Source organism: Dermacentor albipictus, chromosome 1 (assembly GCF_038994185.2).
Source record: "Dermacentor albipictus isolate Rhodes 1998 colony chromosome 1, USDA_Dalb.pri_finalv2, whole genome shotgun sequence".
NCBI classification, from domain to species: domain Eukaryota; kingdom Metazoa; phylum Arthropoda; class Arachnida; order Ixodida; family Ixodidae; genus Dermacentor; species Dermacentor albipictus.
Window position 1 is genome coordinate 430,223,140 of NC_091821.1, and position 72,089 is coordinate 430,295,228.

General features: G+C 46.4%; 1 protein-coding gene and 1 long non-coding RNA gene across 2 annotated transcripts; both read left to right on the forward strand.

Annotated features, from left to right (window-relative positions):
- The first annotated feature begins 10,098 nt into the window (after positions 1 to 10,098).
- Positions 10,099 to 33,803, forward strand: LOC139059051 (uncharacterized). Its single transcript, XR_011513842.1, has 4 exons — positions 10,099 to 10,157; positions 15,198 to 15,294; positions 20,855 to 20,907; positions 33,702 to 33,803. It is a non-coding gene; the product is annotated as an uncharacterized lncRNA (long non-coding RNA).
- Positions 33,804 to 36,876: 3,073 nt separating this feature from the next.
- LOC135907810 (cytochrome P450 3A24-like) lies at positions 36,877 to 59,570 on the forward strand. Its single transcript, XM_065439563.2, has 10 exons — positions 36,877 to 36,998; positions 41,019 to 41,268; positions 41,803 to 41,933; positions 44,239 to 44,299; positions 46,896 to 46,965; positions 54,130 to 54,238; positions 54,303 to 54,391; positions 55,370 to 55,510; positions 57,982 to 58,147; positions 59,401 to 59,570. The coding sequence occupies exons 1-10, from the start codon at positions 36,879 to 36,881 to the stop codon at positions 59,476 to 59,478; spliced, it is 1,215 nt and encodes a 404-aa protein (XP_065295635.2). The 5' UTR covers positions 36,877 to 36,878; the 3' UTR covers positions 59,479 to 59,570.
- The last annotated feature ends 12,519 nt before the right edge of the window (positions 59,571 to 72,089 follow it).

Here is a 72,089-nt window from a genome sequence, read left to right on the forward strand (position 1 = left end):
GGTTGGCAGTCGCTACGTACGTAAATGCGTCGCTAAAGAAATGAAAAGGTCGCTAAATATGCTCACTCTGAAAATGTAATACTTGATTCATTTCTGGTTAGAATTAGCCCAAAAATTAGAATTAGCCCAAAAATACTCTTGAGGGCAGCTTTCCCTCAATGCCGATCGTAACGCGTCTTTGGCAGCGGGAGCAGCACAACATCGAGCTGAATGAGTTCGAATTGTCATTGGCGATATTGGTACAACCTACCATGAGGAGTGCAACTTAGGATTCGGTGTTAAACGGTAATATGGTGCATCCAATATAGCTTTGCCCGTCTTCATGCTGCTTGGAACCTCAGCAACATTTTTCTTTTGTCGTCTCCAGAGGAATCTGACCATTAAAAGAACTTGGCTTGGAGCTCCTCGCCATACGGGAGGAACATGCATTTGCTATCCGACAAGATGAACTGGACCGTGCATAACGTGGGCAGGAGTACGATGAAAAGAAACTCGCTTACAAAGAAGAGAAGCACAGGAAGATGTAATATATATTGCACATGTATATTTATCCTCAGTAGTAATGAATAGGTTGTCCATCTGCTCCCCCTCTGCATTCCGTTTGGTACACATTACACCACAATTTCTCTGGCTTCATTCATTATGTTTCTGTCTACAGATGTGGCCAACAAAAAAAATCAAGCCCTTTGGACACTCATATTCTTCTCATTGTGTACGGTATGTACCACTGCAGTGCCTTCTTTTGCTAAGCATGACAATGCAACCTTTATGTGGCGCACAGTTTCATGTTCTAAAGTTGGCGTACCCTTGCACAAGTCCATTTCGCATATCCTGACATACACACAGGTGTGTACGCATCAGGATACTTGGAAAGTGACAACAGTGCACATGTTTGTCAGGCAGCCGAATGTTAAGATGCGCAGCAATATGCGTACACAATCTGGAGCATTGAAACTAGGCCATGAAGGCCCGTCCACACATGTGGATACGGTGCAGGACAGCTTGTGCATGTTAAAGCCTTGAGATCTGTTCCACATAGATATTGGCGCACGGGCTGCCTCGCGTCGCTGAGCAGCTATGGCCTGGAACAGTTAATTCTCAGTGACGCTGATCTATGTCGAGCAAGAAACGGATGTTTATTTCTTTTTTTGTGCTGATTAACAACTTGAAAAGTAAAACAATTATGTTTACCAATATTCAGGCATATCGAAGCACTGTCGATAGGTCTATTTGATTCGCCTGCACCACCTGAACTAGTTCGCGAGGTGCTCCACCCCAACATTCGTTTGAGCGGTACAGCAATAGTGCAGGATTCGTACAAGATTTTGCAGCACCCTCTCTACTGTCGGTGCCCACTTAGTACAGGCGTTCAAGTGGGACACAGCAGCGCAGCACACAGGTGCAGGTGCCGCTAAAGCCATGCTTACTTGCGTCTGATGTGACTACGCAAGGGTGGTGTGTATTTATCCTGAAAAGCCGATCATAACTGTAGTTTGAGACCGTCAAACTTGTAGCGACAGCAGCATCGGCGTCGCACGAGGGATGACGCAGACGCTCGCGTCTACACGAGGCTCGAGCGGCTGGCGCGTTCCGGCGCGGGCTAGCGTTCCGAAGATCATTTAAAAAGAATGCTACGCTAAGCGACGGAGTGTTGGTTTTTCCTCTCCTGCGAGAGCCCGATACTTTGACGGTCTACGTGGTCGCTCGTCGCCACAGTTTGGTGACCCGGACGTGATATTGCCATACGCTCCTGTGGTAGAGACGACCATGGACCAGACCGACGCTACGAGAGCTCAAGGCCAGAACCATTCCGAGGAACGCGGTGAGCCCTCCTGTTCCGCCATCGCTGTCCGCCTCCCACAGTACTGGGACCAGCATCCTTCGGCGTGGTTTCTTCAGGCCGAAGCGCAATTTCAAGTCGCTGGTATCCGGTCTCAAGCCTCGAAGTTCCATTACGCCGTCGCAGCGCTCTCGCCCGCCGCCATTGACGAGGTAGCAGATTTGTTGAACTCCCCATTGTCTGCCGCCGCCTATGACGATCTCAAGGCAGCACTGCTACAGCGCACAGCAGCTTCACAGCGTTCTCGCATCCAGCAGCTTCTGTCCGCTGAAGAACTCGGCGACCGACGCCCTAGTCAACTTCTTCGCCGAATGAGCCAGCTGCTCGGAAACAACGCGAGATCCATCGACGACACGCTGTTGCGCGAACTGTTTTTGCAACGACTCCCGGCTAACGTGCAGATGGTCCTGGCGACAGCCTCTACCATGGACCTTACCGGACTTGCCGCTTTGGCCGACAAAGTCATGGAAGTAGCCACCCCAACCATCGCAGCCACGTCACCGTCTCCGGGTGACAATACAACCGCTCTGCAAACTCTTCCCTGCTATTCCGCAGTGCACTCTCCGCTCGACTCCTTGTGTGAGCGCCTGGAACGCATCATCAGTGGAGCGGAGCATCGCCGCACGTCTCGTCGCCGACGCAGCCGTAGTTCCAGCAGATCAAGACGCACGGGCACTCGCAATGAAGCCTCAACTACAACGCCTGGCGTTTGCTACTACCACCGCCGTTTTGGAAACGACGCTCGTCACTGTCGGCGTCCCTGCGCTTGGCAGGGAAACAGGCCGGCCGACCTCTAACGGCGACGAGTGGTCCGGCCCAGCACACAAGTCGCCTTTTCTACGTGACGAACAGAGTTACGGGACAACGATTCTTGGTCGACACAGGTGCTGACGTCAGCCTTCTACCCGCCCAGCGCTCCGACCGAAAAGCGACTCCTGTGTCGTTTTTGCAAGCCGTCAACGGCACCAGGATTCCAGTTTTCTCGTCACGCTCCGTCATGCTAAACCTTGGCCTTCGACGAGCGTTCCGCTGGATTTTCCTGGTTGCAGACGTCCGTCATGCCGTCATTGGAGCAGACTTCTTGCATAACTACGGACTCCTTGTCGACATCCAACGACGCCGTCTCATCGACTCCGTGACCCAGCTATCCGTTCCCGGCGTCCCATCATCAGGCACATCGCCCATAGCGCCTATTTCTGCCATGTTGGACGAACCTTTCGCCGCACTCCTACGCGAGTTTCCCACTTTGACGCGCCTACCGGACTGGACGCAACCGGTGCAACATGACGTGTGCCATCACATCGTCACCTCCGGCCCACCGGTCTACTTCCGACCCCGGCGTTTGACGCAGACGCAGGGATGACGCAGACGCTCGCGTCTACACGAGGCTCGAGCGGCTGGCGCGTTCCGGCGCGGGCTAGCGTTCCGAAGATCATTTAAAAAGAATGCTACGCTAAGCGACGGAGTGTTGGTTTTTCCTCTCCTGCGAGAGCCCGATACTTTGACGGTCTACGTGGTCGCTCGTCGCCACAAACTTATGCACTCTATGCACATTAGTTATCCAAAACATAAAGCCTGCACCACTTCTATGCCCCAGCAATCATTTCGAGTGTCACGTTGTTCGTAAACTGCCGTGAACTGGTTCAGTGTGGTGCAAGCGAATCGAATGAGTCTAATAGCTGAATTTGCAATCTGTCTGGCAAGGCGTCTGTAGGTGAGCGCCATCAACCTGCTATCTAAAAAAATGCTATCTTTTCATCCTTTAAAAATTCAGACAAACCAAACCATTTAAGTCTGCACTGATGTAAGACTGCTAAACTGAAACTACTGCAGACTGGCTATTACTAGAAATAAATTTGATGAAGCTGCATTCAGCGTAGTATCGTCTACATATATATATATATATATATATATATATATATATATATATATATATATATATATACGTAAAGAACTTGAGTGGTGCTACAAGGTAAACAGAACAAGTATTTAATTTCGACAGTGTCGACCGGTGGACCGATCTTCATCAGGGTTTACAAAAAAATGGCAGTTCGGCCCTGGTAGTGAAGTGTGAAGTAGTGGTCTTCACTACCAGGGCCGAACTGCCATTTTTTTGTAAACCCTGATGAAGATCGGTCCACTGATCGAAACTGTCGAAATTAAATACTTGTTCTGTTTACCTTGTAGCACCGCTCAAGTTCTTTACGTTTGAAAGGTAGCCTGAAGAATCCCTCTTTGCCTACTATATATATGTATACATATATATGTATACACTTTGCCCCTTATTTTGGGCCAGCTTAATAATGAATCTCTTCTTGACCAAATGAATTGTATTCACAAAAAACATTTTGTGAGTGTCTTCAGTATTTCTCAATTTCTGATTCAATTGTTAACATCATTTTGACACCTTCACAGGCATGAAGTGCAGTGTCGAGCGGAAGAAAGGGGGCAGCTTTTAGAACGTTGGCAAAAATTCGAAAGACGTGTGCATAAAGAGAACCGCCCGAGCCTGGTATAAACTTATTTTGTTTAGCTTCCAGCATAATAAACTGTTCTACAATATAAACTACACAGAGCCCATGGGCTGTGACCTTAGGGTCATGTAATTCACTTTTATTTTTGCTTCCTTGTGAACAAACAAGGGCGATGACTTTTACACAGCAACGCGGTACACGTTCGTAATGTCATACAGTGCACTACTCAAACTGTTAAATTTTTAAAGGGCCCTTGAGCCACCGTTAACATTTTGAACGCGCATTGTAGGCAGGATATTGTGACAACCATCTTTTATTATCATAGCAGCACTACATGCCGCGGTGGTTACTACAAATAGAACATTTTTGCAGCTGGGTGTTCAGTGCAGAGGCTGATGAACTGTTGTTAACCTACAAATGTTCGAGGTCACAAGGGTTTAGGGGCTCTTTCATACATGAGGCCAAGTTGGAAACCAGATTTCTTACAAAATCATTACTTTTCATTATTTGCTTAGTCGTGCTGACTCTCAAGTTTCCCCAGTGACACTCAATCACTTCAACAATGGCAGTACAGGCACAGTAGATATGGTGTAACAAGTTGGATTGGAACCTGGCCTTGACACAATGAAAAATTACCTCGCAAATCACTTGCCAAAGGCCTTATCTGACCGAACTAGTGCTGCACAGGCTACAAAAAGAAAAAGTACAGACAAGTAGAAGACAAGAACAAAAGTTTGGAGGAGACAAACTACAAATCTGTGATAATTTAACTTTTGAAATTCTCTCATGCATAAAGTAGGTATTTCGACTCTTTTTTGTTTTCCGTTAATCATTTTTTCACAATTATGTTATACACCAACAAGGACAAATTTTTCGAGGAAGCACGTTGTAATGGCATTCCACATTCATTTTTTTACATAGTTGGGCGAGAAGTTTTCTATAGCAGGGTATACCTATTGAAATAGTGCGTTTTTCTTTGCTTCATCATTAGACACGCAGAACTCTTCAGATTTTACTAACCTTCCATTCACAAGTGAAATGACTAGCTATGTGACTGTCAAAATTGGTTTCTTGATACAATAAAAGGTAATGCAATTAAATTTATTCAGCTGGTATGAAATTCACATTTGCTGAGAATGACTTTATATATTTATCTCTATTCTAATATCTTTAAATGTATGCCAGAGCTAGGCCTCATACATTAACTGTGCGGTGAATTCAGGTACGTTTCCAAAGTTGGTGGCCCAAGACCAAAGTAAGAGGAAACATAGCTGCGAGCCATAGAGGCAGGTGTGATAGTTGGCCAGAAGAGCACTCATTTTATACATTGGTGGCAAATGCGGGCGGTAAAGTTTTTGATTTCTGCGAAAATCAGCAAATGCAAATAAGCCTGAAATCTTACCAAAACCACATTCGACAGCTTGGCTCGATTTGCTCATTTTTTTTTTTTGTTGAAGAGCAACTGGTGCCCGCTTGAAGACGTTCCGCTGTAGGGCTTCATGAGCAGTGGCCTCAGAGGATATGCATGATCACCACAGATGCGATAGCTGTGGCCCTTACGAGCCTTTCTAGTTTCTCATACGCCATATTTCTCGGAGTAGACCTGCAAGATCACAAAGTGGTCTTGGCACTCAGAATACGCTCAAATTTCCCAAAACCGCAGCACATAAGACAGAACAGGCAAAAGTAGACAAAGTTTTATCAGTTGCATCACCTCACTCCACATGTTGCATCTTATAATCTGCTCTGTCTCAAAGTACACAAGGTAAACCAACCTACAGGTCTGTTCTATTCAGTCACGTTTCTCTGAAAATATGCCCTGATACTCTGTGGTATGGCTGTGCTGCGTACAACTGGGTCCTCGATTTCACGGGATGCAAGCCTTGGTGCTTAAGGTGCTGCCGCTGTACTATGCACCCTTGAACCTTGCAGCGTGTGCAACTCGTCAAACGACCTGCACTGCTCACATCTTTTATGAATTTAACAAACCTTATTACTCTTCACAAATGGACCAGTCGCGCAGTCTGAAAAGTGTATTTGCTTTTCATTTACAAATACTGATATGTATGTAATATTGAAATAAACAAGTTTACGATAGAAAGTTCTCAGGAGTCGTTGCAGGTTTCAATGTGAAATTGATGATCATATTGGTTCAGTCATTAGGAAACACAGTGATTTTGTCATGAGAGCCCTAATTAAATTTCGTTCAGTAGTCAGCATTGCTACACTTTTCTCATGTTACCACGCATTCATTCATACAAACTCGCTGTATAACTACACTTGCTTTATCACACAACATTCCCCTGCCACAAGTTACTACAAATTATTAAAACAAATTGTCTGTTTCAGTGCCCTTTGCTTCTAAACAATTTAAAGGCACATTTTAAAATGTTGCTGTAAAGTAGTTTTATATTTTTTGAAAACATATTTGGGGGAGGGGCTTTCATCTGCCTACTAAGCACAATTATTACCTTCTGGAAGTGCATGTGCTACAGTTGATGTTCTTGCTCGTGTACTTTGACCACATATGTATTATTCTAATAACCTTAGTTCATTTCTGTGTTTACTGAAAATGTACCATCCTTGATCTACCCCTCCCCCCCATATCGGGAATGCATCTATATTAATAAACATGAAAGTAAACATGACGGTTGCGTCGATCACGTCCAGTAACAACTTGCGAATAGGAACTCTCGTATTTACCGTATCAACTCACCTGTATCATGTTGGCTGCCAAAGTACACTCTATTTAGCTGACAGATTATGCGATTTGACACGTGATGGACTGGTATTTTACAGCATGGGTGCGCTTGTGCCCGGAAGAAAACATCTTTTTATTTGTCGACGGGTGGCAGATAGCCCTCGCGGTGCCGTCGGTGAAGCCCCGACAGTTATCCAGGGGTGCATTGGAATGCACGCCCTGCAATGTCTACGTGCGAAAAAATAGAAATAAATAAAGACGGGCGACAAACAAAAATGTTTGATATTTACCTGTGAAAATTTCTCGAAGGTAGGTATGTCAAGCCAGGATTGACTGTTAGCGTCCTTCAAGAGGTGCTTGAAGTTACTTCCGGTGTGTGAAAGAACGATATTTGTCGCTGATTATATAAGTGAATAATGTCTGCCATAAGGTGCTCCAGATCACACAGCCTATAGGTGTACGATAGCCGGCGTAGCGTAATGCACAAACTCTCGTCCATTGGCACAGTCATTCGTTGAGCTGTTGTGATGACATCTGGCATCTTTAAGGCATTATAAGGCCTTGATATGTAATTTTTTTCGAATCGGAAATACGACCTGAAAACACCAGAATGAATGGTATCCATGTTCAGAAGTCCGTTGGCAGAAAGCGGGTCTCATCGCGTGCTACAAAAAACTTCACACAGCAAAATGTCTTCCCGTCCCTTTCATTTCAGTTGATTCTGTAGCACCGGCTGCTCTGCCTTCTTGCCATGTTTTCTTATAGCTCAAGTAGTGCGATGCACGCAAACTCAGGGAGAAGAGCGGTATAAATTGAAGATGAACAACACATTTGTCGCATGTGTGCACGTTTCTGTGGACCACGTTTTAGGTGTATTGACAGAGCCAAAGACCTTGCCTTGGCTACAACGCAGCGTAACGGCTTTGTTAATGTAATGATTGTATCTATAGCAAATGAAAATGCAATATATTGCAGTAATCAACTTACGCTTACTTATGACGGAAGTACTGAAATTGGCAACTGGGCTACCTTTACATTACGCATTTTTTGTTTACTAAAGCGCTCTTCTTTGTAGCGGTGGTTATCGCAAGCTTTCTGATCTTACGAACAGTTTAAGCTTTGTGAATACACTTTTTTCGTAAGATCTTTTTCTACGCTAGAAGTTGCTCGTAAGTTCGCTTAGGTAATTCCACCACAGAATATGCTTTTACACGCTAAAACGTTGGCCTACACCAAGCTGGCCGATCTCCCGGTCACGACAAAATAGATCCTTGGACAAGCTTGCAAAGAGCCAGTATGTGTATAGGAAGAGATGCTGGCATACAGATAGCAGCACCAGTTCGTTCGCACCTGTATTATTTCCACCTTTATACGCTAACGTCAGTCGTTTTGTGTAAGTGAAACAAGGTGTGTGGTGGAGCGGACCTATAGAGTTTCGCCTACCCCAATTTCTGGCAAGTTCCCCGGAAGATTCCCTGCGTGTGTCGTCATTTATCGTACCTTTCTGGGTGGCTTCATATAATATTTCATGACGCTCGGACTTGACGCGTATATTTTACAAATCATGAAGTAGAGCTGACGCACGAAGGTCACGCATGTAGGCTGTTCATCACTGAGGTTGTGCAGTGTCCACTTGTTTGGGATGCTAAAATGAAGAACTTTCGCAATAAAGATAGCAGGATTATTTTCAAGGAAATTACGGACTAAAGCTGAGGGTATTGGTCGTCGGTCGCAAGTGACGCATACTTTCATAGAGTAAATGTCGGCGTCGCTCAAATAGGCCATGTCCGTTGGTGATTCAGAAGTGCCGCTTGTTTTCATGTGTCGTTCCCGAATTCCATTCTACAGAACGAAATTGCTCGCACGTGCTGTTTTCTTCCTTTTGCCTCTTTTCTCCCCGATGGTGATATCATATGGGTGTGGACAGACGGAACAAAACGGCGCTCCATAGTTTTCGTTCACAGCGCACGCAGCTGCAATTTTTCTTCTTTATAACTCCGGGCTACTGTGTTCATTGTTTGGTTTGGAAAGCATATTTAGCGCCAGCGAACAAGGGCAGAACGGAGACAACACCACAAGCGTATTGTGGTGTCGTCTCCCTTCTGACCTTGTTCGCTGGCGCTAAATATGCTTTCCAAGTCAGTTTACCAACACGCCCAACAAATGGCAATGTTGTAGTTTGGTCTTGTTTCTTCAGGTAAAAGGCCACGTACCCCGAGCTCTACTAGGGCCGCCGCCTTTCTACTCGCATGCCTAGAGGGAAAAAGGGACGCGAGTTTCTTTGAAATCCACCCATAGGCCTCTTGCATCCGTGTGACCGGGACGGCACCCGAACGCCTTGGGGCATTCGAAAACAAGAGCCGTTGGCAGACGTGCACGTGCTGGAAGCCCAAGTTGCTGAAATACGAACCAACTTATTCCTTTGCTTCCATATGGCTAATTATGTGTGTATGTACTTGCAAGATTTCAAAGCTGTCGCCTAAAAGAGACACAAATGTAAATAACGAAGTTTTATTACCAGTTAGAAGCGCAGTATTTTAATTTTCTTCAAGGTTTACAAGCGCGAAGGTGGAGCACCAACTGAATACAACGATGAAACCAGTAGCTGAAAGGCGCAGCTCAAATGCGGAGCAAAAAGACCACTGCAAAGTGCGGCTCGCGGGCGCTTTCCGCAAGCAACAGCGTTCACAGTTGCAGGCGTCGCGCCAAAACATAGCATGTGACACGGCGCTAACGCTCAGCCGCCGCGGCCATCGTCGCGCCGTCGCTTGCATATGGAATAGGCTTCAAGCCATATAATGCAGGCTCGCAGGAGGGAAGAATGCGATGACCTTGAGAAGCTACATGTGTGCGATTTCCTGCGTGTGTACGTATATATATATATATATATATATATATATATATATATATATATATATATATATATATATATATATATATATATATATATATATATATATATTGACTGGGAACGTTTGTAATTTACCACCACGAGAATCGTATTTAACAGTGCCGTGCCAACGCGCTTTCCGGTACTTCGTTTTCGCGTTGAAAGTGTGCGATTGGAACCGGATACTGCAATGATTCTGCTGCAAATCACGGTCGTCGTTCTGCTGGCGGCACTCGTTTCAGCTATATACCTGTGAGTAAATACAGCTGATGACTTTGTTATATTTACAATGCTACTTCTACATCTACAGGAGTGCGCAACAGCACATGTAGATTAGACTAAATGTAGCTTTGCATCTGTTGTGCAGGTTCTAAACTATCTTGGAAAAAGCCCCGTCTTCCCAATTCTGGGCCGTGAATGTTCCTTCAATGCCGTGGCATTGCTGAGTATTGTAACGCGTAATTTTCTTCTATTTTGCTAATACACTGCAGCGTGCGCATCGAGGCAACGATAAACAAAAAAATGCTTCAGTACATGTTGTTCGCATTGTATGCCGACCGGATAAAGCTGGGTTAATAAATCAACGAAACGACTTCGCAATCAGGGTATGCATGCAGATGCACCAAACAAAAAGCGGAGGGCTCATTTGGCTGCACGTGCCTTCCTTTACGCGTCCTGATCTGACGCCGCGAGTTCACTTTTATGCTGGACCAGTATTCACAAGAAAATGCGTGCAGTTTGCACTAGTGGTGCAAGGCCCGCAACTAGTGGCCCGCTTTGACCCTTATAGTTTGCACTAGTGGTCACATCGGAGCTAGTTACGGCTTTTGCTAAGGGTTGCTGGGTTTTGCTATAGGCCGGTGGCGTCGGGGAAGGCTTCGCGAAGCACTTGCAAGGCAGAGCTCTTCTGCTCAAAGTTCCGCACCGAGCTCACCATGAAGAGATTGAAGTCGAAGCAGAGCCTGTGACAGACGCGGCAGCTGTGCCTGAACTCTATGCCGAAGAATTCGCGCTGGAAGCGCATGTTGGCACCTCCCGTAAATTTTCGAGCTTGGCGTTGGAAGATCTCCGTGACGCGCAGGCCCGGAACCGATCGATTGAAGTCATAGCGCTGGATTCACAGGAACATGAAAGCCGACACGACGTGCGCTATATTTCATGCCACTGTCAATCCAATGCTATGACTCCAATTGATGTAACGAACCAACTAGCCCAAAAATCTGCTATCCCGGAGCCGAATCCCGGCGGCGCCGTGCATTCAGTCGGCAGCATTCAGTTGCCTCTTGCCCGAAACTCGGGAGCCTCGGCTCGGCGACGGCCTTTGTCGGCGTTGGCCTCGGCGTGATGGGCAAGATCGGCTCTCCTCAGTCGATAGTATACAGTCCGGCTTAGCCACGCGCCGAGCTTCCTTGTAGGTGGCTTCTTCCTCGGGAGTCTCGCCTTTCTTCGTTCGCCCCGTGGTAGCTGTGCAGGCGTGTTTACTAGAGGACACAGGTGACACGTCTGTGGGCACGCCGGCTGCTCAGAGCTTTCTCATAGATGCAGCGCAGCGTTCGACGCACTCGGCTCAACGCGCATCGCACGCTCTATTTTTCGCGCACTTTCAAGGTCGGATACATTACCCGCCGTGGTTGCTTAGTGGCTATGGTGTTGGGCTGCTAAGCACGAGGTCGCGGGATCGAATTCCGGCCACGGCGGCCGCATTTCGATGGGAGCGAAAGGCGAAAACACCCGTGTACTTAGATTTAGGTGCACATTAAAGAACCCCAGGAGGTCGAAATTTCCGGAGTCCCCCATACGGCGTGCCTCATCATCAGAAAGTGGTTTTGGCTGGTAAAACCCCACAACTTTTTTTTTAATGTTGGACATAGTCTAAATAACGGTCGATTTTTTCGGTCCTCTGTGGCCATTTCTTGAACTTGAGAGTGTAATTAAGCGTTCCATATGGTAGAGCGTGCTTAAATAAACATCAGTCAGCCGTTGGTTGCTATCACTGACAAATACTTTGTATTGGATACTGCTTCATGTTTTGCAATCTGTTTATATAAAAATAGCTGACGCGTTTTGCACATGCTCGGTGCAGCTAGCTGGCGCTTTTACGTTCTGTGTCTTTTCAAAAATAAACAGTTGTGAGTAAGCACTCGCGTGTCCACCTTCTCTGCGTCCGTGTCTATTGTGCACGCTACACATTTCACCATGAATAAACCATGTAATTGACTTTTAGAGCGCAGCTCTTTGGCGTCCGTTCCTGGGTTTCGCGTCGTCGTCGGCCTCGTAACCAGCTCGCCGACGAATCTGCTCCGCCGCCGCGCATGCGCGCTGTCGGCTCTCCGGGCGAGGGAGGATGATGGAAGGGAGGAGGAGAGACTGTGGAGGAGGGCTGGCTACACAAATGGCTCTTTGGCGTCCGTTCCTGGGTTTCGCGTCGGCGTTGTCGTCGGCCTCGTAACCAGCTCCGCCCCCCTTTCATCCCCCCAGCGCTAGCAGCGACCGACTGATACCGCTTTCGTGAGTCCGCTACCGCACTCACGAAAGACGTCGTGCACTTCCTGCAATTCGCATTAACCGCCCATCGATCCACACCGATGTTAGTAGTGGGGGACTTTAATGTTGACATAAAGACAAACAGCAATTTCCTAACACTTATGCGGGAGTACATCCCGTTCCTCTCGCTCGTAACGCGTCCCACGGCTGTGACAACCTCGCGAGGAACTTGTATAGATCTCGTCTTTGAGAATCAAGCATTGGTGTACCAAGTCGAACATATATCAGTCTATTTCTCCGACCACAAAGCTTCCTTCATGACTGTCAAGAACTGTTAGTGGAGTCTTTGTTAAAGGAATACGTGTGAAAAATAAAAAAAAATTCTGTGATAGCGCATACATGTGTTGCTCGATTTCTTTGCCTCAATCTATCGAAAAGGTGAAACAGCTTATTTGCTGCGCTCAAATTTCGCATTAGGAAGTAACGTAATCGTCGGTAATTTTTTGTGTGAGTAAGTTATTTATGCAGATAATTGGTTAAGAAAAGATACTGAGAAACCAAAATTATTCAGGCCACAACTTTGGGGGCTATAACAACAGTTTTAGGCTGTTCCCTTTGTTGCGGGAACTACCTTGCACACCTTTCTAATTTTAATATCACATAGTAAACACAACGCAGCAAAGGTATTGCATTGCAAAATGTGCCCCATCCATGTCATTTCTTCTGCAAGTAAACAGGGACGACGGCTACGATTTTAGCCTTCATGGGAACTTGCATGTGAACCCTGTTAAAAAGCTGTTTTATATACGTGATGTGCTCAGCTGAACATGGTGTTAATTAGCACTGACCATCTTGTTTCTGTGCAGGGTTCACTCTGCAAACATTGTCGGAGACATCAGCTATGAACGCAAAAAATACATTGTCATCAATGCTTGCTAGAGATTATGCGACGGCTGCGATGCCTTAATCAACTAAGTCATTATTTATTTATTACTTTTATTAATTTCTCTATAACCGTTTTCAAAATTTTATGTAAATATTTTTGTGTGAATAAACTTCCTGTAGTGCAAATTGCATCTGTTTTCAATGTACATGCACCTTCTAGGTTGTTTACTGCCTTTTACCAACACTTTCACACATACTGAAAAATGTTACTAGGGGGCTAGTGAAACGTCAGTAGCAAGTACATAAGCGCATGTAAGAAAAATATTCCCACCATATTACTACATGGCCTAAAGACGGTGGTGGTTGACGGTTACTAGAATATTTACAGACCATCTATGAACATGCTTCAGTTGAAGCACGGTGGCCAATTGTTGGTAGGATGTTACTAGGGTGTATATTGACACATTAATAGGCGATTGGTAGGAAGATGGCAGAACGTTTACAAACATTCTTCGATTGTAACAACGTTAACATGGCGTATAAAAAAGGATTGTTAATAGGTGATTGGTAGGAAGTTGGCAGAACATTTACAAACACTTTTCAATTGGAAGAACGCTAATAGGTGGTTGGTAGAAAGCTGACAGAAGATATATGAACATTCTTCTTTTGAAAGAATGTGACTATGGCGTATAAAGACAAATGTTCATATGAAATTGGTAGCAAGTTTAAAGACATCCCATGAACACGTTTCTATTGGGAGTTGGCGGTCAATTGCTTGTAGAGTGGTACTAGAGCGTTGTTAGGTTGTATAAAGACAGTTGGTAGGACTTAAATTGGCTCTTGGTAGGTTCTAGTAAATATAGTCTAAAAAATGTTGCTAGAAATTTTCATAACGGATTGTAGTGAAGAAGAGGACGACGAAAACGCTCTTGCGCCTGTCGCTGTGCGCGTGATCAGTGTTCGTTGATTATTATTACTTATGGGGTTTAACGTGCCAAAACCACTTGATGATTATGAGGCACGCCATAGTGGAGGACTCCGGAAATTTCTACCACCTGGGGTTCTTTAACGTGCACCTAAATCTAAGTACACAGGTGTTTTCGCATTTTGCCCCCATCGAAATGCGGCTGCCGTGGCCGGGATTCGATTCCGCGACCTCGTACTCAGCAGCCCAACACCATAGCCACTGAGCAACTACGGCGGGTCTCAGTGTCCGTGTACTGCGAGTGTGACCTGGAATGTGTGAGACCTTAGTGCCATATAATGAATCGTTGCACTATACTGCTATCCTTACTTTGTATAGATCTCTACTAATTTGATATCTCAATCCATGCTTCGTCTTTCTGGCGAAACTGCGTCTTTTTACTGAGGAGGAAAACTGTTTGACTTTGTGAGAAGATTATAAATTCATTGCGTCTATTTTAGTTGCTTTGGCAGAACGTCATATTTGCGTCACGTTACGAAAGCAAATCGGAGCCATCAGCGCCATTTCGTACGCATGCCGCTTACGTCACGCCTGAACGAAAATGGCGGAATGTGGAGAATGGAGCCTCAGGCCAGCCTGCGAAGTACAACCTCGCTCTGCATTCAGTGAAAAACATTATGTCGTAGACAGTGCAGAAAAGCCGCACGCGTCCGAAGGGAATGGACCATGTGTCTGCTTTTCAGACATCTCGAGCCCAGCTTACACAAGCAGCTGATCCAGGCAGATAGCACAATGATGCGAAGCGGCCCCCGCCGATGTGTCCTGGGCACTTTTCCCGCTTTAGTACAATAGCTGATGGTTCAGCTTTGTTACTTTGCCAGTATTTTTGTGGCACTCGCCTTTTTCTGCTTTAATCAACAGACTTGCTTCTGTGTTCGATCACTCATCTGAGCTGATACCACTGTTTTGCACTCTTACTACTCTACATCTTGTTTCAGGTCACGCAGAAGGCGGTTTTCGTTGTTTAGAAGGCTTGGAGTTCCCGGACCTCCCCCGAACCTGATAAGTGGCAACATTCCAGAAATCAAAGCTCAGGTAAACCTATACGCTGTCTGGTTGCTAATTATAAAATATGAATACCATGTTTACTCAATTATAATCTGATCTCGGTTGTAATGCAGATCCATTTTCACGATATGTCATGGAAAGTACTCAGCCCTCGATTGTAACACAGACTCCGATTTTCATACTTCAAGACATATAAATGCCCTGCTCTCGATTCACCACTCACCTTTTTTTCATAGTAAGAGAGAAAGAGTGTAGTGGTGGTTAAAATTAAAAAAAAAGAAGTGATTGCGTTCAAGGTATGGGAACACGCATCACCCGCTGCTTCTTGCGCACGCCTCTCTGCCGGTGTCAACAGCCTCAGCGATCTCATCTTCGGTGACGTCTATGGCATTTCAGATAACGCATTTCATAAACGATGTGGAAACCCCGGAAGCCTATCCTGAACTGGAGTGGGAAGAAAGCCACCACATAATCCATCAGTTAGAGTTAATTTTTAACTCTGCCATGTTTTGCCATGTTAGCGCTTTGAGCTGATCAGAGTAAGCAGGTCGCCTTTTGAACGAATACGATATAAGAAAAAGGCGAATTACACAGCGTGACGGAGTTTAAGAGTGTTTAGAACAGAACGCCTGCAGCGACGTCTGCATTATGTTAGATTAAAGAAATGTTTATTGCCAATAGCGATTTCTTGTCACTATTGAGGTTTTAGGTTCGCAATATAATCTGAGCGCGACAGCTTTTAGCATATTTTCCCAGAAAATGTAGTGCGAATTAGAGTCGAGTAAACACGATATTCGGTGTTATCCCATGAAAAAACTAAAAATTGTCGCACTTATACCTCGAGAATAAAGACGTGAAAGCACAGCATGGTATGGAAACTGCTTAAGCAAGTCTTTTAGGCATGGAGAAAAGAGTTCTGGTATTGCATGAATCAGGAATGCCCTCACTTGTCTTGATGGGGAAGGGGGGGAGGGGGGGGGTAACCTAAACAGGATATAGAACCTTCGCTTGAAAGGTCGGTCAGGAGGCGCTGCACCACTGACATACCCTATTTCTTATTGGCAAGCTACCTTCTTTAATGTTGCGTTTATCTATCACAATTTAGCGTCTCTTGTTTTTACAAACAGCACTTGCAGCTGAAGTGTCTCTTGAATACGAACACCGGTGTTTAAAAAACGGACGCCGTGGTTGAAGCAGCTTCAGTGAAGCTCTAGGTGACGTGGAAGTACAATAGACTAGGTTTTGGTCACAGCGAATGAAATAACTAGTAGGAGCGTGCCCAAATACAAATGACGCTAAACATAAATCCTGAGAGTTGTCTACTAATGCGTAAGCATTGTTTGTTTCACATGTGACTTCGTTCTTGCTTAGTTTTACTTGTTTTTATGCGCGCCTAACCAATGGCCCTTACCGGTGGTAGAGAACGCTTACTATTTATTAGAAAATTGTGATATTTTCTCGCCGCATCCGTCCCCTTTATTGCAATGGTACCAATTGACCCGCACGCCAGGGACGAGCGCGCTTCGACGCAGCAGATCGGTCGAATTGCCGCAGTAGCGCGCGGGGCGTCGCGTGTGACGAGTCTGGATCGTGTGTGTGTGAAGTGATTTTAGAGAGAATGGAAGAGGTAAGTGCAGTGCCGTAACTGTCTCTCACAGGAGGACACCTCAACAGAACTGCACGGGGAAAGGGGTGTGGGGAGAAAAAGATGAAAGAGGGAAGAAGGAGGCGGCAAAAAGAAACAAAAAAAGGGAATGCGAAGCTCAGAGCCGCGCTCTTAGTTGTGTCGCACTGCAGAAGTCAAGTAGTGCCGCAAGCGCACTCTTGACGATAGACGAGTGGGCAACAGGAAAAAGCAGCGCGTTGGTCGTGTCGCAAGGCAGTCCCAAACTCCGATACGAAGAACACAAGTCCTTGTGCTCCACACTGAAAACAGGAAAGTGAAGTAGGAGGTGCCCGAGCGTCTCGACATCGGCACAGTTGCTGCACACGGGGCTGACGAGTCTGCATCGCCGCGGTGCCATGTAACCCCCGTTGTCGCACTAGCATGCGTGCGTTACGAGCGCGTTCCTCGTACACGCAAACTCTCGTCTGCATTCTGACTGCGCCTCGGTCAGGCCCAATTAAAACGCGCCAAGCGTCTCAACGCGCTCGCTTGACCGCGAGCTGTTCACAACTCGAGCGACGCTCAGAAGCGTTTAACTGGACATTGTGCCAACCCAAAATATCTAGCTGGCCCTCACCCAAACTTCAAATTGGCCCACCGCCAAAGTTAAGTAGGTCCACTTCCAAATTTTTGTTCGCCCACCACTACTGTAATCTTCCCCATACATGTTCTAAGGGGGCCCCATGTGTCTCAATGGATATTCTCTTATTAGTTTTTTTTTTTGCCTTAAGTTCTTCGTTGTCGTTTAAGATCCAACAATCACGCACATTGGTACTGTAATAACGAATAAATGTCTTTACTTAGCAAATTATGCTTCTTGTGCAGATGCAAGGCATTACACTTTTCGCGTGACAGGGCTATGGAGTTCGCCAAAGAATGCTTACGCATTAAAAGAGAACGCCCAGCACTTGATCATGTCACGGTATGTTTCAGTGTTGTCCTTAGCGATGTCTTGGTTACCCATGTCGGCGTGCGCTCTTTCGAAAAGACACAGCAGGTGAACAGCAATGTGTGGCTCTTGCTTTCATGCGAATAACTCTTCGCCGCATTTCGGGCACTCAGCGGCATACGGGGAGGTAGTTTTTAGATTCTCCGGAATTGAGAAAAAATAAAGGGCAATTGCAGATAATACAATGCCACTCTTTGAGCTGGATTATTCAGGGGGCGCACATTACTTACACGGGAAATCGAAACACGTATGCAACTAATAAAGAATTTATTATATTAACTGCTTCATTTATTACTTTACGACAAATATTACAGTGTACGAATTGTAGCCGGTGAATTTGCAAGGCGTATACAGTTAGAATGGATTTCCACAATGACAGCAGTGTGGAGGTATACGCTATCAAACTATAATTGTACGTGTAAAAATGTACTGTTGTTTCACTACGCTATCTTTAAAGAAAACGTTCGTTTATGCATTGATGCACGAAAGTAATTAGAACACCCACATACTTCGTCCCAGACTTCGGGAACTACTACATCGAAACTGGTGCCATCCTGGAGATTCCTTTCAGGAGTACAAACCCTCTGGATACAATTAGTCAGCTGCAATATGGGCCGTAAACTTACTAATTACGATGTTATTTAGCGGATTTTTGCTCATCCGTGGATTATGTGGTCAAATTTCTCGTGCTTGAACTGTCCACCTCTTAGAATAATTTTGATCAAGGACAAGAATTTTGTTATGTGCCACAGATGATTTTCAAAAAGTCCGGAAGGCTTAAACATGGCGGTCACGTGTATTTCCGGCTTCACCTCACTTCGGACCTCGGTAATACGTACAAACACATGACCGACAATGGAATCGAACCTCTGCATTCGTGCACAGCAGCACAATGCTCTAACAACTTGGCCACAATTGCACGTGCATGCGTTCTAGGTGACGTGCGCCACCTGCGAGTTTCTCGCTTTATTTACTCGTCACAGTCCGCGATTAGAGACGCCATCTCCGAAATGGTCCCACCTTCCCCAGCCCTGTCGCCGTATGGCAGCTAAGGTTACGCAGAAACTGTGGGACACTCTAAAGCCTCGAGGATCGGCCCAGGTCGAAAAGGTTTATGGTTTCATCGCTGCTGTGCAAATGTCATTGTTGTTTTGCCATAAACCACACGAAATAATACGCAGGTACGTACGAAAACGTTACGAAGTGCGTTTCTCTCGCTGACTTTCGCCGAGTACCTATGCCGAACCGAACACTGGGCATGTCGTAAGCTCCTCGAACGGTCCAAGTAGAAATCATGCCATAGCCGCCACGCGATATTCGCCACCGCCGTCTCGCTGCTGGCGTCACGTTCATGCTCGCGTCAGACACAGGGCTGCTTCTCTTACGCAAACATGGTGGTCCACGTGCGAGTACTTTGCGTAATCCCAAACTATGCTGGGTAGCCAACTACCGGCAATGTGCTACGCATAATGTGCATTCCCAGTGTGTGGTATCTGCTTCGTTTTTAAATGCTGGTGTTCCGAAGTCTCAAAATTGCACAATAGTTCAGAGGGGGCGCTTTTGTGGAGTGCTCTGCATTAATTTGGACCACACGGGGTACTCTAACGTGCACCCAAAGGGCGTAACGCCAGCGTTGCTGTATTCTGCCCCTATTTCAATGCGGCCGCCGCCACGGGGATCGGACCCATGGCTTCGAACTCAGCGGCGCAACTTCACTGAGCTACCACGGTGGCTCATTCGCACGTTGGGGCGAAGAAGCTCAGTGTATACGTAAAAGTTAAGCTGCCAATGTTGCCCGTCCTTGTCGCGGGGAAATGTGCAAAGAGTGGTCGGCAAAACAGCCGATGTGCGCATTTTGTAAAGCATAGCGGGATCCGAAGACACCGCTACGAGTCTACCCAGTGCTGACTTAGGTGACGGTGGGCTTTTGCGCACGAGCTACCGAGCGAAGAAAGGAGACTTACAGTGTCACCGTTTTCATATTGCTCTTGTTGGTTTAAGAAATTTCTTGTTGTGCTGTTGTTTTTCGTGTCTTTACGAAGCGAGCGCACGCCGTCCATCGCCTAAAGCTTAACCCTTTTCGCCAATAAAATTCAGTTGAAAGTTTGTGCTTGGGTGTTCGTGAAGTCCCCCGCCTTCGTTCTCTTGTGCGCAAAAGTCAACAGTCATGGAATGTTACTAACCCACCCAAGCCAGTCCAGTACCCTAGTAAGTCACGTGTTGGTTGACCAATTTTTGGAGGCACAGGATGAGAAAGAGAGAGTTGACTTTCCGTCGGCTGGCTGCGGGATATACTGATCCCTCCCAGTTTCATTGCTCCCCTTGTCCTTTCTATTTCTTTCTCTCTCTCTCTCCCTCTTGAGATTTTTATAATGAAAAGTTCATTGCAACATATGCAGCCTGGATGCGCGGCTGGCCGATATATGCAGCACTAGGTGCTGCCGGGGCTGGCCTTTGTAGGTGTATTATACCATGGCATACGTAGAGAGTAATTGAAATAAGTGTCAATATCTTTGTACTTGCGAATGACCTACAGCTTTTAAGTTAGTTGAGCTCTCTAAACTTTGTTATGGCTTTGATAACACAGAAAAGCATGGTATTGTGCTTTTTCTAAATATTCGCAATAAATTATGCATGCTAGCCCTAATATATTAAAGTAATTATACCAAGTTGTTTTGTGTTTGTAGAACAATGTGTTGTGTTTGAAATGCTGGTAACAAGCATCGCCAATATTTTCATTACACTCAATTTCCGCCATTAAACGTATGGTACTATGTGGTATCAATAAAAATTTTGAAAATAGATTTCGCGTAAACCATTTCCTTAGATCAGAACGGCACACCACTATTGTATATTGCCTTTTGTGATTATTGCTAAATATGTACCGGGTATACATGTAACCAAATTAATAAGGGTCAGTGTTTATTATAACAGTACCTTTCCTCATTCGACAAACTTTACTTTGCTAACAGGGATCAACAGCTGCCTTTAGCAATTGGACAAAGCAGTACGGTGACATAGTTGGGTGAGTTTTCGTTTTTCATACTCTTGGCGCATAATTGATGTGATACCATCTTGTGTAAGACGCGCTAGTTTTCTTACCTGTGGACTAGTGGGGAGCCTCGCTTATGTGGTGGACATTGCGACAGGCTGACTACCTGCACGGGTCAAGGTACATCTCCGGCTCGTTGCTTTGTGCGTGCTCTGTGTCCTCGGCGCTCGCCTTGCGTTGAAGTGATAGACACCACGAATGTCACTTCGCTCGTTGTTGCTGCCGCGTTTCCTTACGCCAGCGTTTTCACATCGAGTGTCTGCAGTAGTCTAATGCACATTATGCGTTCGTGCTTGCTGTGCGCTGACACCGTGCTTATTAATTTAATTAGCACGCGAACGTTTACAATTGATACGACCGATAAAGGTCGTAAAGGTCGTAAATATCGTTACTTGGTATGGCTGTCGGCTACTTTGCTCTCGCAATCGATGCTTCGGCTTTCGGGTGAAATGGCATGTTTTTTGAAACTAAAGCAGTTCTACATTTCTTAAGTGATGTTATGTTACATGTAATAAGGCCAAGAGATTCGCAACAGATTCTCTTACCAGCTGCTGCTGCTGCTGCTGCGATGGTTGCTATATGTAGGGCACGTGCCCCCAGGTCAGTACCTTTAGGGCCTGATGATACAGTAGTTCTGCAGGCACTGACACCTTTTATGGTCATGTCCACTTTATATTTTAAAGCGCAAATATTTTATGCTTTATACAGCAATTGTTTTAGGCATCTATAAAGCCGTATGGCACCTACACTTTGGAATTTATTGTACCATTGAACAATGCATCAGTTTCTCGGTGCTCTTTGGCCAGAACTGGCCCTTGTACCATTACAGTCCACACACCCATCACTGTCAGGATGACACGCTCGCTGTATCAGACTGACAGTGCGTCGCAAATGTTGGCCATTACTTTCAAGAAAATCCTACTTTGTCAGATTCCTTAAGCATGTTCTCATAATAAAAATATGACCACTTGTTGCTCAATGTCGCACGATGACAACTATAAATGAAGGCACAATGATTGCAAGAGTATCAACCACGAATCCTAATACCAGTTTGTCAAACACTGGCAAACGAAATAAACAGATATTGTTCTGTTTATGCGGCACTCCGGCGTGCTGTCTGGCCTTGAAGGCCCTTAAGATTTCGGAGTCGACGATGCTGGCAAATCAGTTCTGCGAAAATCTAAAAGGCGGAGGAAGTTTTATCGAAGGAAACATGTTCATCCAACAAAACGAAGCATAAAACTGCAACCTAGAATGCTGTTCTGTACATCTTCAAGTCCCGCCATATTGTCAAATTTTATGACGCTGGCATTTTGTGCCAATAAGAGAAACCGTAGCAGCCCTGTCGGTAAAAAACTGGAAATATTGCGAATTGGACAATATGGCTGGCTTTGACGATGTTCAGAATAATAGCCATAGCACAAATTAAAAGAAAGCTTCGCAGTTTAAAATCTGTACTGGTCCGCGGGGATGGAAACCGAGACAAACTCCTTCAAAAAGCCATCTGAACTTCGAAGCTTTCTTTATGAGAAGCCCGTACGGGTTGCCTCTTTGTCGGGGTACTCGAAAGTAAACATATTTTTATTACAGCGAAGCTGTTAGCCTCTCGGTCGGCATTTTTCGTGTCGTCGTCCGTCGGCACAGAAATAAAAGCCTCAGTAACAGCAAAGAGTAGAGAAAAGTGCATATATTCTTTAGCATCCCGCATACAACATACAGAATAGCATTCGTTTCAGTAAAACAGGGCACAAAACAAGCATCCGAACCAATATAAGCGTTGATAAGGTGCTCCTGATAACAATGCGAAGCACGTACCACTCCCCGTAGACGTTTGCCAGTAACGATTAATGTTACGCAAGTGTGGAGTGACGTCACTAGTATTTCGTATATAAAAGAACCAGCCTAGCAAACTCATTTCATTTTATTGCAGCACCGCTATGGGTAGGCAACGCCTAGTCAGTACTACCGAATAGCAGCGTAAATACGAGGAGCGCCAAAGGGAAACGGAAACGGCAACACGACCAGTGGCGGCATGCTGTCAATATTGCCATTACTCCAGATACTATCGTTACTCTAAAGCAATAAAGCATTGCATACACTCCTCAGCAGTTGTATTAGCGGCTTTAAACAGCTTCGCTATGTGTCTACGTTCGTAGGGCCGGAATAGCGAGTCGAGTTGTTTCATATAAAATTTTTCCAAATGTCAGCTTTCACCACATATATTTCTTCACCACGCCTGAATGTGAACTTTGGCAGATTAATATCAGTTGAGTATTTTCCACGAACTTGCGTATAGAAGGTTGCTGAAACAGTGAAACCTTTAAAAAAAGTCACAGGCATGCGCGGCACATGCAGTACATTCACAGCTTAAACTGGAAGAGCATCTCCATAGGAGCTCCATGACCGGCAGCATGCACTAGAGGGTCTTGGCGGCGAAGTCTGTTCGCGCTGTTCTACCGGCAACGATCTGAACTGTCCGCCAGGCGTCGACGCCGAGCTGTAGTTTGTGGTGCTCTCTGCAAAGTGGTCTGCCGAGTCCGTCGTTGCCTGGTTGCAGCTGCGCGAGCAGCTCTAAGATTCACTTCTTCAGCAGCGTTTCGTACCTTGCGAGGAATCGCGATAGCGTGTAACGAAGAGTGAACACAGGTATCCAGACTAAGCAGCGCACATGTCACATTCCTTAACCCGAGGCATAATACGATACTGTTGATGATGACGATGTTGGTGATGATTTATTGGCATCCCCTTTGATATGGGGCTTTGACAAATGGTCACCTAGTCTGCTTGAGTTACCCGGTCCAGCTACAGGCAGCATACTTGCAACTGCTATATGTTGGGACACATGGTGCAATACAACGCACTAGCGATGTAAATTTTGCGCGTATCAATGCTACACGGCGCGAATGGCACAGCGGTTGACAAATGGCCTGATACGATGCTAATGATGATCATGATTAACTGGCATTGCCTTCGGAACAATATGATGAGAGTCACCAAACCGTCACCTAGCCTGCTTGATTTAATCAGGTCTGCTATACGTTTTTCGTTTTAGCAATTTATTTGTAAAAATCTCATTAAACTTCTTTCTTTTCAAACTTGTGTAGCTACCTTATACCGCAACTTTTGCAAGGGCAACATGGCGTGCCATCTGGTGCAATAGTATAGTACTGCATAATGTTGCACCAGGTGTGCACGTATCGATACCACGCGGCGCGTGTCACATCGCGCGTCTCGTCGCGCGCGAGGACGGGCTCATATGTTTCCGCTGCGAGCTAGCAAGTCCTGGTCTTGCTCAGTGGTAGAGTAGCTGACTCCCGCGCAGCGGGCCCGGGTTAAACTTCGGCGGGAACTGGGTGTTTTTGTCATTCCCGGCTATATGTGCGGCGGACACCGGCAGCGGCAGACAACATCGCCAACCGAAGCGGTTATTGGAATAAGCCCGTAACAGCTTACGCTGTAAAAGAGCAGAGCATGAGCTAACTTTTTGTTCAGTGCCAAACTTCCACAAATACTTTATTTTCTTCGTCAAGATAAAGACAAGTTCTCTTCTTTTGCTAGATGAAGAAAAAATCATCTCTCGGAGAGTTTCACGTGGACCTGAGGTTTGTCCTGTTAAATATCCTCTCATTCGCATGCCCCTGCCCCCACTAAAGAATTCATTACCGACTGGGATGTTTTTCGTAAGATACGCATAGGTTCTACCTCAGCAGATGGCATTGCCGCATTAACACCAGGATGCAAGCGCTACGCACTGATGTTCGAACGGCCACTCGGGTGGTAACTACAGATGCCTCAGTTCAATGCATGGATAGCCGCCTCGCCCATCGTCTCGAGGCTAAGGCCTCCATCCTTGCTTGATGGAAGGGGCAGTGCCTAAGCCGTCGCCTCAGAAGTAAGATCTCCAAAGTCAACAGAGCCATTGAGGAGCATTGTCAAACCCTCAGCCGGCAACAATGGACTGAGCTGTGTAACGCGGTGGATGGACAACATCATCACCCCTACTCGTGGAAACTCCTTAAACAGCAGCTTGATAATACCACCACCCGCACCATGCAACAAGATCGGCTGCAGAAGCTCCTTTATACGGAGACCCTTAAGCAAAGTCCGCAACAGGTGCTTACCTACCTCTGCACCAGATATATCTCCAGGGGACAAGTCAGTTCACACAACAATTACATCGGTAATCCCAACCCTACACTAGACGCCGATTTCAGCGTATCTGAAATACATGCTGCTCTTCGCAAGCTTAACGGTTGTTCTGCTCCAGGGCCAGACGGGGTCACTAACAATACCCTTCGTAATCTCGATGACGAGTCCGTGTCCCATCTGACTGACTACATAAACGATTGCTGGCGCAGTGGCACCTTCCCAGCTGCCTGGAAGACTGCCAACGTTATCCTAATCCCAAAGCCTGGCAAACCATCTAGCCTCAATAACCTAAGGCCCATCTCCGTCACTTCACGCGTAGGCAAGGTGATTGAACACGCCTTCTTAGCACGCATCAACAGTCACTTGGAAGACAACTCTCTCTATCCCCACACCATCATTGGATTTCGCCCTCACCTTTCTATTCAAGACGCTATGTTGCAGCTCAAACATCAAGTGCTAAGCGATCGTTCCCATAACATGAAAGCCATCCTCGGACTCTACCTCACTCAAGCCTTTGATAACATTTACCATGCATCTATCCTTGCCCAGGTCTCCCACCTCCACCTGGGAGAGCGACAGACAGACAGACAGACAAAGAACTTTATTAATGGTCCTGAGGAACCGGCGTTAGGGTACCTCCCTTTTCAGGGAGTCCCCGTAGCCGTCGCGGGCCGCACCCACGTCGGGGTCGGAAGATCGTGGTCCTCCGCCCTGTCGCAGGCACTCTGGACAGCCCGTAGTTGCTCTGAGAGGTTGCCGCTCTTAAGGGTCCCAGTCGTCGGTTAGAGTGGTTAGCGATGAGCTGCGTAACGCAGGGCATTGCCAGAGCATATGGGACAAGGAGCAGTACGCCTCCCCACCGTCTGGACAGTGGGGTTCTACATTAGGCGCGAAGTGACTGAATCTGCCCCTGGAGGGAAATGACCCCGTTTGAAGCATGCGAAACGCCGACGATTGTGGTCTATTAAGTTTAGGGTGTGGTAGCGGAAAGGCCCGCCGAGCAAGTTGATAATGTGTCAAGATTTCATGGAAGGTGAGAAGCGAATCCCTGTACAGCCCTAAGTCGCCGCCCGTGAGTCCACCTGAACCGCCGCGGTGTGTAAGTCCTCGCGCACAGTCATGGGCCAACTCATTGGCGTTAACAAGCTCAGAGTGTACATTGATTCCCATATGGGCCGGGAACCATTTGATGCTATGAAAACCAGCAGCCCCCTCGCTGCCGAGGATGGCCGCCGCCTCCTTTGAGATCGAGCCGGAGGCGAAAGCTCGGGCTATCGATCTGGAGTCTGTAAAGATATTGGAACGTAGAGGGTCCTTCAGTGCTATAGCTATAGCAACCTGCTCGGCTACTGTTGAAGAAACCTTCCGCACGGATGCTGAATTAATGAGAGTGCCATTAGAGTCAACCGAAACTACGGCATAGTGATCAGAGCACTCGTACTGGGCGGGATCAACGAAACATGCCAGATTCGGAGTGGCAGCAGCCGCTTTTAACAGGGAACGAGCCCTGGCTACCCGGCGCCCTACATTGTATTAAGGGTGGACGTTACGTGGCATGGGATCTACCTTGAACGTATCTCGGACCATGGGTGATAGGGTCACGTTGCGCTCCGTGCTTTCCTGGTAACCGCATCCAACGGATTCGAGGATGCGTCTCCCCGCTCGCGATGATGATAGTCGAATTATTTGAGCCACTCGTTGGGCCTCGATCACCTCTGATAGGGTGTTGTGCATGCCTAGTTGCATGAGACGCGCGGTGCTGGTAGTGAGTGGTAAACCCAGCACGCGCTTGATGCTTTTGCGCATGAGGGCGTCGATTTTGGCCTCATCCCCTTTAGACCAGCGCAACGCGGAGGCTACATAGTTAACGTGGCTCATCAGAAACGCGTGGTAGAGTCTGAGTAGATTGCTCTCGCTTAAGAGCCCTCTGCGGTTCGAGACCCTGAGGATAAGCCGAAGCATATTCTCCGTCTTCGAAGTAATGCGGGCTAAAGTCTGTGAGTTGCCCCCGCGAGATTCCAGCAAGAGTCCGAGGACCCTGATGGTATCCACTCTGTGAATTTGTTGTCCGTCCTTCGTATAGAGGGCTATGGGAACTTGATCTAAGGGTGTGGAGCACCTAACCCCCCGTCGGGTGGGCCTATACAATAGAAGTTCGGACTTGGTTGGTGACAGACTCAGGCCCGTGTCTAGTAGGAAGTGTTCTGTGATGTCGAGCGCCTCTTGGAGCGCACTCTCAACTGCAGCGTCAGACCCTCCCAAGCACCACACGGTAATATCATCCGCGTAGAGAGCGTGACCCGTTCCTCTTACTGTGGCCAGTCTGTCAGAGAGGCCCTTCATGGCGATGTTAAACAGTAGGGGAGAGATGACCGCCCCTTGCGGGGCGCCTCTCGCTCCCAATGTAAATTCCGCGAGCCTACAATTACATTCGTGACTTTCTCTCCAATCGCACGGCCACCCTCTCGGCCGGAGATTTACGATCAGACCAGCTACCCCTTGGCAGCAAAGGCACCCCGCAAGGTTTAATTATTTCTCCTATGCTCTTTAACTTAGTCATGATTGGCCTTGCCCAGCAACTACAACGAGTCGACAATATCCACCATACCATCTACGCCGACGACATCATCATCGGTCGTACCGAGGCAGTGATGGTCAAGTGGAGTCAGCCCTCCAAACGACGATTGACACGGTTGAAGCTTATCTCCAAGGGACCAGACAGCGCTGTTCGCCGGCTAAATTGGAGCTTCTGCGCTACAAGCCCATTCAGCGGGGTCGCCCTTCCAATCAAAATCTGATCACCGACCCCATGACGTTATCACCCTACGCCTTCAAGGTGGCAGTCCTATCCCACACGTCCCTAGTATCCTGGTACTCGGTCTCACCATCTCTACCAACGGCTCCAACGCCTTGGCTCTCAACAAGATCTGTGCCCAATCTCAAAACACCCTACCACTTAAACGTATCCCTATTGTAAAACCCAGTGCCACTGGGACCCAGTGCGCCTGATTATGGGCCCAGTGCAGCGCGCTGGATGCTGGGGCGCTGGGATCGCGCAGCGTGCTGGGAGGCATGGCTACTCGCGCGAAAAACAGCTCTAGCGCGTTAAATATGCGATGCCTGGACGCCGTATATATTTTTTTGAATATAGAAAGCAACAAGGAGCGTTTTAGTGCAACAAAAAAAGAAAAAAAACGCAAAAATAAAACTGCTACGACCAGAATTCGACCGTCCGACTTACAGATCCGAAGCCCGACACCTTACCACTACGCCACGCCAGCAGACGGAATCACGAGAGTAATTTACCGTGTCAAAGCCGAGAAGCGGTTTGTTTCGCAAAGCTACGTCTTGTACAGCCATGGTTGATGCGCTATCGCCCAGCAACTAAAACTCACGCCTGTACCAGAAAGAAAAGGTTGCTGTCCGTATTCAGCAGTATGCTTGGAAGTGCCAGAACATCGATTTTCACTTGCGATCGCTATTTTAACTTCGAAAAAAGTCCTAAATGAACTGCCGACCCGGAACGGTGTATGGGCTGTTTCTGCCGATTTCGATAGCCGTTTCTTGTTCTTCACGCAAAGGATGTGCAACGTTTCCTTAGTTCAGTGATGCCTTTCAGTCAACACGCCTGTCTAGTCATATATCTTCGTCAGAGAAGCGCAGGCTAGTGCTGGGAGCCTTCGGCGATAGCGCATATACCTGTGTTTATGACGCGTCACATCAGCGGTCATCGCTTCTTGTGCTGACACTGTACACATGAAAAATTTTTTTATTTAAGAACACCGATGCGAAAGCTTAAATATAGAGTGATTTATCCTTGTTATATTTCTTGATACCTGAGCCTAGACGCGCCGATAGCGTGAGGACGGACTCGGCTGATACGCTAGGCCTAAGCTTCGGTGAGGACCGATCTCCGCGCGGGTAGCTGGCAAAAGTTAAGTGCGTATTTTAGCCTCAAAACTTTTTTCAGTACAATAGGGAAAGTGGAAGCGCACGAATCGCTTCAGCTTTGTTATCGGTGCGATAATATCATTCAGCGATGAGCTTCGAACTCGGGGTCCGTCGCGCGTCTGAACGACTTCCGCATTTCATGTCCACTCCACAACACTGCGACAATTCCCAGTCAGTGGCGTAGCTAGGTCGTCTGGCACACGGGGCCCATAGATCTTCTGTCACCCCCCTCACCGGGTGTAGCCGGCGGAAAGAGGGGTGTCTTCAGACGTATATGACACACCCCCCCCCCTCACTGGCTCCTTGCACCCGGGGCCCACGGCCCCCCGGCCCCCCCTGTTGCTACGCCACTGTTCCCAGTCATACGTTACGTGCGAGCTACTTAAAAAGGCGGCGTCCTCTGCGTTTACGTGGTTTCGTTCAAGAATTTAGCTATCCGCCAAGTCCAAAGCGAAAATTAAAAAAGCGAAAGTGATTTTCAGTTTCAAGTGCGCATGAATAAACATGGGCAGCTCACGCACCTTTATTCCAAGCTGGGGCACGAAATAGGGTTTTATAACCCCAAGGTATAGCGTTATTTAGGACAAGAGACTAGTATCAAGCGATAAAATTGTATAAATTAAGTATTAAATATTCAGCAGCGCTCGTCCATGTGTATGGAACCAGCGCGGCACAAGCACAACCAGCGCAGTTTCCAGTGCGAACCAGCGAACTGCAGCGAGAACCAGCGCCTGAACAGCACAAACCAGTGCGCCCCAGCGTCATGGCAGTAGAACCAGCGTCTCTTCCAGTGTGACCCAGCTCTTATCCAGCGTTCTCACTGGTGTCCCAGTGAGTGCCAGCGAGTGCCAGCGTACCCAGTGCGACCCAGCGCCAGAAAGCGCGCTGGTTTCACGCTGGAAGACGCTGGTTTTTGCAATAGGGATCTCTAACCGATGAGGGGGACTCAAAGAAGAAAGCCTTCTCCTCTTCATCCATTCCTTTGTCATATGTCACATTACCTACGTTGCTGCATACCTCAACCCGTACCGGGCTGAGCACAACAAGCTCGACACCCTCATACGAGGGGTCTACAAGCAAGCACTTGGCCTCCCGCATTGCACCAGCACTGAACTCTTCAACCAACTGGCAGTTCACAACAACCTTTCCGAACTCATTGAAGCCCAACAACGTTCTCAGCTTGAACGGCTCACCCTTACTGAAACGAGATGCTTTATTCTATCCACGCTTGGCTTCACCTACCATCAGCAACAGGGCCATGAACAGGCGATCCCGACCGACATCCGTAGCTGGATCTATATAGACCCTATCTCTAGAAACTCTAGATCCCACCTGTCACACCATCGTGTGTGACTCTCGCTCAGCTGTCACTAACTTCAGCAAAGACCATATTTCTTTCCAACCTCTTCGAGTCCTCTGCCAGGCACCACACTCTAAAGACAGCATAATCTCCCTAACATGGATCCCGGCCCATGCGGGCCTTGTTCACCCACACCTCCCCAATCTCAAAGGGGTCACGTACTCCATTGCGCGAGGCCTAGTCAACCGCGCCGGAGTCACTGGAGATGAGTTGGACACCAGGGACAATCTGACAACTTATAACGAACTCGTTAAGGCCTTTTACCTCAGTCGCCGAACCTTCCCCCCGCCTCACCCTAAGTTCAGCCGGGCGCAGGCTACCACCTTGCGTCTGCTACATACAAACACGTACCCTTCACCCGCCCGCCTCCATCTTATATTTCCAGATGTCTACACCACCCCCACTGCCGGTGCTGTGGCATTCATCCGGTTACGCTTCCGCATATGTTGTGGGAGTGCCCAGCACAGTACACACACACTAACAATACGACTCTCTCGTCGAGGTTGCATGAGGCTTTGCGGAGCTCCGCCCTTGACGACCAAACCTGGGCGACCCAGCACGCCCGTGAGGCGACGGTGAGGCAAGCCCTTGACGTTCCTTCATGGGAGGCTTAGGCCCGGCCATCATAAGGTGCTTGTTGTACAATAAAAGTTTATTCCTCCTCCTCCTCACATGACTGTGAAGTGTTGTACTGTATTTTGGTTAGTCGGTTTCACTTATGTGGAACGGAAACGTTTCGAAGGATGCAGAGAACCTAGTTGGGCGTACCTGTGCACATGTGATGAAGAAAACAATCAAACAAACAAACAAACAAACAAGCAAGCAAACAAACAAACAGAAAACCGCCAGCCGCTTATACTGGGATAGCTGTGGTGTCGCAACAGCTGCAAGCGCGTGCGTTACGGGCAACCTTTTACGCTCTCATTTGTCTAAATGACATTTTTATCTTTCGCGATTTCTTACACACTGCGATGTGATCGCGTAAGCTCACCTCACCTCGAGTACTCTGTTAAATACTTCCAAAGTGAATGAAGTGTACCTATAATGACATGAAGAAATGCCTGACCGATGGTGGGATCGAGCCTGTGCTCCAGCAGAGCGGCCCTTCGCGTGCTTCTCTCTCACCGAAGTCACTGTTTGAAATGTCTGGCTCATGCGACACATGCCAATTTCTCGCATTCTTCCCTCGTGACAGCTAGAGCTTTGAGGCACAGTGTTAGACTGCACTTCTTATGCAATCGGCCCAAATATTGCAGCGTAAGTTATGGGCTCATTAATATAGGCGTTTCGGTTTGCGATAGAGTCCACCTGGAATTTGATAGAATAGCCAGTTTCCGCCGGGATCAACCCGGGCGTGCTGCGCGAGAGTCAGCTACGCTAGAACTCGGGCACGCCAGTGCGCGTTACCTTGTAGCTTAAGAGTGCCCTATCCTAGGACGCGAAGAGACACGAGATGTGAGATGCACGCCGCGTGCCGTCGGTATGACACACTTTGCATTGCAGTTGCATACTATTGCACCAGGTAGTCCGCCATGTAGCAGTTGCACAAGGTAGATATTGTGGACGAAGAAAAAGAAAATTAAGATGATGTTTAACCCTGCAATGAAAAGCAATTAAGTATGTCATACCTAATTAAATCGAGCAGGTTGGTAACTGTTTCTCGCCATCCCGTTTTAAAGCGGATGCGAATAAATCATCATCGTCAGCATCATCATCACTATCGTAATCATCATTATTCATCGCATCGTGCCGCTTGTCACGCAATGGGATATGTGCGTCGCGTGGCGTCGATACGTGCATACTTCGCATTGCAGTTGCATGTTATGACACCAGATGGTACGTCACGTTGTAGTTTAGAGGTGGCGGTACAAGGTAGATAGAGAAAATTTGACGAAGGAAAATAAGATTAAGGAGTTGTATACGAAAATGCTCAAATGAAAAGCATGCATGTATAGCATACCTGAATAAATCAACTAGGCCACGTGATTGTTTGTCACTGCCTCTTTTCAGAGGGGATGCCTACAAGTCATCATCATCATCATCATCATTAGTATGGTATCGTGCACTTGTCACATCTCGACATGCACACCATGCGGCGCTGGTATATGAAAATTTTGAATTGCAGTTGCGTTGTAGTCCCCCAAGTATCCTCACATGTAGCAGTTGCATGTAGCAGTTGCACGTTTCATGTAGCTGGACTTCGTCAACTCAAGCACTTTACGTGACTATTTGTCACCGCCTCGTTTCAAAAGGGATGCAAATGAATGATGATGATCATCATCATCAATAACAACAATAGCACCATATTCTGTTACGGGTCAAGGGATGTGACGTGTGCAGCGTAGTCTAGATACCTGTGTTTACTCTTCGGTGCACGTTATGGCGCCTCCTCGCAAGGTACTAACACTCTAGTGCGTGCTGCCGAAAATGGACCTCCATGGAGGGGCTCCTGTAGCTTACGTTGCGACTGTGCCGCATCTGCCACGCAGACCCGTGATTTTTTTTTTTTAGACTGCCCTGGCCTTTGGGGTCGACCCACATTTTTCATCTGATGGACACCTGTAAAGTGTGTCAGGTCCGCCTATAATTCTATGCCATTAAAATGTCACATTGCAGCAATTTCTCTTGCACTGAATTCGCTAGCTTTTGTCATATTGTGAGAGCAGTAGGCTCTCACAGCTGCGAACCGCCATCTCCTGCGAAACTCCTTTTTTGCTAGTATGGCCAGAACGAAACCTGCATGTGAACACAAAATAAAAAAAATAAGATGATTGGTTAAGGCATCCAGCGTACGTCCCCACCATTTTTGGGAAGATCGATATCTTCGACTTTTAAAATAATAATAGCCTACCAGTCAACATGGATGCTAACACACTAGTTGACTTTCGACAAGCATGCGGGCTTTCTTGTTTTTAAACGCAATTAAGAGCATGGCAATTCGTATTCGCGAATCGGCAGTGGCTTCATGTCTATTTCATATTGTGCCGGCTCTGTTCAGAGGCAGTGAAACAGAACCACACAAAAAAACAACATTGAAACTTGCTTAGTGGTTTCTGAGCACGTTCTACAAGTTTTCAAGTAGGAGTTATGCTCCTAAACAAAAATTTCGGAATTTGCACAATTAAAGGTAAATAATCAGCTAAATAATCACACATCAAGAATTTTTTTCCGTAACACAAGACCTCTACAAACACTAAGCTGTTGGTCTCACTTGTTTAAGACATAACACTCTTAATTTAAAGTTTCATTAGAGTTACGTGCAACACGTGGTATAATCTTGCTTTCTCTTCTTTGTTTGACTATTTAGGTTCTTCAATGGAGCGGCACCTTTTCTCCTGGTTAAAGATGTTGACCTGTTAAAGAAAGTTCTAATTGAAGACTTCAACGTGTTCCCTGATCGAGGGGTTCGTAGAATTTCGGTTTCATTCACCTATTTTTGAATGGTAACATGTCGTTTTACTGAGACGAGACTAAACACTATCAAGATCGACTGATGGGGCGATGTTCGCGAATGTGAAGGGAAGTATTGATTGATTCATGGTATTTCATAACGATATAAGGTGGAAGGGAGAACCCCCTTTTAGCTGTCTTCTCTAGTGAAGTTGAAGGAGGAAAAGGGTCGCTTGCTGGCAATTGGCCCTATCGTTACGAAAGTTGCCGGCAATTGTACCGTCCGAGCACCCACTATGAAACGCGGCACGGTCTAAAATCCGCCACATTGCATCTGGTAATGTAACAGCACCCGGTAAAATAAGGAAGGTTCACAGAGGGCGAAATAGATGGCGCACCATCCATTCCACAGTGATTCGCACGGCTCGCAATTGACACTCGAACCCCTTATCCCGGAGGCACTTGAGAAGGATCCGAAGGACCTCTCTCCTAAATATCCAGTGACCTCGCGGGAACACGATGTCACCTAGACAACGTAACGCGTGATGACAAACTGAAGCAAGAAGTCAACTTTGTATCTGATCATCGATGTATGACCGGGCGCATGCGTGCCCAGTTTCGTACGTATAAGTTGACGCCTTGCTTCAAATAAATCAGTTGTAAGTTCAGCGCCGCGTTTGTCTCCTCCTCTGTCTGGTCCTGTCGTCTAGCGCTGTTTGAATTTTATTGTTACCATGGAACACCAACTCGCCCAATCCGCTGCACTTAAGCTATAGTTGAGGGTATGACACATTCATACCAGCCGTTAATTTTTGTGTGCAATGTGTTTATACCTGTAATCTGCTAACTAGCGCAACTTTCGAGGTATGCAACCTTGAAATATGCTGCAACATGGATGTTCCAGTCGGTAGTCTCTTAAAAGTGCGCCTCCAAACACTCGGGAGGATATAGACTAGCTAGAGCGCCGAGGCACATTTTAGCAGATTTTGGGGACGAATATCTGGAAAGCTTGTCGAGGCACGCTCGAGACTGACTACTACTATGCGCAGGAGCACCGTAGTGTTGAAACCAGGTGTTCCGAAGGTGTGCAAGTGGAACGTTGCAACAGACGCCGTTCGTGGGGCCCTCGAGGATGTCGCTGATGTAGCATTGCGTAGTTAGTGTGTTCTCAAAAAAGATGGGTCCGATTACGGTGCCATCAAAAATACCGCACCGCACATTAAACGGCCACTGGTATTGGTGTCGTGTTTCTGCCAGTCAGTGGGGATTCCTATCACTCCAGTATTGCGCGTTGGGAAGATTAACTTGTGCGTTTCTGGAGAAATTAGCCTCATACGTCCGAAGTACGCGAGTAAGAAAGTCCAGTTCTTGTTCACACTTCGTGAAAATCCAATTGGCAAAGTCAAGTCTGCTTTCAAAATCTCAGGCTTCAAGTTTTTGAGGAAGATGTGCATGGTAGGGGTGCATATGATCTTTTTTTTAAAATCCTCCACGCTTATGACCCTGAGGTACCGGCCTCTGCACTCGCATCGCGCACACTACCATGAGCGTTGGCGGTAAAGAATGCCAAAACATCCATCTCTGCTTCTTGAACTACCACCACAGCCTGTGTCGCTTTCTAGTGAAGCGACGCGTCTCACAAATGACTTCGTACGTTTTAAGTATTGTTGACGGACTAGGGCGTCCTCCACGATGCCACATTGGGAAAAGCCTGGCTGCCTTCCTCTTGTAGCCGTACGCCGCCCCCAGATCCAGTATCATTTTAGCTATCTGATCATTCGTTAAGGACATGACTATTTTCTTGAAGGGTGCCTAGCGTGGTACCATTGAGATCTCCCGTTATCTACGCACTGACACGTCAAGCAAGAATGATTTACGTAATTGGCAACAGCATATATACTGGTCCTACAGATCCGCCAAAATTAAACGCCTCAGACGGTCATAGCCTCTGCAGGGTTTATTTCTATTGCTAAAGGGAACTAAAGGAACATACGTTTTGGGCGCGCCTATCTACAGAGCAAGATGAGTGCGCAAAATTACGGTCCCAAGTACGCCGTCATTGTTTCCCGATTTCTAAATCCCCCCTCCCACCCTACGGCTCCGCTACGCTTATGAATGCGTCAGCGGCGTGTTCGCATGGTGCCGCGACCATCACATAGCGTGAAACCCGGTATTGAGCTGCCGTCTATAGTAAAGCCGTGCATCTGTGGCTATTCTCTTGGGAGCGATTGAGCAGCTGCGTGCGAGCGCATATCTATTTCATATTTTGGATGTATCATGCACGTTTGTTTTTTCTCGGAAAAACCAACGAGGAAAAGCTGAGAACGGAACAAATGTTCGATTCGGAGGTTATTTGAGGTGCCTTACAACTTTGTAATGGATATGTTCTAGATTAAAGCAATAATTAAGAAGTTCACGAATTAAATGTAATTATTTCAATGATAGTTCGTGATGAAAAAAATACTGACTGTAAGTACACACGACTATGGCTACTATGCAATGGATACGATTTCTCTAGAGCTGTATTTTGTTTAAAACCTTGGTCCAAGTTAACTGGGACATCCAGTATAGACATGCCAAGGGCCTTATTCGCATATATAGGATGGGAGGGTCAAGTGTGCGGCGCGTGGTGTTGATTGGCGAGTTGGCTTTGACGTGCGCACGTGAAGTAGTCGCCGAGGAGGTAGTGCGCATTTCGCCGGCTGAAACACCTCCTTCCCGACTCCCAAAGCGCGCGATTCAATAGAGACACTAGCCATACGTGCCACACAATGCAGGCCGCACTTCCGTGTAAATGGTCTACTTACAATGCCTAATGGCATGTGTTAGTACTTGTAGCTTGCACAGGCATGCGCTTAGACGGGACAAACGAAAGTAGACACAAGACAACCCTTGAAACTATTAGGCTTTAATTGATTTTGTCTGCTTTGTTTTGTCCCAAATAATGTGAGTGCTCGTGGAACTTTCACTTACAATGCAGTACTGGTCATAAGAAATATTTCAAGCTGATGGTTTTTTTTTCGGAGAGCAGTTGCTGCGTGAAAAAAAAAAACCGCCTCTACATTGAAGCGTCTGTGCCTGTTCACAGAACATCATGGGCGTCTTGCCTGCACCCGTAAATCCGGAATCGCTGGTGGTAGTGGCATCCGCCCACCGCTGGAGGCCCCTGAGGAAAGCAATCACTCCAGCATTCACGGCGAGCAAGATGACGCAGGTACGTGTCTTAACAATGGCAATTTCCGCGCTCCTGTGTATTACAGCAAAGCTATATATTTCTACCATCCAAGGAAATTTTGGTATCGTTGTTGTAAGCCAGAAAACACCCCAAACGTGGGCCGATTACGAAGATAGTGCAATGTTGGGCCGACCCACAGTGAAGGGGACGTTTGCCATTAAAGGGCTCACATACACAGCTTCGCCGGTCATCCTTCTTCACAGAGTGGAAGGGCACTGAGTTTTTCTTTAAAGCGAAGCTTTGCGAACTTCGCCAGCTTTCGTGACCGTGAGCGCTGCGGCCTGGCTATTTCCTTGCCGAACAGGTCACCAAATCACAGCGGATCACGCGCGCCGCTGGGTTCCTTGCCTCACCACCAGATGGCACTCTCCTCGGCGCATCCGAAGGAAGCATACCGGCAAATATGTGACCGTTATAATAAGTAGCATGGCAACAAAGAACTTTCAAGGAAAAGTCAGGGAGGTGGACGAAAGCTTATGGGTGGTGGCAATGGAAAAGAAACCTGCGATGAGTAACCACTTATCAGGAGAAAAGCGAAAGCAGGAAAGAAACAACTTATGGTAAATCAAATAAAAGCTCTATATTTTGAGGCGAGATCAGGATACCTTTGAACGCGTACTTATAAAGCGAGGTACACGTAGGAAGCAAAAGCATGTTCCTGCTGCGGTAAAGCTAAGGAAGCGACGCAAGAAGATATTAGCATGCGAATGTATCTGCCCAGTTGTCGAATTAGGCTCCTCTGACTGCGTTGAAGCCCTTGGATTCGGCGATAGCAGGGAGAAAGTAAACGTGTCCGCAATAGAGATTAGTAAGGGGCGGTTGGGAATTCAGTGACAGAAAAGTAGGGAGACGACAAACAACGGAGGCGTGCGAAAACAAAATTACCATTAGTGGTTGATGTAGTTGGATGCTAGAAATTTTTTAGTTTTTTCTTTGTATCTATAAAGATAGGTAGGTCATTAGGCAAAATAATAACAATGGCTTGGTGGCGCAAAGGCCCCACCTCAAAGGGGACGATCATAGATAGCATCCACGGGGAATGAATGAAAAAGAATCAGGAAGCTAGCCTGCACGCTTGCACGGCTGTACGGTAATGAGGAAGTCAACGTTTCTTGAGGACAGCACGGATTCGAAAGCGCTACACTTGTATGCACATGCTGCCTCTGAAATAATGCGTTCAAGACGTCCGTCGTAGTCGCTAGTGCTCGCCAGGTAGCTCGATATAGTTTGTGTGCACGCACGCCCGCGCTTGTACTGTACGTTTGTGTGTGTGCGTGTGTGTGCGCGCACACGTGTTTGCGCGTGAGTGCATGCGTGCGTGCACTCGTGTTTCGACTCTATGCGCTCACAGATTCGAACTCGTTGAATCTAGTAGCATTAGTCTTAATTGCGAAGCATTTGTTGCCCCATTCTAGGCACGTTGCAATAGGTAGGTTCCTGTATAGCCTCCGTTCAGGCTTCTTGGATAAACAGAAATGCGTGAGCGATGCTCGGATGGAATCTCTGTCTTAGAGCACAGCAGGCCGCTGCTCTTACCCTGCGATTGTGGCCTGCAGGGAGCCTACTGGAACACCGGCCTAATGGTTAGAGCATGGGGCCATGGTTTGGGTATATGCCAGAATTGCACGCATATTTCTCTCCTGTCAGAGCCAACTAGCTCGTTGGGGAATTTGGTCGCGTGCGTCAGGTGTTATCTACTGTTAGTCGTTCCTTAGCACAGCTAGCGTTGCGAGACGTTCTGTTAACTGCACAGCGCTCGGGATAGGCCCACATTATCCACTCCTTTCCACACAGCTGCTAACGTTACGTAAAATCTGTGTCACATTACAGACTTCTAGCTTTTGTGTCAACTAGTGAAACTTCACGGTATGCCAGGCTACCGGAGACCTGAACTGCAGCAATAGTGCTCGCAGCGACATCTTGTACCCGAGTGCTCTCGCCGCAGAAAAGTAAGCACCCTTCCTGGTGACATACAAGAGTCAATAACCCTTCCGAACCACCTCTGGACATTGCGGAGACGTGGCGTTGCGCACAGCCCGATCGCCAACTTCGCCACTTGGCGGGCCCCGAACCATGCAAATGCAGATGCCTCCACACGAATTTACCAAGGCTCGATGCTGTCCTTCTACCCTCCGGCGGACGCAGACTAACAATGCTGTCGCTGGCAAAAACTGCCCTCCTCAGTAACCTCGGGGAGTCGGCGAGCCATCTGGACCCGGGGCGGCTTGCACGAACATTTAATAACGAAAATATTAACGAATTTACGAAGGCGTTTTTTAAATATTCCATAGACAAAGCCTAGTCCGAACAAGAACGCGTTCTTAAGTTCGTTATTATTTTCGTTATTAGGAAGCTTTAGCTCGGGCCCAACTCCAACGCGGCCTGTTCAAATACATGTAAAATACAAAACCGCTTTTCTGAGATAACCGCAGGACCGATTTGACTGACATTTGTTGCATTTCAGAGAGAAAGTTAATTCTAGTTAATGTTGGAAGCAGAATTTTGATTTGGGGCCTGAATTTTGTGAAAGGTGTTTTCAAAAATTAGAAAGTTACCAAGAAATAGACGCACAAGTTTATCAATTTATATCTCTGCATCACAAACAGATATCGCGGTTCTGTAAACGCCATCCATTAGATCACTTAAATCGAAAAAATTCTGTATGTCAATATATATGTTATGTGAATTTGTTGCGTTGTGTACAATGGTTCTGCAAAAGCTTTATTTCCACATTACTGATATTTCTTAGATTCATGTGTAACATACAAATTTTGTCCGCTTTCTACGTACTATCAGATGCCATTGACAGAATTGTGATGTCATTTTTCCTTGCTGAGTTAGAGAGTTGTAAGCTTGATAGTGTCGTCTTGTGAGAATGTTCTATTTTTGCCAATTTTGAATAAAAAATTGGCAATCTAAATAGGAAATTGGAAAGAAACCATCACTACATTTGACATTTTTCTTTTAAATGCAACAAACCTCGTGAAATTCGGTGCAGTGGTTGCCGAGGAAAACGAATTTTCATTTCACGCGTATTTAGACAGGAGCATCCGAGCTAAAGCTTCCTCTTAAACGATCGTGCAAGCCGCCCCTGGTCATCTACGTAGCGCCCGTCCACGGCGTCCATACAAGCTGGGAACAACGCGCCGTTTACCGTGGAGGTACTCTTCTCTTGCCGATGTCAGGAACGGGGCTACCCGGACACCGGGAGCACCGCGCCTTCTACCCTGTTGGAGTGGTTCTCTCTGTCCGCCAAACACCGAGAGCGCGAATGCTTTGCGGCACTGGCAGTCTTTCCTGGCCTACTTGCGCAACCCAGAGGAACCAGAAGGTTTCTCCGGTGAGGACCTCGCGCTTCTTGGTCTTCGACCGCTGCTGCCCGGGAAGAGGACGTATAGGAACATCTACAGCAGTGTTCCCTACGGGAAGGCGTACACCTGCTGAAGGCGGACCAAATACGTATAAAGAAAAGAATACATGTCACCGACAATTTACAGCCAGCAACTAAGTGAAATGTGTCTCGCTCATAAGGAATGCCTCCGGTCTCGCAGAAAGCCCGTCACCCGTGTAACACGATAACAAGAAAAAAATAATGATAAAGCACCACTAGACGACAGATTTTACACAACCGCTGAGCTACAAACTTCAGTTTCAGTTAAACGAGTTTGAGAAATGCATGAATAAGAATACGGAATGTTATACAAGGAATAAAAGACTACCGCGGAAACGAACATTAGCGCATTTATTTCTGGGGCAGGTTGCGATAACGAAGGGCTTGTGTTTTGCGTGGTGTCCAGAAAGTACGTTAAAAAAGGATCCAAGTTCGAAGGCGTGTACTTAATATCTTAGTCTTACACAGATTTAAAGAAAACAGGTAAGAGGTAAAGATTTCTTTCTTTGTTGAACAAGCTTAATGAAAGCTCTCTTCTGCAAATAAAGAGGAATAGAAGAACTGCGTTATTAGCGAATAAAGATATTAAAACATGTATTTTATCGCAGGCGTTCAATGTCTTTGCAACCTCCAGCGAGGCACTGGCGGACATTGTCGGAAGGCAAAGCTCTGTCGACAGATCAGTGGATGCTATGCTGCTGTTGCGGCGATATGCCTTGGACACGATTCTCAAGGCCGGCTTCGGCATCGACGTGGGCGTGCAGAAAGCCGAACCTGGTGGGTTTTGGGACAAGCTCGCCGTTGGAAGTGCCCGACTGTTGGATTCAATCGGGCTGCAAGGAATCACGCTAATAGCAAGTATGAAAAAATATTTAACATATATATGCATATATATATTAGAATATACAAACCCGCTATAAAGAACAATACTTGTACGCTGCATTCACGAGTAGAGAATTCTCGTCAAGCCTGCAAATGAACTGCTTTTTGATTCAGTGCCCCGAATTTACCTATCTAGCTTCCAAAAGTGCGTTTCAATTTTGGTAAATTCCGGAAATTCGTGGACGTATCTCCAACGAATAGACCTGGAGTAGGGCTTATATGCAACAATAAGGCGATGGACAAGTGCCAGAAGGTGATCTTTTGTCTTTCTATATGTAGATGTAGCCATGATTTTGATGGCACTTTCGCTATCATGGTCTAACCGTCTCACGAAGCGGCTATCACCTAAATTAGCAGACACGAATTTCTCCAAACATTCTCGTTTTTAGTGCGTTTTCAAAACCATCTTTCCAAATAGTATGCCCCCCGAAACTTTGTTTTCAAAGCATTTGACGTTCTTCCAGAATCGTGGGGAATAAGTGATGTATAACCTGCTAATCTGTTATTCAGATTGTCTACCAGAACTTCAGCCCCTTTTTATGTGGCTGACGGCAATTACTGCATGGTGCACGGATAAGTTCATCGCTTTAGTCGAGGAGCTGGTGAAACCAGTCATTGAGCGGCGCCGGGGGATGAAGTCGGTGAGAGCGCCATTTATTTCATTTGATTCTTCGTCCGTTGATGTGGCTGAAAGTTTGCCAGCGAATTAGAATGGAGGCTGCTCTGAAGCGCGTCGTTACAGATTTGGTGTGCTTGGCTACACTTTAATTATTTAGGGGATAACACTCAAAACGTCACAGTATTGCCTGAAATGCAAGCCATCGTTTGCGATAGCAAATGAGTAGACAGCTATACGAAGTAAGGGTAGTAGTTCTATCAGCCCTATAAACTTGCAAGCATTCGCTTACTAAGCATGGTATCAGTGCCAACCGGCAAACATGGACACATTGCACTCGATGTGCGCGGGCATTCGCTCTCAAAACGCTGGCGTGAGGAAGCGCGGCAGCAGCAGCGAGCGAAGTGATCTTTAGGCTCCGTATTTCTTCCACGCAAACAGAGTGCCGAGAACGCAACACGCACAAAGGTATGGGCTGGGATTCGATCCCGCGAATTCGTGCTCAGTACCCCAACACCATAGCCTGTGAGCAACCACGGCGGGTAAGCTCGCTGAATCAGGCCCTTAACATGTGTTCACTGATAACGCTGTGTTAGCGAAAAATGCTTTGTCGAGATGTGTTATTGCTGCTGTGTTAAGGTTAATCGAGGGCTGGCTGACACACGTGGAACCGTTTTTGTGAATGTGGAAAGGCTCTACAACCTCCCTAGTTGTCCTGTCTCGCTGCCGAAAGGGGACAATTGTGTCGCGTAGAACGACCTTACATCCGAATTGTCGGCAGGGAAGGGCAAGACGCGAATATGATGACCCTTTTAGGGAGCTGTCGTGCTCTCTGAGCCTAATGTTTAGGTAGCGGCCTGTCTGTCCGATGTACTTATGTCAACATAAAGGGAGCAATGAGGTAAAGAACATTGAATGCACAATTAGCGAAGTTTCTGTTGTCTCATGGTGCATTGAGCTTCTTTCGCCTTCCCTTTCCTACCCACGCGCTTATGAAATAGCACCTAGCTTGTTCTGAGTAGTTAAAGGAACGTCAAAATTATATTGGGACGCCATGTTTTTTAGGCGATGCGAAAGCTCATGAATATAAGGCACCACCGCATACTTATTTCTGTTCTCAACCTTTTCCTTTGGTGCGCGCTTCGCTCCCACCTTGATGGCCTTGAAGCGCTTCAAGCTGGTTGTTGTAATAAAAGTCTCGGGGTAACCTGGTTCATGAAGTTTTTTTACCTGACTTTTCATGCCCTGTTTTACGAGATCTTGCCAAAATTTTGTCACCACCGAGCGGACGCAGGAAAAAGTGGTGCTATTCTTGACAAGTTTCGAATGGCACGAACGAAAGCTTAGGAGGACTTTAGCAGAACGGGGCATGTACTTCTAGCATAAGTGTTATCCCCCAAGCACAAGTTGGAGGTCTAGGAACGGGATATTTTTTATCTTTCGGGGTCTCAAACCAAAAGTTCAACCCTAGTGTCCTTGCTAGCCCTTGCTCTTTGAACACCCTTCTGCCACCTATTGCATGAAATTGATCTCATTATCAAATATTAGATAGTAATGTGCGTACCTCAAGAACTTGTGAGCCAAACCATCCAAGTTCTTCCCTATGGCTTCGTCCACCTTAGCCAAGAAAATCAAGTAGGCAGTCTCACAAATTCTCCCAAATTTCAGTTCTTATGGACATATATCACGTAGGACTTTTTGTGATCACATTTTAGCTTTGCACTTAAAAGAGTATATCTGTTTCTTTTTCGTTTCGTTACAAATAAAAAAATTAATGCGGCAACTCCAGCCGGTAGCGGCTGAACAAGGATGTTTTTCTCGAATGACTTTCAACAACACAGTAAGGGCGGATGTATCGACATAGATCAGCAAAACAGATGTGTGTGTATGCATGTCCTGACGTTCGGAATTGTGAGAGTTTTTTATTGTTATTGCAGGCTGCATATATCTTTTGGTATGCTGCTTGAGAACTTCGCATTTCTTTAGCAATAGCAATCAGTTTCAGTTCTTGAACCTCAGAAGCTATTTCGACGCAGAACAAATACCACGAAACAAAATATGTAATTCAGTACCATAATAAAACTCCGCCAAAGCGTATCAGTTCAGTGCGAATATTGGTCAGTAGTACAAAGAATTTGACGCAAGCACCTCGATCAGTCGAATTGAAAAGGATGGAGGCGCACCGATAAGTTCAGGCATGACAGCAATACACTTCTAAGTTTAGTGCTTCTTCAGTTAGCCATATCGCAACTATTGTCCGTTCGCGTCTAGATCCACTTATGCCAATGATACGCTAGGCCACCCTGGATTTTATATTTATTTTCTTTCAGAACAAGGCATGTGACATCCTTCAGGTTCTCCTTAAGAGCGAAGACGTGGATGCCGCTATAGGTATGTTTGTAAATATATGTAAACCGAGATGTTTTGAATGCATGTGTAAGATTTTTTACCTTGTGTATACTATCTTTTATGTTCCCCTTAATAACGATGTTTTCAGTGTGCGGTATATAGATCCATTTACAATTTTCTTTTCATGGCGAGAATAACTCAACCACATCCGGAGAATTTCTGTAGGAACGTGACTGAAGTTTATGTGGTGGCTGAGTAAGATAGGAAGCAAATAACCTCGAGCGTAACCATAAAATATAAATATTATAATTTAGTAATTATTGTTTCTTTTCACAACGCGACAAATTGTCTCAGTTTAAGATCTTCACCAGACTGCAACTGTCGTGACGAAAAAAATGTTTGCTACCTTGATCACTTAAATGTTATCTGTCTACGTTAAAGTAACCATACCAAAGAATTCCCTACAGGCAAACCACGGCTAATCCACGATAACTTCGTGAACATGTCGCAACATTACTAAAGCTAGGTACCAAGGTAAACATCGGGACTGACACATTTATCGCAAAATGCCTTGTATGGTAATTGAGCAGGTTTGCACATTTTGTACTGGCTATCTGACGATCGTGAAATGTTATCGGCAATCTAGACCACCGTGGTGTGTTCGAATAAAGTTTTTATTGCGATAGCAGTTGTGTAGACACTCCAGGTGCATTTCTGCCGTCGCCGTCGCCGTGATGTTGTGTATAATGTCCAAGGGCGATAAAATCGTCGCCGTGCGCAGTATAGTGTATGTGTGAGTGAAAGCTTGCGAGGTCGAGCCGGTGAACGTGGCTCAATCTCGCGGGCACGAGCGAGTTAGGCCGGGTGGAAGCGTCCCCCCCCCCCCTTTCGTGCGCGAGGCACGGGGGTGCGGCGAGGGAGGCGTTCTCTTTCGGCTGCTTACGGCTCAGCCGTGCGGACGCCTTATCTTGAAAGCGGTCTGCCACGTGGCCAAAGGGCGCGCCCGCGCGTGCCTAATCTTCAAAACGATCTGCGTTCATTGCAGAGTGCGCATTGTGCCGGTGGCTTCGTATGAGCTGCGCTTTCGACGCTTCGTTCGCGTTAAAGCGAGCGATGCACAATGGTAAACTGGCTCGCTGCTGCCGCGCTTACTCACTCCAGCGTTTTGAAAGCTTGTTTCCGCGGTCATCGGCTGAGATGTGTTCAGGTTTGCTTGTGCGCGCGTGACACCGTGCTTGTTAATTAGTATGCCTATGTTCACAACTTTATCGGCGAATAAAACTAATATCATTACTTAGTATAGCTGTTCACTGATTTGCCATCGAAATCGGTGCTTCGCCATTCGAGCGAAAGTGCGAGCTTTCTTTTTTTACAAGTACGCAGAAACATAACTGGCGAATGTGCGGGCTTATGGTTGCGTTCCTCTCAATTTCTTGGCGTTCGGGGTCTTCTTGGAGCCTTAAGTGGATTATTGAATTAGAACCGTGACTTCGGTCGTAAGGTCTAGAAGCGTGAGCAAAATTTTTTACTCTGATTAATAATAAGACGTTTACAAGTAGTGAATACGACCAATTTTTTCTCACTAATTTTCCTCGAGCGCTCTAAAGAATTCCAGCAGTCTCTGAAAACCTAAGGGCAAATATAGTGTACAATTAGGTGCTTTCAGTACGAAAAAAATATTTTTATTATATTGCTTGGACTAAATTTCTTCCTCGCTCGGCAATCTTTTAGGAGCCTTTCTGGTGATTTCGGATTACTTAAAGAGAGCCATCCGTGCGTGCTCCCAAATTTAGCTGGTCACTCCCGTGCTTCCACAAAATACGTAAGCCTTTGTGCTCCCTCATACATTTCTTTGCACTGGATACATTGTAGTCCGATACTTGCAACAGTCTCTTGAACTTTCCATCCTAAAAATTCTGGCAGAACCGCCAAAGAACATCGTCAAAGTCAGCGATAAATCTTCCCGATTACCCTGCGGCGTCTCCCGTGCGGCGTTCCTTATGTGGAGATATTGAGGCCTGGTGTTCACCAACATCATCATTCTCCTCTTCCTGTGTGCATAACATAATCGCCTGTGCCTACCAGTCACGTGGTTTGCTTTTTTTCTTGCTTGTCTGTGCACGCTTCTTTACTCTCCTTCTCCTCCTCCGCACTTGTGCTTCCTCTCAGCTTCTTCACACGCCTTCACTGTTTTTAGCACCAGCGTGTTAGATCGCCGTCCGCCAACCATGCACACCTGAGGAAGTAACTAAAGAAACATATTACTCGGATACAGCATATTTTGTTGCCGTATCGTAGCGGAAGCTCCTTGTTCTAAAATGATTAATACAGTTAATAGCAAAAATATATTCACACAAGTTGCACAGGGAACTAAAGATAAATACAATACAAGGTGTTGCTTAGTCTGTGCATGGCTGTTTAGTTGTTTAGGCTCAAGAAATATTTCGTCTTTTTCAGTTGTTTAGACTTTCGTTTGTTTAACAACATTGTAAACATTTTCTTGCTTTAAAGGCTTTAAAACAACATTAATTTCCATATACCGCATTTTCCCACTGCACTCACTTGGTCTTTTTAAATATTTTCTCGTGTAATAGAAATCCTGGCTTGCTGGTGTTTTCTTTTTTTCCTCCTTTTTCAGGCAATCAAGTTCATAGCCGCCTGTCTAAGGTAGAGATTTTGGTCAATGCGTGCGTTTTAGTCTCTGCCGGGTAAGTCGCTTTTCGTTGCTGTAGCAATTATATGTACACTTAAACCGAATTTTAGGGTGGCCGTCGCCGCCCTACGGCTCCCCATCTGTTTAGGTATAAGTATGCTACTTGCTTATCCATGCCGTACATGCACGTTATATTGCTACACTGTTCAATAGCTAAAGTCCCACTTACCAGGTCTTACAGCCTTGACTAAATCATTCCTCAGAAACTTGTGATTGCAGCCCACAAACCACTGCCATGAAACAAAAAATATTGAAACGTGCGAGCGGAGTTTGGCTGAACAGGAGAACGAAGCTGGGCTGACTCGCGTGCGGCGCTGTGAACAGCTTTCGCTGAGCGATACCGTCGCATTCTTGAACTTGTTAATAAACGCGATCCATCGTCACAATTGTGGTGGAAAGTGCGGGGTAAGCCAGGTAACAACAGTACGAGCTTAACCGCAGCCGTCGAATTGCGGGCTTGGCACCACTACCTCAAGAAATGAGCTCGAATGGAGACACCCCGCAACCATCAGCGAGGGCATCTCCTTGCCAATACAGGAAGCCGCGGACCTTCGCAGAAAACCTGGCAAAGACGTGCATGAATGGCTCAGCCACGATCAGCGGTGAGCCGACCCACCAGTTGGAATACCGCTAGCCAGTTGTTTAACGTCGGTTTGCTCCTTGATTGCAGTACGTTGGTATGGTTTGACAACCATGAAGACACTTTGACAACCTGGTAACTATTTGTGGAGGAAATTAAGAAACGCTTTGGATACCCAGTAACGAAGCAAAAATGTGCGGAGCAGATGCTCTCGCAGAGAGCTCAAGTCACCGGGGAGACTTGCAGAGCGTACATTGGAGAGATACTGAAGTTTTGCAAGTCGGTGGATTACCCACATGGAGAACGAAGACAAGGTGGGCCATATTCTTAAAGGTATTGCCGAGGATGTTTATTACTTCCTCATTGGCAAGGAGACTCGATAATCAGTAGCTGACTTGATTAATCACTGTCGAACCTTCGCGACCCTTACAAGAAGTCGCATCACTTCGAAGTTTGGACGGCTGGCCAACGTAACGACGGCCACCCCCGTCAATACATGCCATGATTCACTACCTGCCGATCTTTCCTCCACCATTCGTCTTACTGAACGCGAGGAACTAGGTCACGATGTTTCTGTTCTTGTGCGAGCTTCACACGCAGTCTGATATACCATCCACAACTAGCAATGCTGCAAGTTTCGAGGAGCGCAGCTACTCCAACCGCGGGCCTCGCTAAGGATTTAGCTACCAATGGGCTCTAACGTCGATCCGCCTTATGCACCCCGTGACGGTTGCAGGTACAACAGCCGACCGTCTTCTTTTGTTCCAGACTGGAAACAGTGTGTCGAGTACATACACAACACTACTTTTCGGATCCCGCGTGAACGCGTGCTACCAATGCGATATTCTTCGACACATAGCCCGGCTCATCCCTACATGACGTCGCCCACGTACGCCGTATTTCGAGCCATGTGCGGCAATCCTACGGCAAATCCAACGGCGCAATCGCGCCTACTGGCCTTCGGATCCAACCGCACCGCAGCTCCTGTTCCGACAGAACAACCATAGTGACTCCCCCACCTCTCTGAGAAGCCCCACGCCGCCTATTGCGCGCCAGAGACGGTCACCATCGCCACGGCCCCGTCCGCGGCTTTCATCTCTGCCACCGGAAACTAGCCTGCGTGGCCCATGAAAGTCAGGACGCTGGACGTACCGCACTGCAAAAAAGTATGCCTTTACCAGTTTCGATCCTTCAAAACAATGTTCATGTGCTTGTTCAGCATGTTCGCACAATGGCTTTGATAGACACCAGAGCAAGCGTTTCGGTAAGATGTTTAGTTTTCAAAGAACGAGTTCGTAAAGTTATGCTTTATTGGGACAAATCTACTAGCTTTCGAGCATACCAAAGAAAGACGTGCACCGAGAATGTAAACCTTATTAAAAGACATTTCGGCTTCTATACGAAAGCCTTGTTCACAATGGGGCGAAAAAGGGTGAAGTGCCTGTTTAAATAGGGTTTAGCATGTGGCGCATGGCACCACGCATAAGACGCGGGGAGGGTTCATTCGTCTTGTCTTTTAAGAAGTTTTATTTGGTCGGTGTACGTCTTTCTTTGTCATTTCTCATCCCACCCAGACGGGCATCCGTCAATCTCTCGATTATACCTTTCGAGCAGTGAGCGGCGTGGCTTTGTGTGCAGTCGTTGCATGCACCGTGTCTGTTTGTGTTGCTGGTAAGGCTTTCAAGGCAGAATTTGCAGTACTTGCTCATTCCACGCCGAACGTTATCCTTGGCGTCGACTTTTTGCAAGAGTTTCGTTGCGACTATGGACTGCGGAGCAGGTGAAGAGTTCTGTTGTCCGCAGTGGTCCAACAGCCTCCCTGTCGAAGCGACCGCCTTCTTGTAGTGAAAGATTCGGTTCTTACAACTTGGTCCGCCTCCAGCGTGCTAGTTATTGCTTCGACAACCGACCTGGTTGCAGGTTCATTTTGCATTAAGCCGTTTCCCTTACCTAGTGCGAAGAAAAATATGTTCGTGCATCGCTGCCTTCTATCGCTTACTGGCGGAAAATCACAACTATAGTTGGTGAACTGTACATCCAAGTCAGTTAAGCTCCCGGAGGGTATGCGCCTTGCCCTATTTGAAAAGGAGTGCGGCGTCTGCATTGGAGTCCTAAGAGACAGCGCTAAGTCTGACCCTGCTGATGTCTCTGTTAAAGAATCGGAGTACTTAAAAATTATCAGCAACTCACTTCCTTCGCAGAAGCGCAGAGCCTTAGTTACATTGTTGGCCAGACACGCTCAATTATGTGATTTTGCAGAGAAGGCCCACGGAACAAAGGAACCGACCTCACGCACTCGTCACAAGATTGACAAATATCTGCGCATCCTCTCCGACAGAAGTCGTACCGAGCTTCCGCTTCCGAGCGCAAAGTCATTGCAGAGCAAGTCAACGATGTGCTAACCACCAGCGTTATTCAAGAATCGTCGAGTCTCTGGGCTGCACCTGTTATCTTGGTTAAGAAAAAAACTCACCGCCCCTTCCAGTCCGTGAAGATGGTCGACCAGCGAAGCTGTGCTACTTACACCGAGTGTTACACCATGCAGTGGAGCATTAGTGCAATGTTGTATTCGTTGATGGTAAGCGCTTCGTTTAAACTCGGCATTACGACGACGAGTCCGTTCACGAGCCAACTCTCGCTGATGCTCGTGGTAGGCAGTTTCTTCCTCACGAGTACGCACAACTATTGTCTTCCCATAATTTTAGTTAGGATGAAGTGTGCGGAACTACTAATCGAAAGCTCTGTGTACTGAGCGCAAGGCTGTTATGATTGGCCTGCGGGGATGGCGTCCTTCAGAGAAGCGACCTTAAAACCCTTCCTAGCCGCTGCGACGAGTGGCTTTGAAGAGCCAACAATGCGCGTCTTCGGAGAACTGGCGACGCCAGCAATGTTAACCGACGATGCACCACCATTCGGAGAACTGGAGACCACCACAAAGTTAATCAACCATGTCTCTCCTTCGGAGATTTGGTGACGCCAGCAAGGCGAGCCACGTTCGGCGGACCGAGCATTGTTACTTGATTCGCTGTTGCCTTCGCGGTTTACTTGGAGCAAGGGGACTCCTTGAAAAGGAGGTTCTGCGGTGAGTTTTCGCGGGCCCCAGAATTCATAACAGTCTGCTGACTGTCGTGGCGGCTACCTGAGAAGTCAGCTCTGGAATCAAGAGGCACCAGCTGGGGTCAAGCGTGGCAACCCGTGTCTACGAGAACCCGCTCACCTCAGTGTGGTCAGTGCGACCAAAGTGTGGAAGAGAGTCTGTGAACCCTCCGTCTCAAAGGCGGGTCGACTACGCCACCAACGACGACTTTGGATGGTCCGAATGGACGGAGGTTGAACGGTAGTTTTCCCTCACCTAGGGATCTAGGGAGGACAGAGGGTTTTTGAGCAGCCGTTTTGTCGGCTTCTAGTGGTGCTGCGTGCTCGAGTGTTGTGTGCTTCGTGCTTCGTCCTTTGTGCTCCAACTGGAAGTCATGCTAGGCTGATGAAACGTACCTCCGGTCGCAATGTAAATACTGTAAATAACTTCCGTACTACTAGTTCTCGATGGGACCAAGTTCCTCGCTACAACCCCGTCCCAAGCGTGGGTGAGTCGGACGACGGCATGGGCCAGGTACCACTTATTTCATGCCCGACTAAACCCGTACAACTGGTAGCCAGCGATGGGAAGTTCCTCCCTACAACAACGTCTAAACCTTACAACTGGTTGCCAGCGGTAGGATTGTTCTGCAACTCTTACAAGCCCCACCACTGGAGATGCGGGCGCTGCAATTGTTTTGACTATTGGTTGGATTAGTTCGACGACTGACGTGGCTGCCCGCCCTTGCTTGCGCAAGCAGTGCCGGCAGCCACGCGCTCCTAGATCGCGTTTTAATCATTGAGCACTGTTCGTTGGCCGGTAACCGCCAGCATAACGTTCGTTTCTTTCGCGGCAGGGTAGAATCAATCGTCGATAAATTCTATGCCGATTTGACTCGATCGCCGAAAATGCACCGTTTGATAACCGTATAAGATTTGCGTATCCTCTTTTTCCCATCTCCTGATAGGTCACGAAGCCCGTATTTAGCGAAGTCCGATAACGACGGCCCAGGGTCCGCATAAACAGCTTCACGGTAAAAGGACGAGTCATGGAGGTTCTGTGTTGGCTATCGGCGTCTCAACTCCATAACAAAGAAGGACGTCTACCCACTTCCTCGCATCAATGACGCCATCGATTGACTACACTCGACGTCTTATTTTTGCCTGTGCAGGCTTGGGATCCGGGTATTGGCAAATTCCAATAGATCCGACTGACAAAGGAAACAAAGATTTTGCAACGCCAGACTGTTTGTATTTATTTTGTGTTATGGCGTTCGGTTTGTGTAAAGCCCCGGCAACGTTTTTTAGGGAAAGAGTTGCTGGGTCTCAAATCGGAAATCTGTTTATGCAACCTGGACGATGTGGTGAACTTTCGGCGAACATTCGAGGAACATAACCATCGCCTTCATCTTGTTTCCAACCTGTCCTGAAAGAAGCGCACTGACAATGAAATCCAAAAAGTGTCATTTTCGAGAACGAGAAACACTGTTTCTGGGACACCTTGTGGACAAAAATGTCACTTGACCGGAACCGCAGAATGTCGCCGCTGTCAGCAACTTCAATAAGCCTCAATCTCTTCGTTACCAACTTAGCTTCCTTGGCCTACGCTCATGCTTGCGTCGCTTTATTCCGAATTTTGCTGATAGGGCACAGCCACTTACTGACTTGCTGCAAAAGAAATGTGCCTTTCCACTGGACACCGGATTGTGACTCTGTATTTACGCCGCTAAAGCTCATACTGACATCGGCCCGGTGCTGCGCTAATTTGATTCTTCCGCTCCTACAGAAATTGATACCGATGCCAGCGGAATCGGCCTCGGCGCAGTGCTCGTCCGACGCCATGACAATGCTGAACACGTGGTTGCATATGCAAGCCGTTCATTAAGCAAGGCATAGCGCAACTACACTGTGATAGAACAGGAGTGCCTGGCAGTCATTTTCGCCGTTCACAAGTTTTACCCATACGTCTGCGCCTGTTGTTTCTCACTCATCACCGACCAATACTCTTTCTGTTGGCTGGTGGGCCTACGTCACCCCTCTGGCCCGCCTACGCGATGAGCCCTGAGCTTACAAGAGTTTGACTTTGTAGTACCCTACAAAATCGGCAACGGCCACGCAGACGCTGACTGCTTATCGCGCCTACCTCTACCTACGACTGAGTGCGACGCTGATAACTTCGATCACAATATCGACGCTATCGATGCCCCGTTCCCTGATCTTTGACATTGCGGAAGGCTCAACATGACGACCGTGGCTTAGATCCTCTATTCGCCTCTGCGAATGAGCTAGCCAACTCAAGCTGTTTTGTAGTCCACGAGGACATCATAAAAAACTGCGAAACAATAGTAGTGCTCTAACCTGGATGATTTTAGTGAAGCGTCTCTTTACGGGCTGCGTAGTGATGTTTGCGCGATGCCATTACAGAACATACATGGCGTGTTGAAGCTTTTAATGGTGCCAAACATTTTGCTGCACCCGCTTATGCCACGTCCGCGTTAGTGGACTCATGCTTGTTTAGAACATTGTTCAAGAAGTTCAAGCTCAGTGCTAAAACCTTGCTATCGCAATCATTGCTTCGCCCTTCAGGTGAAACTGCCATTTTTTTAAATGAATTATACCACCGGAACATTACCGCGTAATTTGTAGACAGCTGGACCACCTCTGTAATGTAACTTCTGAAATCTCAGTTCTTTTGCTTATCCACAACATAAAATATATTGCTGCACAATGGCTTATTTATCATGCATTTCAAAAGTTATCTGTATAGCTCTCTGCATATGCACATAGGTTGAAATATTGAACTGTGTCCGATAGTCAAATAGCTTTGCTTGCAGATATATAGAGCGTGCATTTCGCCCAACAAGATTACTTGACTTTGATACGGGGAAGCGACAGTTGGTTGTCCGTAGGCGCTTATAAGCAGCTGTACACGACCCTAATATAAATTTGTCTAAAATTCGAAAGATCAAAAGTATGCAAGCCCAATGCCCACAAATCCGTTACTTTGTGTAACACTTTAATGTTTTATGAACTGCATAGGCTATAGCACCTGAAATCGACGAACTTGATGTCTGCGTTAGAGAACTTTCGTCCATTTGTTATGACGTTTACGAATGTTTCGTGAAAAGTCTTCGTTACAAATAAGTGGTATATTCCAGAGCGATGAATAAGCCCAATTTATCAGTTTTCTACGTTTCAGATTTCCTAATAGGTCAAGCTTATAGAATTGTGGTGACGCCATGTTGTTGAGAGACTGGGTGGTGAACATCACTTGCAAGTTTTTTTTTTTTACCTTGCGATTTTGAACAAGTTTTCTAACAAATTATTTGCCTTTTGCAAAACACTACTTCCAGGAATCGGTAGGCATTGATTTTCTTTTTGTTTTCGTTAAAACAAACGTCGTTCTAGTCAATGCAGTGGATGCAGAAAAAAAATATTTCTGCTTTCTCAAGTATTTGGACAAGACCTCCCGAGCTAAAGCTTCCTCTTAACTGCAATTTTCAGGTTAGACAGCACGGTTCACACAGTTGTCTCTACTCTGTACTGCGTGGCCACACACATGGACATCCAAGAAAGATTGAGAAAAGAAATTCACGATATACTGAAGGACGAGGTAACCTGGATGGTGGTTCTCTTTCAAGGTGTCCGTGTGATCTCGATTACTTGTATTCCTGCAGGGTCAGCTTACCTATCACGCTGTCGGACGAATGAAATACCTCGGCATGGTGGTCAAGGAATCGATGCGCCTGTATTCTCAAAACGTTGGGTAAGCGATGATATACTGCCTTGCTTGATAAAAATGTCTGATGCGCGAACTAGGTTGTGGTGCACGTCTTGACCGCTGTAACAGCAAATGGAATTTGTACCGCATTTTCAGTACACCTTTTTTCCTTAACCTTGACACCAGGCTGCACGCAGAAATGTGGTGTTGGGAACAAGTAACACAATTCGGCACTGCACATCACGCCATCAAAAAGAAGGTGCGCACCGCAAATTAGATGAACAGAAACTCAGAGTCGCTGTTCTCTGGCGACGCAGTTCCAAATTCCGAGTTGATGGATTGACTCAGGTACTGATTGATTTCATAATACTAAGAATTTCGCCATCTTCAATGGCTGGTTCTCCGGCCCACATATTTTGATTGTCGAATTTTCAAGCAGAAATGACATGGGGGCAAACGACGAAACGGAATAAACCCGACTCACGCATAAAAGCAAGCATTAAGCATATGAGGGCATGTTGTACGCATGGGAACATTTCAAACCTTGTTACATGCGGAACAAAGTGATAGTGGTGATTAGCCTTCTTAAGGTACTTCTTTTAATTATCAGCGAATAATTGCAAGATGTTCCCAATGCTTTCTACGTGTTTGCAAATAAGCATACGTGCAAGCTCAGTCGTTACTGCAAGATACCGCGCAGCCTTTACAGCGTAGCTTAGATTTAAACACGCACAATTGTATCCTGTATGTTGGATGCTGTTTTTTTTTCTCGAACCAATTGGCTCTCGTGTACAAAACCACAAATGCCTCCATGCCATAGACTCTATGGTACACGAAAGAAACTATGTCTATCGATAAATATAGCGTTGCGATTCCCAAATTCGCCCATTAGCGTAAGTAGCTGCGTTAGAAAGAACACTCAAACTTGAATTTATGTACCTCATTGGCATATTTGTGAATTAAACTTTCTTTTTCGATGTATATACGGCTAGTTGTCTTTCTAATTCATTTTGTTGCACCCAGGTTTGTTGCAAGACGTGCGGTTTCCGACTACACGTACAAAGACCTTTTAATACCAAAAGGTGTCAGCATAGTAGCTGCTGCGAGCTGCCTCAACGTTGATCCAGATATATGGAGTGATCCAACTGTGTTTGACCCCGAGAGGTAAACAAATATCTGAGTGCTGGCACAGCACTAAATGTGTCAATTAGAAAAGGCTTAAAATTCTTAAAAGTACCATGCTGCTTTGTGCTATAAATTAAAAAAAAATATAAGACGCCATACATGTTGCGTCTTTTAAGTCACTAATGACGCACAATTTTATGGAATGTATTTATGCTTTAAATTTGCACGGTTCTGTTTCGGCATGCGTGCTCGTGTTTACGCGCGTTTTTATTTTATCTCAATTTGCTCCCTCGTTGTTATACGTCATCATATATTATGATGTACATACATGATGTAGCATACATAATACATGCATGATGTAGCATACCAAGCCTATATGTAGGCATAACCTTGCCTGTTAAGATAAACATTTTTTCTCTCGACATCCCCTTGTATGCTCAACTTAAACAATTCCTGCTAAAACAACTCAAGGGCCCTACAATAAAACTGAAGAAACAGTACCTACAATGGTTATTGCTTTTTTGCTGCATTTCTTGCATACATTGCACACACATATCATCTCGACAAATCTTTCTCTCTCTTTTTTTTTCGTAACGACTGAAAATCCTGTATCCTACTCCGTAGTCCTGTCATATTACAATAAATGCTATTCCGTAACGACAGAAATTTCTATTATGAACCTGCCTTCTTTTTAGGACAAAGCTAGTTCTTCTGTGACACTTTTTTTTTTCTTTTGGGAGACTCCCCAAGAACCTTTTTCAAATGGTCCATTCTGCGTGATAGGATGCAAGCTTTTGAAATACCTCTGGTCTTACTTATGTGATTGCGGACGTTCTTGTTAATCAGTGACGCCGCTTTCTAGCCAACTTCACCGATGGTCTCCGCTGCAAAATAGGAGCGGCGCTATAATGTTTCAAATCTTGAATGCTAATAAAATGCATCGTAAATAGATTCCATGATTTCCTATTTGAAAGTTTCCAATATTAAAAAAAAAACGTTATCACTGCAGGCATGCTACTTTAATAGAGAAAGGCCTTCGGCGACGAAGGCCCACTCGAGGTCGTTAACCGCTGCCTCAGATATTAAGCAAAAAAGAAAACCGTAGCTCACTCGTGAAGCTTACTCTATGTCATTTGTGCACTTGAAATGTCTATTTACACAATGGTGCAGTTTGAAATAATTTTACTTAGCGTTTCATTGGTTCCGGACATCTTTTCTGAAGACCCCAATGGCCACATGTCTTATGACGAGCTGCCTCGCTCTAAAAAAAAAATGGAAATAAAGACGCGAAGGTTGCACTGAAATCTCCACGTCAAACGGCGTCATTCACCAAGATCACAATAGATGGCGGCGCCGTTAAGGCTACACACTCCTCTCCTCCTTCGAAATAAAGAAAGCAAGAAAAACTTCGTCAAACCTCGTAGCATGTGCGAAGCGGCGATCTATAAGAAAAAAAACTGGCTGTGGCTTAGCTAAGGTTAAGCCCAGGATGCGAAGCATACTAGCCTTTATTTTAACGCGACAGCGTTAAGGAGCTCGTGTCGCAGAAAAGCCGGTGTCGTTGGCGTCGGCTCAGGCGTGCGGCGCTTGCTCAGGCGCACATTTCGTTGTCGCGCCGAACGCTGCGTTGCTCGACGCTCACCGCGTCCGATGCGGGTCGCGTAGTCGCTGCGCCGTAGCAAAGCCACCTAGAAACAGTCTCTGTAGCACGCCGCAACCTTCACTTCTCATTCCAACGAGCAGCTCTGTCTCCAGGAGGCATCTCACCTCGTGAGTGTCTAGCAGAGGCAAGCGCAGCTGCTTATATACCGCCGCGACGCCGCGAGCGACGGCGCGAGTTGGAGCCCCGTTTCTCCTCTGTCGTGACGTCACGGCGTCACGTGGTCAGCCTGGAAGGCGACGCCGCGAGCGACGGCGCGAGTTAGAGCCCCATTTCTCCTCTGTCGTGACGTCACGGTGTCACGTGGTATTGAAGGCGACACCGCCGCGCCTGAGGAGCTGGGTTGAGCTCTAGTAATATGCTTCGCATAAAAAAGCTTACGTCAACGGCAAGCACAGTGCGCAAAAAACTTCCGAACTAGCGATGGCGCTCCATTCGTCCTTTCAGTCGTAGTTGTAATTAGTCGAAAATAACATTTTCTTTCATCCGTCGTTCATTTATAATAAATTAATTGAGAGACATTCTAGATTCACACGTCGGCGGACCATCACACGTTTTCGGCTTCAGTCCTCCGAGGCAGAAATCGCGGACATTTCCGAAAATATTGCGTAAATAAAATCGTTCGTGGAATTTATTATTCGAATGAAGTACAGTCTTGGTTATAGTGTCACATTGTAGTGTTCATTCATAGCGTGGTAGTAAGGGTCTTAATCATTTTTCAGATTATAACGCAATGTGAATTGGTGTCGCATTCATTGTCTTATGTAAACATTCGCTTTGATAGCTGCTAGACACAAACAATGGATTCCTCGTGAATATTTCATCTTTCTTCTTTTTTCTTTAATAACAGATTTAGCGATGAGAACAAGGCTGGCATCAACCCCGTTTCTTACCTGGCTTTTGGATGCGGTCCACGTAACTGTGTAGGCCAAGCGTTCGGCACTCTGAACGTCAAAACAGTTATCGCCACGTTACTTTCAAGATACCGAGTACGTATGGACGAAGAACGTCACAAGGTGCGCAGCATGCATTCGTGTCTATACTTACCGCTGGATTCGGTATTGCTGCCTCGTCTTGTTACGCTTCACTTCACATTAAAAGTGATGAGCATTTCAACTAGGTTCGCAGTTTCGCTAAAAGTCAGAGCCAGTGAGAAAGATGCATATTGTTAGGTTATACGCAGCTGAGAGATTCGCACGAGGAAGCAAGGGAAAAGAAAAGAAACTGCACAGCGGCGGTGCAGAGACTAACCTCGATCAGAAATATAAAAAGAATGCGCGATGGACACAAAACGAGACTCTATATGCTGTAGTTTGCGCTTACCAAGTTACGCGCACCAATACAGGGTAAGCAGGATATTCTTCAAGCAAATAATCTCGGCATGGCAGTAGAGAGTAAAACGGCGAGTTGGTTAACGTTCGTTATAACGGCATCGTTAATGGGACGGCGACGTCGACAATATTCAATTTCCGTATTTTTTAAAAACTTGTTTGGTAGCGAAATCAGCCTTCTTGAAATGTTTGGGCAGTATGAAGGTGCGTAAGAAGGCGCACATAGTTCTATATATTTTGAGATTGCAGTAAACTGTCAGTTTTTAGTTCAGCGTTTGTCCTGTGTTTGTATTCTTTGTGTCACCGTCCCATTAGCGCTGCGGCTATACTGAATCTCTAGATTCAATGGCGCCGAGCCACGCCGTTCAAGGATTCGTAAAGCTGGATAAATAGTCAGTTTCAACGGCGCAGTTTAAAGGGTAGCGATGAGAGCACGCTTAGTAAGGCAGAGATATGTATTCAAGAGTCCTATGAGCGCTTGCGACGCTTTGCTTCGCTTTCATGAAGTGCGTTCTTTTGCTACAGACCAACAGCGCTGTTTTGTGAAAACTCGTAGCTTGTACCGAAATCTGTACGATGTGGTTGCAGAACATCTCGTTTGCATCAGACCATGCTTATGGTCGTCCTCGCATTATACGCAACTGCTCTTTGCTCTGTCGGCTCTGCGTAATTCGTGAGAAGGCACCTATACAAAGGAGCACCGAGATGGAATAAATGTACGGTTCATACAAAGTGAGTGCATGTATTGAGCGAAACGCGCCCGGTTTACGCTTATACAGAAGATCACTTGAAGGTATTGTGACTTCCAAACAAGCGGCAATCAATGGTTTTTAGACATGCTGTCGCTATATATAGAAGAATCGCCATGCCGAAACAATAGGGCACAGGTATCAGCTGCTGTTGACTATGTTAAGCTCTTCCATTTCTGTTTTCTTCAGGAAGGTCTGCAGTTCAGGAGCAATTTCATCACCTCATGCCTGCCGCGCTCCGTGTGGTTGAAGTTTGAGAACGCTTAACCATTGGATTCTCTTACCCAAAAGCCGCATGGCCAGCACTGGGGCTGTATAAGCTAATAAACCAGATATTTTCATGTTGAATAAACATTACTTAACGATTTGCCGTGTCTTATTACCAGCAGCCTATTAGGGTACTCCACATATGTAGACCACTACTAGACATACGTAGATAATCGTAGCACAGGCACTCAGCTTAACTATTCGTCAACTCTTTCCATTGAGTTCAACATATTTCCAAATGGTGCTGAGCTTTTCTCCGTGACCTGTACACAATCACCAAGTGACCTGTACACAATCATCATCATCAGCAGCAGCGGCAGCAGCCTATTCTATGTCCACTGCTGCAGAGAAGGCCTCGCCCTGTCACCTCCAGTTACTCCTGTCCCGTGCTAAACGATTCCAGCCAGCGCCTGCGAATTTCTTACATGTATCACCCCACCTAGTTTTCTGCCGTCTTCGACTGCTCTTGCCTTCTCTTGCCACCTATTCTGTAAGCCTAATGGTCCACCAGTCATCTAACCTACGCATGACATGACATGCGCAGCTCCATTCCTTTCTCTTAATGTCAATTCGAATATCGGCTATCCCTGTTTGCTCTCTGATCCACAGCGCTATCTTCCTGTCGCTGACCGTTATGCGTAACATTCTTCATTCCATGGCTCTTTGCATGGCCCTTAACTTGTTTTCCAGCTTCTTTGTCAGTATCCAAGTTACTGCCCTATATGTCAGCACCGGTAGAATGCATTGATTGTACAACTTTCTATTTAATAATAATGATAAGCTTCCAGCCAGTATCTGACAATGTCTGCCGAATGTGCTCCAACCCATTTTTATTCCGTGAATTTCCTTCGCATGATAAGGGCCCCTGTGAGCAATTTACCTAAGTAAACGTACTCCTGCACAGAATCTAGAGGCTGACTGGCAATTCTGAACTCTTGTTCCCTTGCCCGGCTATTGATTATCTTGGTCTTCTGCATATTAATGTTCAACCTCACTCTTAAGCTTATATTCTCTGTTAAAGTCCTTAATCATTCGTTGTAACTCGTCCCCAGTGTTGCTGAATAGAGCAATGTCATCTGCAAATCTAAGGTTGCTGATATATTGACCACTGACCACGCAGTGAAGAGCGTGGAGAGATTGCGTCTCCTTGTCTGACCCCTCTCTTTATAAGTATCTTCCTACTTTTCTTGTGGAAACTTCAAGTAACTGTGGAATCTCTGTAGATACTTTCCAAGATATTTTGGTAAGTGTCCTGTACTCTTTCGTTACGTAATGGCTCTATGGCTGCTGGTAGCTTGACTGAATCAAATGCATTTTCGTAACCTATGAAAGCCATATAGAGAGGCTGATTATACTCTGCGGATTTCTCGATTACCTGATTGATAACATGGATGGAATCGATTGTAGAATTTCCCTTCCTGAAACCTGCCTATTCCCTTGGTTGACTAAAGTCCACCATTGCTCTTTTTCTATTGGACATTATCTTGCTGAATATTTTATATAACATCGGAAGTAAGCTAATGGGCCTATAATTTTTCAATTCTTTAACGTCTCCTTTTTTGTACACATTAAATGTACACATAATGTACACAATAAAGATGCCATAATATGCCGAACAAAATTGAATGATTTACTACCTCATTCCGAAAGAAATAGAAGTTTGCCTGCCGATAACTCAAACGCTGGCTACTAAGAGCTGCCGGGGAGGACGAACTATTTGGGTATGATTAACATAATTGCGTGGCAGTACCACGTTGTCGGGCCCTTTATGTACGTTTATGAGATCGCTCTGGCCGCACTTTTTAGGTGTGGATTTGTTTTAGCAGCATTTTTTACCTTCCATTGCATGCCGGGCACCATTTTCTACCAGCCACCGCAAGCTAAGCAAGGGGAAGCAAGTCAATCGCAGACGCCGGCACGACGCTCCTCATCTGGTTATCTACATTCACTGCGCTAGCTCCGCCTCACCGAAATCCTCTCCGCTGCGTACTCCTCTCCTCCCTTACCCCAGTTAGATAAGACATACTCCTTAAAATAGGCAATGTGATTCATTTCGAAAGCAAACAAAAGGGGGAGATCTCGCATAAACGAAGAGAGCGTTTGTCATTTTGGTGCAAAACAACGTTGCGGGTCACCGCCCGAATGCAACGTGAATGTTACGTCTGGAGACTGGAATGAAGACAGATTGAAATAGCTTTACTTTATGGACCCCTGTGCGTCCCTCGTGATTTGTGCACCTTCTTCTTGTCGTTCTCATGCGTTGAGCTACTAACATCAGTTGTGCAAGGATTCGTGAAAGAATATATACCGCGATGTCATCCGAGGAAGTCTAGATTTCCTTGCTAGTTTTCTTGCCATTTCAAGCACTACTTGAAGAAACAACAGCGGTATCACAAAGTGTACCTAAAACGTGACAGGGAATATTGGTACCAAAGTTATTCATTATTTAGACAAATTGTGAAAAGCTTGCTGTGCGTGATGAAGCTGAATACGATAAACTTCTTCAAGAGAGCTTCAAGAAATAGCCTAACTCCTCTTGGGCTGTTGTGCGGCAGCAAAATAAAGATGAGGCTAGTGCTTCTGTGCTGAGGATGCGTAAGAATATTTGTTTCAAACCGTAATATGTATGCCAAGCTTTCGCTGACCACTTTAGTTCTTGCTATGTGCACACTGATAGCAAAACCATTGTTATCACCTTTGATGAGAGCAGCTGACTGCTTAGTGTATGAAATTGTAGATGAGCATGAGGTTTTAGCGGTGATACAGAAGATTAAGCCAAAACTTCCAACAGGCAGCTGTCAGTAGTTGTTCCTGTATTTAAATCCGGAAATGCTTGTCATGGGAATAACTTTGGACCAGTGTCACTTATTTGTTATTTTGAAAAAAAGTTTTTGAAACGATAAACGCATGAGTTCATATTTCAAGCAACAAATCTCGTCTTTTCAGTACGGCTTTTTAAAAGGACGATTTGTTCAATCAAATTTATGCGCCTTTCTTGGATACAGTGGGCCTCACGTGTTTAAGTGCAGTCAGGTAGACTCAGTCTACATTGAGATGACTAAAGCCTTCGACACAATTTCACACGAGGTACTTCAAATGAAGATTGAAAAATACGGACTTTGCTTTATGTACTCCAAATGGCTAAAATGTTACCTTGTCAGCCGCCCAACTCTCCTCAGATTTTCTGGCTCTGTGTCCGACGAATTTATATCACCATCGGGAGTGCCTCAAGGCTCCAACCTTGGGCCGTTGTTGTTTCTAGTTTTTATCAATTATTTGCCGCTGCACGTTATAAACTTGAGGGTTCTCTTCTTTACATATCATTTACAATTATTCTGTAAGATTGAAAATTCAAACGAATACCGGTGTTTCCAAGCTGACATTCGCAAGATCAAGAAATAGTGCTTGATGAATAGGCTTAAATCGAACATTAAGAAAACTTACTAGAAAACACTACACTGTTACATTTAATTATACTCTTCTAGGCGGAAAAATATATAATGCTGCCCATGTAGACCTTGATGTTATTGCCGACTCAAAGCTTGATTTCCGGTTGCATGTATATTCAGTTGTATTGCGCGCATTTAGTCATATTGGTATTATTTCTATGTTAACAAGAACAGTTCATCTGTACGACTGTATGCGCATTCTCTATTGTGCTCTTGTGAGACCACGCCTAGAGTTCGCGTCACTAGCTTGGAATAACGTCTCCGTTAGCTTTTCAAACTGAATTGAAAATGTTCACTGTAAGTTCGTACGCATACTGCATCAATGATATATTGGCCACCGTCGCTTTTAAATCTCTGATTCTCACCTAGCAGACCTTAGTATTTCTACCCTTCAGGACAGGTGACTTGGGCGTGACGTGCAGTTCCTTCATAAAATTGTGCGTGGCTCCATTAACTGTGACCACCTATTGACGTCACTGCGACTTCTTGCGCATCATGCAGTAGCAGCCAAATGTTCTCATACATTTTATCCTGAGATGCGTTCCATTTGTCCCATGATTCGTTTTCAGATAACCTATGATTCGTCACACTCGAAATGAGGCACTCTATGAGGCACACTCGAAATAAGATATCTATCTATCTATCTATCTATCTATCTATCTATCTATCTATCTATCTATCTATCTATCTATCTATCTATCTATCTATCTATCTATCTATCTATCTATCTATCTATCTATCTATCTATCTATCTGGCCTACTCGCCATTTGCGAGCGCCTCAGCCTCAGCGACGTCGATGACAGCATGTTCTACGACTTCAGACGCATAGTAGCCGTTCAACTCACCCGTCCTGTCCGAATTCTCGACGGAGTGTCGCAGCTGCGTAAGTACAGATCTCTGAGGCGTATCTGACGTACTTTGACGTAAGAAGCGCGTCGACGTGACGATGGCGTGAACTGGTGCCCGGCGGTCGGGCGGCCAAGCTTATCTGCACCTGGGTCCTGGCCGTCATCTGCTGCGTCCTGGCATTAAGACAGGTACCGGAGAAGCTGCCGGTACTCTGAGAAGCCGATGCCATCGTTGCACTAGGCTCGATCAACGAAACGAAGGCCGTGCTTGTGCTAGGGTGCCCGTTGAAGAGAGCGAATTGGGAACTTGGCCTTCGGCACCCCTGGTACCGTACGATAACGCGTCGAGACAAAAAGACGCGGTGAGGTCGAAAGAAGGTGCTGCTGACACCAGCGGAGCGTCCGACCCGCGCTATGCAGCTCCGACCTTCCGCCGTTACAAGCTCGTCACGCAACCGAGAAAGGCGATGATCAAGACGGTGTTTCTTTTTCCAGCGCTACTGACAATCGTTTCGGCGTTCGTAGAGCATCGCAAATGCCAGAGAAGTGCCGGAGTTTAACCACTGGAGTACCATCATCGCCGCCATGAAGCCTGCTCAACATGCGTACCAATTCGTTGATAACTGGTCGCATCACCTGAACGTTCATCATCATCATCATCATCATCATCATCATCATCATCATCATCAGCCTGGTTACGCCCACTGCAGGGCAAAGGCCTCTCCCATACTTCTCCAACAACCCCGGTCATGTACTAATTGTGGCCATGCCGTGCCTGCAAACTTACTTATCTCATCCGCCCACCTAACTTTCTGCCACCCTCTGCTACGCTTAACTTCCCTTGGAATCCATTCCATAACCCTTAATGACCATCGGTTATCTTCCCTCCTTATGACATGTCCTGCCCATGCCCATTTCTTTTAGAGCGCAGCTCTTTGGCGTCCGTTCCTGGGTTTCGCGTCGTCGTTGTCGGCGTTGTCGTCGGCCTCGTAACCAGCTCGCCGACGAATCTGCTCCGCCGCCGCCGCGCATGCGCACTGTCGGCTCTCCGGGCGAGGGAAGATGATGGAAGGGAGGAGGAGAGACTGTGGAGGAGGGCTGGCTACACACATGGCTCTTTGGCGTCCGTTCCTGGGTTTCGCGTCGTTGTCGGCCTCTCGCCGACGAATCTGCTCCGCCACCGCGCATGCGCGCTGTCGGCTCTCCGGGCAAGGGAGGACGATGGAAGGGAGGAGGAGAGACTGCGGAGGAGGGCTGGCTACACAAATGGCTCTTTGGCGTCCGTTCCTGGGTTTCGCGTCGTCGTCGGCCTCGTAACCAGCTCCGCCCCCCTTTCATCCCCCCAGCGCTAGCAGCGACCGACTGATACCGCTTTCGTGAGTCCGCTACCGCACTCACGAAAGACGTCGTGCACTTCCTGCAACTCGCATTAACCGTCCATCGATCCACACCGATGTTAGTAGTGGGGGACTTTAATGTTGACATAAAGACAAACAGCAATTTCCTAACACTTATGCGGGAGAACATCCCGTTCCTCTCGCTCGTAACGCGTCCCACGGCTGTGACAACTTCGCGAGGCACTTGTATAGATCTCGTCTTTGAGAATCAAGCATTGGTGTACCAAGTCGAACATATATCAGTCTATTTCTCCGACCACAAAGCTTCCTTCATGACTGTCAAGAACTGTTAGTGCAGTCTTTGTTAAAGGAATACGTGTGAAAAATAAAAAAAAAGAATTCTGTGATAGCGCATACATGTGTTGCTCGATTTCTTTGCCTCAATCTATCGAAAAGGTGAAACAGCTTATTTGCTGCGCTCAAATTTCGCATTAGGAAGTAACGTAATCGTCGGTAATTTTTTTTCTTGATTTCAACTAAGATGTCATCAACTCGCGTTTGTTCCCTCACCCAATCTGCTCTTTTCTTATCCCTTAACGTTACACCTATCATTCTTCTTTCCATAGCTCATTGCGTCGTCCTCAATTTGAGTAGAACCCTTTTCGTAAGCCTCCAGGTTTCTGCCCCGTAGGTGAGTACTGGTAAGACACAGCTATTATACACTTTCCTCTTGAGGGATAATGGCAACCTGCTGTTCATGATCTGAGAATGCCTGCCAAACGCACCCTAGCCCATTCTTATTCGTCTGATTATTTCCTTCTCATGATCTGGATCCGCCGTCACTACCTGCCCTAAGTAGACGTATTCCCTTACGACTTCCAGTGCCTCGCTGCCTATTGTAAATTGCTGTTCTCTTCCGAGACTGTTAATCATTACTTTAGTTTTCTGCAGATTAATTTTTAGACCCACTCTTCTGCTTTGCCTCTCCAGGTCAGTGAGCATGCATTGCATTTGGTCCCCTGAGTTACTAAGCAAGGCAATATCATCAGCGAATCGCAAGTTACTAAGGTATTCTCCAATAACTTTTATTCCCAATTCTTCCCAATCCAGGTCTCTGAATACCTCCTGTAAACACGGTGTGAATAACATTGGAGATACCGTATCTCCCTGCCTGACGCCTTTCTTTATTGGAAATTTGTTGCTTGCTTTATGGAGGACAACGGTGGCTGTGTAGCCGCTATAGATATCTTTCAGTATTTTTACATACGGCTCGTCTACACCGTGATTCCGTAATGCCTCCATGACTGCTGAGGTTTCGACAGAATCAAACGCTTTCTCGTAATCAATGAAAGCTATGTATAAGGGTTGGTTATATTCCGCACATTTCTCTATCACCTGATTGATAGTGTGAATATGATCTATTGTTGAGTAGCCTTTACGGAATCCTGCCTGGTCCTTTGCTTGACAGAAGTCTAAGGTGTGCCTGATTCTATTTGCGATTACCTTACAAATAGTTTGTAGGCAACTGACAGTAAGCTGATCGGTCTATAATTTTTCAAGTCTTTGGCGTCCCCTTTCTTATGGATTAGGATTATGTTAGCGTTCTTCCAAGATTCCGGTACGCTCGAGGTCAAGAGGCATTGCGTATACAGGGTGGCCAGTTTCTCTAGAACAATCTGTCCACCATCCTTCAACAAATCTGCTGTTACCTGATCCTCCCCAGCTGCCTTCCCCCTTTGCATATCTCCCAAGGCTTTCTTTACTCCTTCCGACGTTACCTTTGGGATTTCGAATACCTCTAGACTATTCTCTCTTCCATTATCGTCGTGGGTGCCGATGGTATTGTACAAATCTCTATAGAACTCCTCAGCCACTTGAACTATTTCATCCATATTAGTAATGATATTGCCGGCTTTGTCTCTTAACGCATACATCTGATTCTTGCCAATTCCTAGTTTTTCTTCACTGCTTTTAGGCTTCCTCCATTCCTGAGAGCATGTTCAATTCTATCCATATTATACTTCCTTATGTCAGCTGTCTTACGCTTGTTGATTAATTTCGAAAGTTCTGCCAGTTCTATTCTAGCTGTAGGGTTAGATGCTTTCATACATTGGCGTTTCTTGATCAGATCTTTCGTCTCCTGCGATAGTTTGCTGGTATCCTGCCTAACGGAGTTACCACCGACTTCCATTGCACACTCCTTAATGATGCCCACAAGATTGTCGTTCATTTCTTGAACACTAAGGTCCTCTTCCTGAGTTAAAGCCGAATACATGTTCTGTAGCTTGATCTGGAATTCCTCTATTTTCCCTCTTACCGCTAACTCATTAATCGGCTTTTTACGTACCAGCTTCTTCCGTTCCCTCCTCAGGTCTAGGCTAATTCGATTTCTTACCATCCTGTGGTCACAGAAGCGCACCTTGCCGAGCACGTCCACATCTTGTATGATGCCAGGGTAACCTGAACGTTACGCCACTATAACCACATACAGCCGTGATTGCGTGGCTCAACGGCAGAAGATCGGCAATAACAAGACGCACTCCTTATGTCGTCTATATCTACAAGAATGATAAACCAATATCGTTGTCATCAACTTTCCCACATGTAACCACGCGAGCAAAGAAGGAGAAGGCTGATTCTACAGAACGTCACCGTAACGTCGTCTATGCAGAGGCTGCCACACGATTTAATACTCGCTCGCATGTCTCAACTACGCGCAGTGTACGTTCTGTTGAGAACATAGTAACTCGAAAACCTTTGTAAATACAGTTATTAAATATCTATAAACTTGCAAGAACTTTTTATTAACTAGCTTTAGAGAAAGTAAGCGACGGAAGCATCAGCCCAAGCTTTGGCAATTGCTTTTGGCGATTATAAAGCTACAATTATGCCTGGAAAGCAAGAAAAAAAAAGAATTCTGCGCAAATTTCAAAGGATTACATGGAAATTTACACCTTGAGATTTTCCGGCAGTACTATTTCTTCAAAAGAGTATCAACTACTTACGTTTGAAATTATTGTGATTTCATGGTTTCAGCACGCGACCGCTATGGTCATATTTCGGGTGTCTGTCTACTTTCTCTGTGGACGACAGCTTTCGTTTTATGACGATGATGGGAAGTGGCAGTCACATCAACTGTCCTACAAATCGAGCGAGGAACCTTGCACCTCTTCCTCAAAGACGAATTTAATGGGACCATATCACAGCAAATTTTCGAACATAATTATACATCAAATGGTAAATCGTACGCACCCTACAGAAAGCTGGCAGAATTTGAGCGTATTTGGTGTGATACAAAAATTTTATTGGAATTGTTCTATGTAGAAATTGGTCCATACAGTCGTCTGTCAACACTTACTGGTGGTAAAATGAAATTGCACCCACAGTGTTTTACACTGTTGTAGACAGGAGGGAAGAGCGAGAGGGCCAGACTAGGAGTCACATAACCACGCATTTAATAGTCTCTCAGGTGTGTTCTATCTAAAGGAGAAGAAGCACGCGCTGCGAGATCGCAGTCCACACCTCGTCACGGGTAACTATTGCGCCCTGCATTCAATAGACGGCAACATCTACAACATCTCCCGGATAGAGCAAGCGAAGTTCGCTGCAGCAGGTGGTTCCACGCACTTCCCAGTTCTGATATGTTTGTGGCAAGCGTCCTGGTAACCTGAAAGAGCATCTGCAGCACCTTCGCAGATGCTGGCACTTTCTGCGTTGTTGTTAGCAAGGGGATACTGAACTAGCTGGGTCCTGTTCCTGCGTACAGCACCAGTGTCGGTATTAACCAAGTAACACCGAGGCCCATCGGCTCGGGTTTATGCTGTCACTTGGGGTTTGAGGTCTGTCAACCAGGCGCCAGCTCCGTAGAAAAGCTCCAGCAGGTCGTGGACAGCATGACGTCTGTTGAAGTCTTTCCTTTGACGCTTCCAGTATTGTTCCACGAAGTTCGGAAGGCTTTCTTGATCCGGCAGTTGGGGAGTCAGCTTGGTGGTACTAAGAGGAAGCTTCATCCTTAACCGACGACCCATGAGTTGTTCCGCAGGGCTATAGCCATTCTTCAAAGAAGTCGACCTTTAAACTAAAAGCGTTAGGTAAGGGTCTTTAGTCGTTGTCATAGAAGTCTTGATAATTTTTAGCGCTGCCTCAGCAAGCCCATTATTCTCAGGATGTGAGGGTTAGATGTAATATTCTTGAAACAGTAGTCTTGAGCCAAGAGTGAAAGCTCAGTTGATGAAAACTGCTGGCCGTTGTAGGAAACCACTTCCCCAGGAATTCCATGGCGCGCAAAAAATGACTTCCAGTGGCTGACTACAGCTGCTGACGGGAGTTTCTCCAACCGAACCAATTCAGGTTATCTTGAATAATCTGTAGCAATTAACCACCACGACTTTTACAGTGAAACAAGTTCATTGCAATGCGTTTCCAGGGCCTTTCTGAAAATTCGGAGCTTATCAGTGGCACTTTCCTGTTAACTCTTGTTTCGACGCATTGCTGACATTGCTTCACCAGGGTCGTCACCAAGGACGTAAGCTACTATAGTGGGCCACCAGACATAATATCTGGCTCGAGCAACGGTCTCTGTTATGTCGAAGTGTCCTTCATGTAAGAGTCGCAGGACCTCCCTTTGACGAGAAGGAGGCACGAAAACTCGAGCAGCATAGAGCACTAATTTGTTCTCCAACGCGAGCTGGTGTCGAGGCTCATAGAAGGGCTTTCGGTCCACTGGTATATTTCGCCTGGAGGGCCATTTTTTCTTGCTCAACCGGCGAAGTTGTGCACAATCAGAGTTTGTTTGTTGAGATACCTTTACCCATTGAAGTCAGTGTTCCTTTATGGGAATAGAGGTTTTCAAGTAGCATACGAAAGCTCCCACGTTTTCTTTGAGCTCTGTGTCTTCTGTTTTTCGTAGAGGCGCTCTGAAAACGAGTGTCTGCGGCTAGAAGGTCTTTGCCTGGAACGTATGCGATCTCATACTGGGATCGCATTAGAGTTATCTTTAGTTCCTGCAATCTCGGCATCAGGTCATCAAGGCTCTTAGAAGAGAAGATGGTAATCAACAGCTTGTGAGCCACCTCCAGCTTGAATAGCTTGCCGACGAGGTAATCGCCCAAGTTATCACATAGCCAGACTAAAGCAAGAGCCCCTTTCTCAATTTGAACGTAACGCTTCTCGTTCTCGGACAATATTCTTGACTGATTAGCGATTACAGAACACTTGCCATTCGTTTGCTTCTGCCTGATATTTGCCCCGAGTAAAAAGGACGAGGCATCTGCAGTGACGACTGTTTCTCTCGTCAAGCCTGCTGTTGTGGAGCATCCCAAGCGAACTATTGCTCCTTTGACAGCAGGAGAGCAAGTGGTTGCAAGACTTCAGAGAGATTGGCAACGAATCTGGTGAGGCACGCTGCCATGCCGAGCATTCTCTGCAGCTCGGTCCGTATTTTTTCGGCTCTCCATGCTCAAAATGGCTTCAGCCTTCTTTTCGTCGGGTCGGATTCTGTCTTGATCTAGCCAGTACCCAAGGGACATAGGGCACTGGACATTAAACAAACGTTTGTTTTCATTCAATATCAGTCCAGCCTTGACGAGTAGCTCAAGTACATTTGTGAGTGCCTCATTGTGCTCATTCTCGTTCAAACTCCAGATCAGGATGTCGTCCATGTGACAGACAATCCTGTTGATGCCTTGGAAAATGGATGATATCTATTTCTGGAAGTGTTCAGAAGGAGACGCAATTACGAACGGTATCCGGTTGAAGTAGAAGCGCCCTAAACGTGATATGAAAGTGGTGAGCTTCTTAGAATCTGCGCAAAGCGGAATTTGACAAAATCCAGAGTTAGCGTCCGCTTTGCAGAGCACGTTGGCCGCGTGAATAAGTCCGAGAGTATGCTACCTGGATGGAACAGGATGACATTCTTTCACAACGTGCTTCAGTTTCGTAAAGCCCACGCAGATTCTCACATCTCCGGAGGGCTTTGGGGCGACTGACATTGGTGCACGCCACTCAGTCGGCTCAACATGTGATATGACGCCATATTTCGGCATCCTTTGTAGTTCTAATTTTGTATTTCGCATAAAGGAATCGGGATGCGCTTCGGAGAACTGAGCACGAAAGGTTTCGATCCTGCTTGCAGCTCATTCCGGTGTGCACCTTGCCGAGTCTCTGGAACAAAGCTGGAAATTCTTCTTTTGAGTTCACTTTCTGAGTAGTCGCTTTTACAAATGTCAACATCCGGAGTTCTTTGATTGCTCGCTTGCCTAGCAACGGAGGGCGGACCTCATCTAGGAAATAGGCATCCTGAGTAGTCGTATGGTTTCGGTAGATGAGATCGACTTGTGCCACTCTAGCGCCTCTAAGAAGCTTTTCATCTGGACGTTGTAGGCGGCGAGGAGGAGCTGGGAGGAAAGGTATGCTCTTGAAAGTCTGGAATATGCTTTGAGAGGAAGGTTTCGTCGGCGCCCGTGTCACTTTTGATGTCTACTGGCTGGCCTTGAACCAAGGCCTTCCACGTTCCAGCGTCCGACGTCTTGAATGGCCCGAGGAATCCTACTGTTGCTTGTTGTGTTTCAAGACTATTGAGACTTCTCAATATGGATACGGAGGCGTAATGACGCTTTTTTCGGCAGTTCCGGCAGACTTCGCAGCGTGCTGGACAGAGAGTGCGAGGGTGACGCTCTCGACAGCACCAACCACATGTTTCCTGTAAGCATTTTTAGCGGAGGACGAAGATGGCGTGTTTGCACCCTGTGAATAGCTGCCGCTTTTGTCCTGTTTCGAAGGGTGCCCTCTGCTTTGGGTACCGGATGCAACTTTGTTAACAGATGGCACTTCCTTTTGGAGCTCGGCTTGTTGCTGATGGGCGCTCACGGCCTAACAGGCGAACCCAAGAGGCTTTCAAAGAGTGAGGTCCGTGTACAGCTGTAACGAGATGGACAACTGCTTATCTCTGAACCCAGCTACCAGGCGTCACACACAA

Coding starts and splice junctions, on each gene's coding strand:
- LOC135907810 (XM_065439563.2), top strand. CDS start 36,879: ATGGGCGTCTTGCCTGCACCCGTAAATCCGGAATCGCTGGTGGTAGTG. Junction 54,239..54,302: donor ACGATATACTGAAGGACGAG/GTAACCTGGATG, acceptor GTATTCCTGCAG/GGTCAGCTTACCTATCACGC. Junction 55,511..57,981: donor ACTGTGTTTGACCCCGAGAG/GTAAACAAATAT, acceptor CTTTAATAACAG/ATTTAGCGATGAGAACAAGG.